Source organism: Drosophila rhopaloa, unplaced genomic scaffold, assembly GCF_018152115.1.
Source record: "Drosophila rhopaloa isolate 14029-0021.01 unplaced genomic scaffold, ASM1815211v1 contig_115, whole genome shotgun sequence".
NCBI lineage: Eukaryota > Metazoa > Arthropoda > Insecta > Diptera > Drosophilidae > Drosophila > Drosophila rhopaloa.
In genome coordinates, this window is record NW_025334990.1 from 12,887,487 (window position 1) to 12,938,265 (window position 50,779).

General features: G+C 42.3%; 4 protein-coding genes across 9 annotated transcripts; 2 read left to right on the forward strand and 2 right to left on the reverse strand.

Moving 5' to 3' along the window:
- Positions 1-2,194: 2,194 nt before the first annotated feature.
- On the reverse strand, positions 2,195-7,344 carry LOC108040865 (sodium-dependent nutrient amino acid transporter 1). Of its 2 annotated transcripts, none has more exons than XM_017118519.1 (6): positions 7,115-7,344; positions 4,641-5,101; positions 3,701-3,935; positions 3,260-3,634; positions 2,562-3,205; positions 2,195-2,490 (listed from the first exon to the last, which is right to left on the reverse strand). In XM_017118519.1, exons 1-6 carry the CDS (start codon positions 7,339-7,341, stop codon positions 2,237-2,239), a joined length of 2,196 nt encoding a protein of 731 aa, XP_016974008.1. In that variant the 5' UTR covers positions 7,342-7,344; the 3' UTR covers positions 2,195-2,236. The 2 variants fall into 2 exon arrangements, with proteins under 2 accessions (XP_016974008.1, XP_016974009.1); XM_017118520.2 differs by having other exon boundaries at positions 6,946-7,330.
- Positions 7,252-37,104, forward strand: LOC108040864 (ataxin-2 homolog). Its single transcript, XM_017118518.1, is given in 9 exon segments — positions 7,252-7,349; positions 21,559-22,468; positions 24,773-25,033; positions 26,022-26,311; positions 29,589-29,697; positions 29,807-30,213; positions 30,215-30,479; positions 33,263-33,761; positions 36,238-37,104. Coding segments are annotated over 8 exon segments (2,874 nt in total). The 5' UTR covers positions 7,252-7,349; positions 21,559-22,101; the 3' UTR covers positions 36,914-37,104.
- Positions 37,105-38,020: 916 nt separating this feature from the next.
- Positions 38,021-50,086, reverse strand: LOC108040881 (transient-receptor-potential-like protein). 5 transcript variants are annotated; one of them, XM_017118543.2, is made up of 14 exons: positions 49,913-50,086; positions 48,011-48,199; positions 47,576-47,718; positions 44,731-44,968; positions 42,439-42,581; positions 42,001-42,373; positions 41,698-41,932; positions 40,859-41,132; positions 40,407-40,799; positions 40,131-40,326; positions 39,905-40,069; positions 39,187-39,409; positions 38,809-39,130; positions 38,021-38,756 (listed from the first exon to the last, which is right to left on the reverse strand). In XM_017118543.2, exons 2-14 carry the CDS (start codon positions 48,038-48,040, stop codon positions 38,147-38,149), a joined length of 3,345 nt encoding a protein of 1,114 aa, XP_016974032.1. In that variant the 5' UTR covers positions 48,041-48,199; positions 49,913-50,086; the 3' UTR covers positions 38,021-38,146. The 5 variants fall into 5 exon arrangements, with proteins under 5 accessions (XP_016974032.1, XP_016974033.1, XP_016974030.1 ...); XM_017118544.2 differs by having other exon boundaries at positions 39,187-39,406; positions 49,778-50,086; XM_017118541.2 differs by having other exon boundaries at positions 49,778-50,086.
- Positions 45,336-46,333, forward strand: LOC108040882. The gene is made up of 2 exons (XM_017118545.2): positions 45,336-45,570; positions 45,636-46,333. The coding sequence occupies exons 1-2, from the start codon at positions 45,516-45,518 to the stop codon at positions 45,986-45,988; spliced, it is 408 nt and encodes a 135-aa protein (XP_016974034.1). The 5' UTR covers positions 45,336-45,515; the 3' UTR covers positions 45,989-46,333.
- Positions 50,087-50,779: the final 693 nt, after the last annotated feature.

The following is a 50,779-nucleotide window of genomic DNA, read 5'->3' on the forward strand; positions in this document are numbered from 1 at the left end:
AAACCTTCCACATCCGACAAGTGGCAAGTGGCAACGGGCCATCTCCCGTTTTGGCCAGGATTCGGGCCTTTGTGCGTTGATTACTTTGGGGAAATGTGCGTGAAAGGTAAACGCCGTGTACCTGTGCTGTCATTTTCTGTTTGCCGTCTGCCGCTTAACTTCAGTTGGCTGATTTATTTGCCCACCTTTCGGGGTATCCGTTCCGTATCCGCCGCCTCTGTGTTGTGATTTCCCCCAAACACAATGAACTTGGCTATGATTTTGCGTTGTTATTACATGTCCATAAATCATCGCATCCCTGCAATAATAAACGTAAATTATAATAAAGCCAAATATTTGCTTTCCATTCAGCTTTTGATAGGGGTTTCAGACCAAAAGCCTTTAAGAAATGTTTTAAGCTTTAAAACTCTTTAACTAGCTTATTCATAATGCATTGCTTTTAAAACAAACCGGATTAAGAGAAACTCACAGTTTAATTGCTAATGGAAGTCTGGTCGACTTTCATTTATAATTTAAATAAAGTGAAAAGTTCTTTGGTGTGCATTTTACAAGCATTGGAGTACTTTTCAATAATATTTTAATCGTCTTTAATGGCAGAATTTATTGGGTATATTAGCTGAGATAAATATCGGCTTGACTTATATTTATTAATTAAATAAAAATGATGTTCGGAAACTCATGCATCAAAAATACATACTTTTATTGCTTGCTGTCTCAACAACAATATTTTAAAAAGCAATTCACTGTCCCTTTTTTTATTTAAAATCACTGGCTCGTTTATATACAAATTAATTTCATTTACATTCAATAATGGTGGCTGTGGCTTTCGAACGATGCATCGCCACCATTCTGGCTATATAAATTTCCATTACGCATACGAACCGTGGACGCGGCCATAATGTCTCATTATGTTTGACTTGTCCTGGAAAACAATGAAATTAAGCTGGATGGACAGACCCTCGGTCGGGTACTTGAACGAAAAGCACAAAGCGTTGTGTGCGAATGTTCAAGTTTGGCCATTAAAAACGCATTAACATGGCACAATGGCTTGACAAATAACTCGAAATGCATTGGCTTTCCGCACGGGCGTTGCGCATACGCCGTGTGTTCATGACAGCGGAAGCGAGAGGCTCTTTATGCCGCTCAAATGCGTTTTATCAGTGCAATTACGCACACCCGGCTGCCAACGAAACAAAACACCCACTATCCATTGCCAGCAGACATCTTCATTAAGGTGACAGTCGTAGGTATTCTCTATCTTGTATATATATAGTGTACGATCCTCCGCTTGATTTATTACTCCTATATATATTCGGTTTCGCCTTCCCCTTGTTTGTCATGCGACAATACTCCGCTTATCCTCGCAGCAGGCAGCCAGTGGAATCCAAGCCCCTGTTTGCTCCCTACAAATTACTTTAATACTTTGCGCCTGATGTTATGCGAAGTGTTTTACAGCACACACACACATAAGCCCACTCGCTCCGGGACGACACATTTCGTGGAACTTTTTCTTTCAATCATAAAATCAGAACTTTCCACCCTTTATGGCATAATCAGTGCGCGTATGCGAAAACACACACGAGGGATGCGAAAAGGTGGCAAAAATGGGGCACAGTGTGGCGCCTCTGGCTGCAATTGTCTTGTCTTTTATAGTTCCGCCAGTTGCCAGCACTCACTAGAGATGCCAAAGTAACACAGAAAAGTACTCTCAAGATACGGGAAGCTCAGTAAAAAAGTTTACATTTCTGCATAAAATCGATTATGGATACATGGTTTTATAGACTTGTCAGTTTATATAGATTTTGTGGGTTTTTATCTATTTTTTAGAGCTTATGTAGTTTTAAAAATACTACAAATATTGTAAAAGTATAATATTTGTATTTGGAATTTGTGGGCTTTTACACGTTTTACTTTTAAAAATAAAAAAGGAATGTAAAAGTATAATATTATCTGGCTTAAACATAAATATGTGCCTTTGGCCATTGTCTTTTAACCTATTCAGCTATTTAGCTCATCTCACTTACTACTGAACTTTCTGGCCATGCCATGTCTAAGAGCACTGCGTTTGTAGGTCTTACGATCGCCCTAAGGGCAAACCCAACTGCCATTTAATTTGCCACTTAAGCCCGGGGCTGGGACTGATTTTTATTATAAAAGGGTTCCAGATCCCGTGACCTCGTAAAGCGACTGAATCTTAGGGCATTAAATGGTATATAGTTTTATTGCTAATTCAATGCTAACCGAAGATATTGTCATAGATTTTGTGCCAGATACTGCTGCGCTGGAACATTTCTTTTTCGTTGGCCTCCTGCACGTACAGTTGGTACCGCTTGAGGGTCTGTGGGTCGGCGGGTCCCCAGTTGGGCAGTGGCTCAAAGGCTTTCCGGATGCGGGCCCAGAGACCCAAGTGCGCGGGTTGCTCTTGCACGGCGGGAATGGCCCAGAAGAGCACCTGGCCCACGCCGAAGGCACTCAGGCACCAACCGAACACTGCCGGAAAAAAGGGGGAGATTCTATTAACCAGGATATCCGGGTCATGGGGTTAATCCCTTTCAGCTTACCGTATACACCCGTCTGGTAGGTGTAGTCCTTGTACTTGAGGGGCTCGTACAGCACCAAAGTGTAGATGAGAATTGTGAGCATCATCAGCGGCGTGATGACCGCCCAGCAGATGCGGTAATACAGCGAAGTCTTGATCCCAATCATGAACTCCACGTCCCGGCAGAGCCTCTTCACCCCGTAAATCCAGGCGATGGTCACCAGCTCGAAGATGGCCAAAACCAGGGCCACAAAGGTGGCCCCAAAGAAGTCCAGCAGGTTGAGCACGAACTGTCCACCGGGAGTGATGTACAGTAGTCCTAGGAGATACCCCACAATGGCTATGCCCACCACTATCGTCCAGTTGCGGAGGTGCCCGAACTGATCCTTGATCACGGTGGACAGGCAGGAGGCCATGCCCACATTGCTGCCAATGCCCAGGACGAAGAGCATGAGGAAGAAGAGCACGGAGAAGAGCTGCGGCAGGAACTTGAACTTGGCAATGGCATCCGGATACGAGATGAAGGCCAATCCCGGCCCGCCATTCACCACACTGGCTATGTCACTGGTGTTGTTCTCATGCGCCAGGTTGCCCAGAATCCCGAAGATAATCACACCGGATAGGAGGGAAGTGAAGGTGTCCAGTGTGGTCACTATGTTGGCATCCCTACAAAGCAGGAACTCAAGTAAATAGGCCAAACCCCAAGACGTCTCCACTCACCTGTAAATGTTGTGACCAAAGCGATTGTAGGAGGCGTACATGATGATGTTCCCGAAGCAGATGGCCAGCGAGAAGAACACCTGGGTGACGGCGGCGTACCAGACTTGCGGCTCCAGGAGCTTGTGCCACTGGGGGCGCAGGAAGTAGAGGACTCCGTCGAAGGCGCCGGGCAAACTGAGTGCCCTCACCAGCAGGACGAACATCACGGCGTACGGGAAGAGGGCCAGGAAGTAGGAGGCCTTGCCGGAACTCTTCACCCCCTTGAACATGATTCCCGCTATGATGACCCACGCCACGGCCAGTGCCAAGGCGAGACTCCAGCTGGGATACCCGATGCCGTCATCGATGCTGGCCTTCTCCCGCAGAATGATGTTCCTGTGGGGAAGGGAAATAAGGATACATGAACACCACATCCTGGACACCTGCTGGCCATCCACTCACGTGAAGTAGAACTCCGCCGAGGTGGTGCGCACTCCCGAGTTGACCAGACTGCTGTTGGCTGGACTGGTTTCCTGCGAAGCCGAGTCCAGGCACTCAGGTCCCCACTCCGCACGGCAGTAGCTCCACGGCAACGTCGGGTAGAAGGAGTCCACGAAGTAGCGCAGGGTTAGGGCCATTAACGTGGCGTAGTAGGTGGTCACGATGCCCGTGGCCAACACCTGGCCATAGCCAATGCCTGGGTTGAGAGGAGATAGGGGTTATCCCTTGATTTATCACACATTTTCAAAATTCACACCTTGAATTCGGTGTACCTTTGAGTGCCTTTCGGTTGCGGGGATTACTTAAGGTACACCCAAAAATCAATGGTCGAAATGGTCCTCAAATTTAGAAAATATTACCCAAGAAATTTATATATCATATTTTCTCATTTTACTATTTTGTATGCCATTTAGTTTTTTGGTGCTTAATGTTGAAAAGCAGTTAAGCTAACTTTCCTTAATTTATAAAAAAAATTGTAAATAGAACTTTCGTATGTAAAATATAGTTTTCAAAACTACAAAATAATTTTACTAACATCACAGTAGCTTAAAATTTGATACAAATTGTATTTAAAGAAAAGTTTGATTTGGGGTATGCAATTTACACCCCAGATCAAACTATTCTTTTTGAAGAAAAGAAATTTAAAGAAATGTTAAAGTTATGAGAGCATTTACATAAATGGACATAAAAATAATTACAGTACAAATGAACAATTTGCACATTTTTAAGTTCGTAACTTGGCTGAGAAATATTGTTTTGAAAGAATTTTTAGCTGTTGATAAATAGGTATTTGAATTTTCATTGCCCTTTGGTTTTATTTCTTATTAATAAAACCCAAGTTTGTTTTCCCACTTGATGCAGTTAAAATCTCTAAGTCCCCTAATTCTAATTACCCACTCACCTCTCATGATGGGCGAGAAGTCGTAGACCTTCACACTGCCGCGACTGGAGAACTGGCCGAGCAGCATTTCCAAGTAGTACACGGGTTTGCCCACCAGGACCAGGACGATTAGGTAGGGTATGACGAAGGCTCCTCCACCATTCTCCAAGGCGGTGAAGGGAAATCTCCAGACGTTGCCGAGACCCACACTCAATGCGATGCAGGACATGAGGAATTCGATGTCATTGTTCCAGCTGGCTCGCTGTTTTCCCTGCTGACCCGTCTCCACTCCCGGTTGGTCATCTCCAGGATCTCCCGATCCTGCAGTTTCAATCGGATTTGTTTTTTTCCCATTCACTGGATCATTCGGCTTGTATGCCCCTGGTATCGATATGGTTGAGGCATTCAGTGAGCCCACAAACGCCTGATTCATGTACCCATTGTTATTATTGTTGTTATTGCCTGTGGTTTCCATGTTGCAGCTGCAAATCAATCAGAAATGTGGTTACGCCAACCTTCAACTTAACTCGCTGCAACTTAAGGTTACACATCCAATAGTGGTCAAGTTGCGAGGCTCCAATTATGGCCATTGATGGAGAGCAATCACGATCAGTGGGGCAGTAATAACAAAGCCAAGCTGCCAAGTCACTGACCCACTGACTTAGACGATTAAGACGATTACATAACAATGGAGAGGTGGCGTTGCCGCCTTGATGCAGCCAAAACTGCATCAAACTGGTAAATGCAGCCGGGCCAAAAACGCTTGGCAATTTTGCTGCCAAAACCAGTTTCCTGGCCTTTTCAGGGAAAGGTCTCCAAGCGTCTGGCTTTTTGCCGCAGGCATTGCTGCCATTTGGGCCCCATTCATAACAACACCTCGGGTTTCTCATCCGATCATTTGTTTCCGATGCGAAACGGTAAACTTTCCTGATATCTCGAATTTCAGATTGATTTATTGGCCCCTCTGGAGGCTGGCAAACAAATAACCCTTCAAACTGTCTCGAAATTTTGCTTAACTTTCTCATAAACATTATCCAAATTGCCTTGCAACTATAAATAGCATTTCTATAAAAGGCAGTTGTCGTTTTCACTGTTTTTGGAAGTGCAATATTGAAAGTGCAAATAATTAACGCTTTCGATGCTCTATTCACTTCCTGATTGAAAACCAGTCGAAAAACCAAGACATTGGCCTTGTTATCGTAGACACACTAAACTAAACAGGTTAACAAGCTGTTTTATTTTGCTTTCATTAGCGATTGATATGGATATTCTATGCGTCACGGGAATATATAAATGCGAAGTTAAGGAGGATTTGTGTTATTGGAAATAATAATGACTCAGATCCGTTCTGTGGAACACAAAAAAAACACAAGCCATCCGGAATTCCCCAAGATCTTGTCTGAGATCAACATTTTTTAGGAACACACCTTCTCTCTAGGTAGAGTATCGCCAAGTCCACAATCGAATCTTTTAAGTAAACTCTTAAGTTTGTTTACTTTTTGGATGCCTCTAGATCGTGACAGTCTGTCTTTTGAGTTGCGCATGAGCAGCTGCCTTGCCGATTGTTCTCGTGGCAAAAATGGAAAGTAAAGGCACACAATGCAACTTGCAACCTGGCATGACGCAAAAATGTCAGAGTTGCAATTACCCGAAAATATGGCCTAAACAAAACAAAACCTCCTCGTTTTCGGTGGACTGTATTGGTGGTGTTTTGGTGGCGCTATAAAGCCAGACATCGCCACACGTTCTAAATGAGTTTTTATTATTTTATATTGGCAAGAGTCAATTATTTAATTGCACCCGAGGCGCTTGTTTTCCGCTGAAAGCTCTTTGTCTAAACGCTTTGACTGTTCCGTTTAGGTTTTAATTTATTGCATAAAAAAGTGTGACTGTCTGATACAATTTGAAAGTGTAATTAAGTTATGGCACTCAGATTCTCTCTCGCAAAAGTATCTTTTTGACTCACTTATCTGGCAGACGGAATTCACATAGTTTGCAGACATGCGATTCGAGAATCTTTACGGTGTCAATAAAGATATCGTGAATGAAAGGGTTTCGCAACGAACAGAAATGACCGCGTAAATTGAGAAAATCTACACCTGCACTTGGTTTTTATTCTAACAGGTAGCATTAAAAAAGTTTTTGGGTAAATTAAAACTATAATTAGGCCACCAAATTTATTGACGTAAAGTATATGACACGATCATATATTTTATGATTTGTAGGTGAAACACGCGACTTGACACATTTATGATAGTTTTTTGTTTATCTTTGATATCTCAAGTTGACAACCAAAAAATTGGGGTCGGGAAACATATTTTATTACTTTCACTCCACTTTGTGCCGGTTTTGTATCTTTTGTTTAGGTATGTGTTCTCAGGTCTTCTGCAAGTTTTAGCATCTTCGGTTTTAATTCCCTTTGAAGAATGGCTTTCGCGGTTTCTATTTTATTTTTATTTATTAAAATTTAATTTTTCTATCTATTTTGCAGTCACTTGATGTTGGTAAACAATTGAATTCCGCTGAAGTATTCAAGCGATCCGCTCACCGCGAACGCCAAAAGCTCACTGAGCAGCTCTTTTTGCCCAGCGGCGTCTCTGGGTTCGAATTCGGAATAAAAACAAAGAAAGAAATAACTCGAAAACGACAACAAACTACGAAAAACAAAAAACAAAAAACGAGTCAAGAGGTGTTTTGGGGAGCTAGCCATTAGACTTGACATAAGCCAAGGTAAGTGAAAATATGAAAATTAAGTTATTATCGGTTCGTCAGCGTGTCGCACTTTTGTATGTTTACGTATTTGGTTGGTAACCCCTGCGAACGTGCTTTAGAGTTTTTGTTTTGTTTTAGTAAGTGACATAAGCAATGTTAGTTTGGCTATTATTTTTAAGGAAAATATTATGAAGACGGCTTATAATTTCATATAATTATATAATTTCACCCTCAGAATTATAATATCTTTCATAACAATTTTAGCCATTGTTAACTAAAAATTACTTTGTGAAACATTGGTTATTTCTAAAATTAGTTATGTTATTTTCAATTGGTGTCAAAGACCTTTTTTCCTAAATTATTGTTTTCTTCTTTTAAGTTATTCGTAAAACTTATCAGTTATATTTCTAAGATGCATTTTGATCCTGATCATTGAAAATCATTGTCTGTTTTGTGCATAATTATCCATTGTCTTGTACTGTAAAATCATGAATGAAAAAGATTAAGCTTTTTAATAAGTAATAGTAATCATCCGTTAAAAAAATTTTTTTTTAAATTCTTACCAAAAGTAATACTGAAGTTCCATATTTCATCCATTTCATTATTTGATTTTCATCATAACTTGATTAGATTTTTTATCTTTGCGTTACAGAAAACTAACCGTAGTAAACGTTCTGATACCAATTGCTCTATGTTATTTGTTTTTGATTAAAATGTAATCGATTTTCCTCAGAATCGAATTCTATTTTAAGCTGCAACGCAATAATAAAGGTTTATGATATTTTTTTTAGAGAGAGATTATCAAAATTTAAAGCCTTGTCTGCAGATTGCAAACTTTCTGAGAAATTCATGTTCTAAGAATTTTGTAGGATTTCCGGAATTGATTATTCTAAGTACACAAAACAAAAACGGTATGAAAAGAACCAAGTTTGATAAGAAACCAATATAAATTTATTATTACTAACTACCTAATTGCAGTTTTTGGTTGGCGGCATCCAAAGCGAACGCCACACTGCATTTTGGTCATGAAAGTAAAAGCTCGTGTGTTGGAGCAAACATTTTAATTGGATGCAAATTTTCGACACTTGGCTGCTGTGGTTCGTTTACCGACTGCGGCTCAATTTTAGAGGAAAAGCGGTAGGTGTGGAAAAACATGGAAAAAGATGGGAAGTGGTGGCAAACAATTTTCGGTTTTTACTGGCATTAACACGCAAAATTGACCGCAACAAATTTACAGCATTTCCATGCGAGCAACTTTGGTGCGTGGGCGTATTGATCCCAACAATTCAATTAAAATCTCAACGATGCTGGCCAAGTGCTCTAAATCGCATTCCATCCCAATTGAATTACAGTAATGACATTTATTTTTACTTTTCAATTAAGCGCTATGGGATAGGAGATAGGCGAAAAGTCCCCAATCGCCGGCAAAAATGAAATCCTTTTGCCATTTAAAATGTAATTAATTTTTAATGCACACACATGCAGTGACGTTGACGGGTTTAATCTGTCTGTTTATGGATGAATTTTCCTCCGATTATCTGCCTGCATGTGTTTCTGTGGCTTATTTATTGGCCATTCGGTAATTGTTTGGATAAAAGACTTAGCAGCATTGTTGCGTAATGCTGAATATTCAGTTAATTCGATTAATAAAAGCTAATGAGTTCTGTAAGTGTATGCCTGCAGCTGATTGTCATTTTAATTGTTGCTCTTTTTGTGATTTATTTGTTTGGCAGGAAACAAGTTGGTTAGATCTTTCCTTCTATTTCGTTTATGTATTTAATTCTATGGCTGTTTTTTTGCTCTCTTGTTTCTTATTTAATTAGCTATTCCAGTTGGTCACTCCATTTAATTTTGGTCTGTTTGCCGGTTTGAATTCAACAGCAATTACAATTACAGGAATTATCTTGAATTTCACTAATTTGCTGGACTAATTTGGCATTTTAATGAGCCACGGAGCCGCAGAGAAGATGACAGTGCAGCAGCGAACTGTGAATTTATGGCCAACGAGCATTTCGGATTCGTTTTCGTGTTGACAAAAGGCCAAAACCAAAACCCTCTTACTAATTTTCCCAGTCATTTATCAAGCGTTAGCAGGGCATAAATCTCGTCTAAGCAAATAGCAGTGACAAGCCAACCAACGTAGTCTTGGCCAAAAGTCAAATCCAGGCCGTGGCCATAATGCTCCGCGTCACGCAATTGTCTTTTTGGTAGTGGAAAAGCGGGAATCGGGAGGAGTTGGCATTACATTTTACTGCCTTCGACTGGTGGACATTAAAAACAAAGGACAACAAATGTCGCGCAGACAATGAGGCAGGTAAACGTGGCCCGTTACAAGTTGGCAGTTGTTTTTAGCGGCATAAGGCATGTGGCACGTGGCAGGTTGGCAGCCAGGTTGATTTATGCAGTCGAGTGAGATGAAATATTGATGATTTAAATCCAACAGTCTGAAATGCCTCCTTGGGGCGCCGTTTTGCGGGTGTGAACGCACACAAGTGTGATTCCTGTGCGAACTCGATTTCATTTTGATCGCCATCCTGTGTGTTTACTTAATTAAAATTCCTGAAACTACCGCACTGAACTGGCCTTTTAATTGAATTTAAGCTGCAACTTTTGCATCGAGATGTGTTGGCACTTGCCGAATTAGTTGTATGAGATGTGGGTTAGCAATTAGCCGGATTACCTGGCCCAGCAGAGTAATTGGAATGAAATGCAATTTGGTTGCTATCTGTATGTGGGATCTGAGATCCGGGAATGCCGCAATTTGTTGGCACAGCCACAGTCGAGTATCTCTGGAGCAAAAAGGTTTTTCGAGTTGGCTGCATTCCAGCTAGGAAGTAAGAAAATAGCTCGTTATCTTGATGCTGCCGCATGGAGTGCCGTGCCACAAGTGTCAGCCACTCCAATGTAGCATACTTTCGGGCGGCGCCATTTGAATGGAAACCACATTAATCATACGCCCTGCGTGCTCGTGCCCTTTAAAAACGAAAAACTAATTGAGCTGTGGTCGCTGCATTTCTACATTTCTGCATTGCTGTTCTTTCTCGTGGTTCCTTATTTTCCATCGTCTCCTTGGCATATCACGCATACGCCACATTGTCCACATATCAGTTTTGCAGTATATTAAGTCATTCCCGTTGGCTGGTGTTTGACATCCACTGAGTGTGCATGTGTGTTTATGTATTTACATGTCTAAAAGCTTGTTAAAGTCACGTTTCTGGCAAATTCTATTATATTGTAAAGCATTTTTCCCTATTTTGCGGCAAGTGCCAAGCGGCAGCTGGCATCTGGCAGTCCGCTGCATGCCATAAAAATGTCTACGGCACACGCAACTTGACTCCGGTTGTAAGTTGGGGTCCCATCGCTCCGGCCAGAGCGCATTTCGTGCGTATGGAAAAAGAACGGGGCAACAAAAATCTGCAATTCATGCAATTTTCATGGAAAATTTGCCACGCCAAGAGAACAGAGAACCGAAAGCCAAGCAAGGACAACACACATCTGTGTACATATTCATGTGTATTAGGATCTGTGCTTTGAATGTCAAAATATTTGTGTGTTTGGCATTTCAAGCGTTAAATTTGTGCTGTCAACGCTCGTCCCGTCCCGGAAAAAACTCTCCATCTCGGTGTATTGTCTGAAAAGCAGAGATATTTTTGAGGTTTTCCTCACTCTATGTTTTTCCGTTTTGGGGCAAATTCACCGACGGAATCCAAATTAATTTGCCTAGCACGTGGGCCTCAGTGATTATGTCTGACTGGCTGCGTGTGTGTGTTTTTGTTTGAATTTGTCTTAAGTGCTAAAGTCCTTGGCTTGATACTTGGGAGATTACGGCTTACGTGAGGCATCGCCCAAAATGGGGAGTTCCACACGCCCTATTCCACTGGGACACTTTATATGGCATTTAAGAAATACTCCTAATAAATTGCAGCAATTATTTTTCAGCCGCTTAATGGATTGGCCTGGGACTTCATAAATGTGCAGTATTATGCATTAGTCAAAGAAAACTATATGATGAAAAGCAATGAAAGCAAATGACAGTTTAGGTTTAAGTCTTGAATAAAGTATAAGGTAGCTCTAAAGTGCTTTTACTTAAGGCATTGTGAAGGCTATTATATAAAATGCAATGGGTATTTTAGTGACTGCAAATATTTCTGACTTGCTTGTTTAAAAAACCCCAAAAAATCAAGCAACAAATTTGACTGTTAATGAATATAAGCCACGAACAAAACAATCAAATATACTGCATAAAATATGTGTTATTGACTGGGATAATTTATTTAGCTGAGAGAAGAACGGCAGCCTACAAATTTACTTATAATCCGGATAATGGAATCACTAACGAACTTCAGCTTCCTCCCCTTTTGATCGAATATACCATTTGTATAGGTTTGGATCCTATATCTTTGTATCTTACTTCCATTGATTCTGTAGAGTCATTAATCATTTGTTGCTTTGTGGTTTTTGATCAGTTGGCTTAGATTTGGGGCGCTGTTTATTGCCGGAATCCTTCGAATCCGATTCGCAAGGTGGGCTGGTACTACTGTCTTCGTTCGGATCCTTGCACTCGGTAGCCGGCTCATCGGGAATAGTCCTTTTCACGGTCTTTCCATCCTTCGTTATCAGCAGGATTTTCATTGTACGATTTTGTATATTTATCCAATTTTTGTTGTTTTTAAACTTAAAGCATTTGAAACATATTCGTCTAACAAAGGCCTACCAAGATAAGAGAGTTTTGGTGCGTGGAATCCCATAGACTTCCGTTAATCTTAATGCTTTAAGCTTTTCCAGTTTTTCCATTGGCTTTGAGTTTTCCGCCGAAAGTAGGCAATGAAAACAGAGAAGATAAATGAAGACCAAGGCAGCCGGCAAACAAGCCCGCCCACTTTATCCTTCGTCCTTCCGCTCTGCGGCAGATTTGTGGTCGGAGTTGAGTCTAAAAATATGCCGTTTGCCACGCCCCCTTGCCGCCTTCCGCCTTTCGCCCACACGTGATGTTTCCGGGAAGCGTTGTCGGCTTGTTTGCCCTGGCTGCATGTGGAAAGTGGCACATAATTAATTCAAATTAATTACGAATTGTGTGGAATTAGTGCTTGTGGCAAGTCCTGAAACGAGCCCCAGATCCTGGGTATCCTTTCGCCTTTCGCCAAGAGATCCCGGGTCGATGTTCGGCCTACATTTCCCGGCAGATTTTTCGCTCCGTCCCCTTCAATTTCCGAATTCATTTCACTAAAATGCTAATTCTTCGCCAGCCAAAAGTCAGTCTCTCTCTATTGTGTGTTTGTCTGACCCAATTAGGCAAATTTGCAACAAACTCATAAACTGGGGCGTCGTCAGCTAACTGCAGCGATAAGTGGGCGTGGCTGATGGCCTGGCGTTTATAAATCAATTATGCAGCGATTGCACGCTCATTAGTGTCAAACTCAATTAACGCTTTGACAGTTTGTGCAGGGTTCAAATCGGGCTGAACAGGAGAATAGAGAATAATAGGACGACATACGACGGGTGACAACAACACGGATTGGGGTCAGTTCCGCTGTCCAACGGTCGACTCAAGTTCAAGCCCCTAATTGGCTATGCTGATCCGGATGGCGGAGTTCGAAGCCCAATCCCGTCGACCCCCTGAAACTGACAGGAGCTGCAGCGATTAGGGGCGATAATGAGCTGAAGTCCCTTAATCGATTGTTTGCCAACGGAAATGATTTTACGTTGTGTATTCCATAAGCCATCGCTTAGCAGGGGATTAGTTTTGCTTGATAATTATGAATTACTAAGCGTGAAAATAGCGAAGGCATTATGGGGTTAACTATACTGGAGATAAACCATTTAATGTCTCAAAAAAATGAAATTCCTATAAATAATTGTAAATTTGTATTGGTTGCTAATCTATACTTAAACTAAGCGAGAAAATAGCCTGAGCAATAAAGGGTTTACTTTACAGGGGATAAATGTTTTAAATTCTTAAAAAATTTAATTCTAATGGGACTTTAATTCAGAAGCACCCATATATAATGAAAAAGTAGAAAAGGTTTGAGGATTAGACTACATACCTATCTTATCTTAAATTTCAGTTTGGTATGAAGTATATTTAAAAATTATAATTTTAACCTTGTCCTAGTGATTTAAGTGAAATGAGATAATAAATAAGGAGTATAGTTAAATTTATTACCAGAGATTTTAATCGATTTTAAATTAACAATTCAACTTTAATATATATGTGATAAGTAATAACGTCTAATGGGATTTCTATTAGCAGGAGAGATAAGTCTAGATGACCTTGTAAGACTTTAGATAATCTCTACGTTTAAATATGTCTTCACTTCTTGTGCCTGACTTTCTCCTCTGAAATGTTAATCTCGAGCGACCTTCGCCGAATCATCAGCAATGCTCTTGGTTTTCAGGCCGGACTTTAAGTCTGCGGGGCATTCTGGCATTCATGGTGGACCGCAGACAATGCCGGCCAGATCCATTCAGATATCTGGGCCCATTTTCAGCTGCGACCGGTGTTTTATATCATAATTGCAATCTTGCATAAATGCGTACGCCCGAGTTTTTGAAGTACACCAAATGAGTGAGTGTGTGTTTACGTTGGGCTTATGTTTGTGTGTGTGTGTGTTTGTGTTTGCAGTTGTGTGCTGGTATCGGTATGCCATGTTTGTTTGTCCTTCGGATCGTCATTTTAGTATGCGTCTTTTTTACAGCTTCAACGGTAAAAGCAATCCCAGGCAGCCATCTATGGAATCCCTGCCATCATTATCATCGTCATCGTGTATGGAACACGTGTTGTCTCCTCGCCCAAAACAAACCCCCTCCCCCGAAACCCCCAACCCTCACCATCCGCATCTAACAAACCAGCCAACCTCGCCATGTCCATGACACACTTGCTCCACAATCTGTGTTAGTGCGAACGAGGTGTGTGGTGTGTGCATATCTCAGTGTTTGCATCTGTGGGCACTCCACCACCCACCCATAGAACCCCCCAACCACCCAGCCACCCAACCACCCATTTGCCCACTGCAAACATCTGTTCCCCCTCCCCCTATGAAACGCATTGAAACGCGTTTTGTTTGCTCTGGCTGGTCAGCAGAGGAGCATTGAGGTCACTTGGCCTGCATGTTATTACCCAGGCTCCAAGCTCCAAGCTTCAGGCTTCAGGCACCATGCTCCAGGACCTCGAACCTGCCCCCTCCCACCGCCCAGAAGCGATTCGCCTGATTTCTTTCATTCTACGCCACGTTTGCTCCATTAGCACTCAATCATTGGCTGATAGCAGGACCACTCGTGCATCAAATTAATACCAAACACCAAGCGAAAATGTCATCAATAACGCTCATCGGCGCCAGCGGCTCAAGTAGCCCGGAATCCGGCCAAAAACCCCCCACCTCCCCCCCACCGCCTTCCGGCCACGTGACCAAGTTAATTTGGCGTTCTGGCCACAAACAATTAGTAAGCAAAACAAAGCAATTACAATAGGAGGAGCAGGAGCAGGGGATTTCGACGAAAGGATAGACAACCCCTGGAGTTACACTTGCCAACGGCACATTAAGTCTACGGTTTAATGGTGTTAATTTAACAATTTTATTTATCATGATGCTTTGCGAAAAATCGACTAAAATTAAATTGTTGAGCTGTAAATGCCAATTGATTGGAAATTTTGGAACGAATTTAAGGAGGTATGGAATGTCATACATCTAAACATAATTTCCAAGGGTCTTAATCAAAAAACCGAAACTAAAGTTAATTTTTTCAAATTTTGCTCAAAAACTATCAATTTAGAAGGGCTTATTTGACATAACTTCGCCAAAATAAGTCGGAGAGCCAAAGGAATGACTGTTTTCTGCAGCTGGGAACCTATACTATCAATTCCAGGTCGATTTGGAAAAAATTAATTTTTTGACCGATTTCCGCATTTTTTGTAAGGGGTTACATTGTCTTTTTTGGCGAAAAACGACCAAAATTAAATTTTTGAGCTGTGAATGCCACTCGATTGGAAATTTTACAACGAATTCAACGAGGTATGACATTCCAACATATGACCATTATTTCCAGGGGTTTTGATCAAAAAACCGATAAAAAAGTTGATTTTTCCGGATCTCCAGATTTTGTCATTTTTCATAAGGGGGTTTTTTTGCTAAAACTGGGTCAAAATTAAATTTTTTAGCTGTGAATGCCACTCGTTAGGAAATTTTATAACGAATTCATCGAGGTATGACATTCCAATATGTGACCATTATTTCCACGTGTTTTGATCAAAAAACCGAGAAAAAAGTTCATTTTTACGGATCTTCGAATTTCGGGGTTTTTTATAAGGGGTTACATTATCATTTCTGGCGAAAAATAGACCAAAATAAAATTGTTGAGCTGTGAATGCCTTTCAATTGGAAATTTTATAACGAATTCAACGAGATATGACATTCAAACATTTGACCATTATTTCCAATGATTTTGATCAAAAAACCGTAGCTGGAGTGAATTGTTTCGGGCTTTTGGCCATACCAAAATTTTTTAACGGATTTTGGTTTTAACATAGCCTAAATAAGATTTTTGTATTTTAATTGGTATTTCTTCTCAAATATTTAGTTCTACGCTTGTCAGTGCTTTATATAATAGTATTAATTCATGTTCATAAGCCTCTAGAGTGTTCTTTGCGCACAGAAACCCCTTTGTTGACCTAAGCCCCATTTATGTAGTCCAGTTTTTGGCCGTTTAAGTGCCCCGAACTATTGCATTCGGTGGCATCGACACTCACAAACCTACTCACGACCGCTTAATTTGGGCACATGTCTGCGTTAGTTGGCTCAATTAAAACCCTCGGCGGTTGGTTTGCGGGTGTTTTGGCCTGCGGCCATCCCCTCCACGATTTTGTGGCGGCACTCGCTGCAGGATATGCATATCCAGGCATCTATGTACATATATGTGTAGAGAGATCCCTTTCGTAGCCATGCAAATCGCAATGACACTCCATATATCAGGGGATTAGCTGCGAATCTGGAATGTTTTTAATGATAGCGAGTCCCTGAGACAAAGTGCGCATAAAGTGCATTCAAAATGACATTATCGGAGCCGCACTACATACATATATAGACATGATTCCGGCAGTGGCTGAGGGTTAAAGGGCGGAACATCAAAGCTGAGTACGTGCCACGGGGCTTTTATGCAAATTTCCGTTGCCAACCTTTCGCATGCATTTTATGCATGCCCTTGCCATTTTCCGGTTTTTCCTTTTTTTTGGCCTTCTTTTTCGTGATGGTCTTATCCCCCTTCAATTGGCAAACAATTCGATTTTATTTGATTTAATTTCGTTCTTTTTATCTCGTTTATGGAAGCCGGAGTGTGAGTAAAAAAACTTTTTGCTTTAACTCGGCAAAGTCAATTAGGGCAACTGTGCAAACATTTGTTTACACATTCACAGACTGGATGGAAGTGGAAAAGGGAAAGAGCCAATGGACCATTTGAACTCGGTGCTACTACCAACTGCCATTGGCAACGTTTTGCTTAATTAACATTAAATTGTGTTGTACTACAAGCGCCCCATCGTAACCGAGTCTTATCCTCCACCCAGAAAAGTGTTAAGACAAAGGCAAATTGCCACTAAATTGGCACTTAAGGAATTTCGCTGAGCTGGCCAAAGGACGATGTCCTTCTTTTGCCCCCTTCGACTGTCAATTAAAGCCCAACTGATGTTTAACAATTTAATTATGAAACTTAACGAGTTTATGTTGAACTACAGCCTGAAACTGCCTGTAAATGGCATCGAAACCTGCCCTTTGGGCAATTGTAAAAGACGAACGTCTTTCCCCCTGTCATCACAATATTTTGTTTGTTTTTGGTTAAATAATTGCAATTTTTCAGTATCTGTGTATATCCAATTAAATTTAATTTAATTAAACATAGCTTAGATATTTGAAAGTTTTTTAAAAAATGTATTATTTAATTTGAAAATATTCTTACCTAATTTCACTTTTGTCTTTAGGTAAATAATTGCAATTAGCTTGATGTATATTTTCTTAGTGTCTCGTATTAAGTTTATTTACTTTTTACTAACCCATTTTTAATATAAATAACATACCTCAGATGTTTCTCAGTTTAGTTTTCTTTCATCAGCTCTCAACCCAATTTACTTCGCATTGCAATTATGATATTCAAAAGAATTGGTTGAACCAATTTTGGATATTAGCCGGCTACATCTTTGCCTATTTAGCCCTGCAATTTTCGTGGCTGGGTTTTTGTTGGCCCTAACCATTCAATTATCCGGGCACAAAGGAAGCCTTCATTAGCAGCCAAACGACTTTTAAATTTGCTTCTAATTATTGTGCATTTGTTGGGCAGTTATGCATTTTCCCGCTTGACTTGGCCTTACCACCACTGGCACTTCATCTGCACTTTTCCGAGGGTGTATGCCCCGTGTATTTATGGGCCGGGGCAAACGTTGCATTTGTGCAGTAGTTTTTAATGAGTTTTTGTTGTTTTTTCGACGGCGTTTGGAAAAGTTTCCATAGCCCTGCCACTGATGCCCGACTGACTAGATGACAGACTGAGTGGAAACGCTTGACTGGCCGACTTGGACTGCAGGCACTCGAAAAACTAATCAGCGCGGCCAAAGTTTTTCCTGGCGGCCAGCTGAAAAGCTTTGCTATCCCAGCCTGGTTTGTTTTTCCTGGCCCTCCTGGCCAAAAGACTTTACAACATAATTAAGATTGTTGCGAGCGACTTGAGTGCGTTTAATGAGGAACGGCCAAGGCAGCCACTGGCTTTTCCACAGTTTTCCTTGTTTTGCGCAAAAGTTTGCAACATCAAGAAGAAAAGGGGGGAGGGGGGGAACATTTTCGGGCTCGTTACTTATCTTGCTCATTTCCTTTCAGTGCACTTTTGTGTTGGGCATTAACATGGTCATTATATCCTGCATCCTGGGCTGCACATAATGTCCGTTGGCCAGCTGCACTTGCCAGCCACTTCTTTTTTTCGGGGGCCTTTGTTTCTGGCCATAATATGAATTATGTGCGCCGCTCAAGTGTTTCCCGCACCCAATTGCATAATCATAATCATATGAATTTCCTTTAGGAGCTTTAGCAGCACGAGTATCTTCCCCAGGATATCCCCATCTGTATCTGTTTATCTACTGCTCGGGTTTTTGTTTCGCACCTCCGGCCATAAAACTAACTATTATTCGCACTCTCTGGCTAATGTGCTAAAAGTTCAGCGCACGCTCCAGTGGTTTTATGGCTTCAAAGGCGTGGAAAACACGCCGGGAAATCCCCTTATCGGACTACCGCTCTTCCGGCAGACCACTAATCTTGGAGCATTTAGTTTTCATTATAGGCACTTGACTGAACAATTTTATTGTGCTGCTTATAAATAAAGCCGCACTCGGTGGAGAGTATTGTTCCACTGAGTTATTTTAATTTGTTTCTAATTTATGTTATGTTTGTGTATTCAATCTCTAATGGAGTCTTTTAACCATACAACATAGTACGTTCTAAAAAACATAAGTATTGTTATATGAAATATAATTAATTTTTATTCTAGCAATATTGTTTTAGTTGAAGTCCTTAAGATCAATTAAAAATGGGATGTAAATGAAAAATATTTACATTTGTCGGGCCTGGTTTTTAATTCGGCTACCAATATTTAAAAAAACAAAAGCCGAAGCAATCTTAAACTAGTCAAAGCTGAATTTAAAACCCTACATAAAATAAATATGTGCATTTACATTCCAGTTTCACTCTATGATTTTTATATAACCATTACTTATTCAGTTGTGAAAAAATAGCAATTAATAAAGCAACAGTTTTAATTTTAAAACCAATATTTGCCTCACTCTAATAAAACTTACAAGAGTTCACCGTGAAAAAATTCGAAAGTGAGAAATTGGCAAATGGACCAAAAAGAGTTCACGATTCCGTTCGACTTCAATTAACAAACCAACATGCAAATGTGGTTCGGATTCCCGAATCAAAAAATCAACTTTGCATTTGCCCTTACTACCATTTTACTCATTTACTATCATGTCCTTTTTCACCATGATGTCCTTTTTTGTGTGAGTTTCCCAGAGCTGGGTGCTAAATGTCAGCAATGCAATTAAATCGGCAATGGCCAGTGAGGAAAAGGGATCTGGTGGGAAATTCTCTGGGGTTCTCGGGAAAAGCTGGGAGTTTGCCGGGCGCGTTATAAAATTATGAGGCGAAATTGGATTTAAAAACAACCAAGCTGTCCTGGTCTCTAAAGTGGGAAAAGCTGGCTAAGAGGGTGGATGAGAATGAGAAATGTTGGCGCCATTAGCGCCATTTTCTTTGGATGTCCCTCGATGTCCTTCGCTTCCGCTCCTTTTTGCTTCTCCTCATTTTTTTCCTCTGCGGCTGCTGCATTTGATGAGTTGAAAATTGTAATTAAACTGCGTTTGTTGTCATTGCATTTAAAAATAATAATAATAAATAATGCATAATAGGGGCGGAGTGGGACAAAAGCCAAGTCTGCTGCAAGGGAAATGAATGGAAATGAAGGCAAGGATTTGGCCAACGTTATCCTGGACTGCAGCCGTACTTAACTATTAAAACTTTGGCAGGCTGGCAGTTGGCAACTTCATGAAATGACGTGCGAAAAAGTACGGTGAGGAGAGCAAATGAAATGAATGAAATCCGATGAAATACAGAAAATATGACGGAGTGAAAAGGGTTTTTGTCAGCTCCGCTTGGGCCTGCTGAAAACGCTTTAATTAAAGTGAAACGCAAACATTTCAATTAAGAAGCGACTGTAAGCTGATTTCAATCTGGCTAAAAGGGATAACTTCCTGCAGACATTTTGTCCCTTGCCTTTTGCCCTTTTTCGCTTTTCCGGCTGGCTTTTCCTCAATGTCCTTCGTTCGCTTAGATGTGTGCGTGTCGCCATCGCAGTTCAAATGTTAGGTCACAATTAAGAGGGCATTGGCATTTCCCATCCCTTTTGCAAGGGGTGCTCCGAATCAGCGATTGACATTAATTTTGCATTAGCCAGTGCCTTGGTCCTTTGTTGCTCATACGCCCCGTTGTTGGCCGAATTAAATTATGCGCGCCACCCATAAAAAAAACCAACTCGAGTGGCCATTGTTTCAGTCTGCCAAGCAGTTTCCGGTTTGGCCCAAACCCAAAGCCCAAAGTCCAAAACCCAACATCCAAAACCAAAAACCCAATCCCAGTCTCTGGCTTTGGCTTATTTTATTTTCCAATTAAGTAAATTGCGTGTGCCAGACGAAGACGCCTATTCTTCCTCACAAAAGGGCAGCTACAAAAGAATAAATGTTTTCCTCATGGGTTTCGCTTCTTGGGATCCACCCACATCAATAAATGTTGCGTGTTGAACCTCCCCTCCCTTTCTTTTTCCTCAGTTGCTTCAATAACTAATCGCCAAGTTTGCCTCTCGGCTTTAATTGGTTCAATGTCTAAATATCCTAAGCGCATTACCCAGTCAGCTTCATTACGATTATAGACTTTGATGTGTGAAGGTTGCTAGGAAGTGGCAGTATATATGTATTCAGCATTCACATCCCAGCAGACAGATTTCAATTTGCCAGTCTCCATCGCTTCTAATGCCAGACGCTCATTCAATTTGTATTACGCGCATTGTTATCATTTTTATGGGCTTAATCGATGGGATCCGATAATGAGCTCTTTGTGGCCAAGTCGGGTTAAACGAGGCTTTAAGCAGATGTAGGCAGAAATCAATATTTAAATGGAGTAGAAGTAAGTCTTAAGTGCTTTGGAAAATATATAAAAAAGAGATACATGTTGAGATTTATTTAATATACACTTTCTCATTTTGCATTGAAAAAACAACTGCCACATAATTTAGTTATTGAGCAAAAGCCATCACGTATCTGATTTAAATGAAACAAAATAATATTAATTTTATTACCACTCATTTCCTCATTTGTTTTCACAGAAGTGTTTGTCGTTGGATCACCCACTATTGTTTTAACTCAATCATAAGCTGAATAAATATAAATATATTCAAATTGACTGCAATTTTATCACTTCGCTAGTAGAATGGCCACTCGGCAACAGTAGAATGGCCTGTGACTTAAAGAGTTGCTAATTAGATTAAGTGAAGTGTCAAATTTAGTACGTTTTCACTTTGTGTGCGCTTAACCTACTCCCAAGTGCACTTCAACGGAAGCACCCAGGCATCAGCTTCAGCAGCAACAACTGCAACAATATGAATACTAAGACCAACTACAGCATACAAATGTTTTCAATTACAGGCAGGCAGCACGGCGAAACGAAGGGGAAGAAACTGGCACAACAACTTTAAAAGTACAAACGGCCGAGTGGAGGAAGAGTCTTTGGAGTGCATAGACCAGGAACAATGGTAAATGCCACGTCAGCAACATCAGCAACATCAGCAACAGCAACAGCAGCAACAACAGCAACAGCAACAGCAGCAACAACAGCAGCAACATCACCAGCAACAGCAGCAACATCGTCAGCAAAAGCAGCAAAAACGAGTCAACGACAGCTTAAAACATAATACGCTTGCTGAAGGCAACAAGCGGATAGGAAGACAGTCGACAGACAACCAGGGGACAAAGATATAGGGGGGATATAGGTTGGGATATAGGGAGAACAGAGCGACATTGCGAATGATGAGAAATCGCTGTTGCAATTAGTGAGCCAAGGGGTTGGACGAGCCATGAATCACGGAATCTGCTGCCAGCGGAAACGGAAATGCTTGCTGGAAACGGAAACGAAAGCGGAAGCCGAGGAGGAGCAGGTGGCCACTAAATGCCATTGAACACTGAGCGATCATGTCCGACGTTGAGCAGGCGATTAGGGCCAAGCAGCCGCCCCAGCTGGACTGTGGCATCGACGATGAGACGGATCCCGGCGAGTCTGGAGCAGGAACAGGAGGCGGAGCAACTGGATGCGGATCGGAGGTGGGGGCCAGGACCACCGCCTCGCTGACAGCCAAGCCGGGCAGCGGCATCCGGCGCTGCTGCGGCCACATCCTCAAGCTGCTGCTCTCCACGCCGGGGCTGGTGCTCCTGGTCATCGGCTACTCCGTGCTGGGCGCCCTCATCTTCCCGCTGCTGGAGGCGCCCCAGGACCTCAGCAAATCGGCGGCCATTGTCAAGAGCCGAGAGGATTGTCTGCGCGAACTCTGGATCATTACAGGTGGGCATCAATTTAATTAATAATCATATTTTTATTTAAAAGAATAGCATATTTAAATGAAATGTCCACCAAAATTTTTAACAAATGGTAAATGAATCTTAGAGGAAATAAGTACAACTTCTTTAAAATTTTGGTGTTTAATATTAATATGTCGTACATATCATGTTATCATGGTATGTCGTTTTCTTTTGCCTGCAGATTTATTTATTTACTCAACAAATTTACCAGTCCACAGTTTTAAATATCACAAAATATTTAATCAGGAAGCATTTGTCTTAGATAAATATAAAACATAAACAAATTGTTAAGGTACCAGTCTGAGTTTCCTGATGATTAATTGTTACATAAAATAAATTCTTGAACAAAATTCCTCTAAAAATATAGGAAAACAAAGCTCTCTTTTGATCTAATATTTTGAGCTTTTTGTTTTTGCGTGAACATGCAGCAAACATTTTAACGCTTCGCTGGCGACGCACAAAAAAAAATCTGTATAAATTATTGGCCGCCACATTTTTGCCGCATTGCCCGTAAATTTTCGGCGTGTTTTGCACGCTTGATTTGCCTGCAAATTGCCAAAGTAATTCGAACATTAAAGCGACAATGTTTTGTTATCGTCCAATAATGCTAAGTAAATAGTAGCGGCGGTGCACAGCCAGCACAAATATTTTAATTATAAGTACCAGCAAACAAGGCACCCCCTCCCAAAAATGGCTCATCCCACTCAATTTCAAACAAAAGACCGGCTAAATTTCATTTTCACATCTACTGAATTGAATAATAGCTAAATATTTGCATAGTCAAATATTTGGTTAGGCTGGGCCATTTAGAAATTTTCACAAATGTGCGATATTCCATCGATTCGGCGGAATGGCGTTTATCGCAACTATTTTGAGGTCTATTTGTTGGCCTGATTTATGTGAAATTAATTACTTTGTCGCACCTGCCAGTGGCACTCGATTCGAGACTGGGGAGAAGATTCCATTGGCGCAGTGGCACGTGCGTGTGTATTAGACCTGATGTTTATTTAATTAAAATTTCACATAATAAATAAACCAATTAACTTGAGCTCATCCGCGTTCCACCTGGCTTATGATTAATTCGATGAGCTTATCAACGAGCGCCTAATGATGTGCTCCATTCGTTTTGCCTTACAGCCTCTCCAAAACACAAGTAATTTATTATTTGCCTTAGCGTGAGTTGAGATTTTTAAGGGTTAATGTTGTCTAAAGAAATATTTTAGAGAAATAATAATAAAGGGATATAAGTTGGAATATCCTTGTCATTAAACCCTTAAGTTGAGCTATCTAATTAAAATCTTTAGCCCAACATAGCTGGCATAAATAAAACTACATTCCCTTCAAACGAAAATTTAAATGAATACGAAATCAACTTAAGAATACCAAATTCAGGATGGTCATTATTTATTGCCAATTAGTTTCTTATAAAACCTAGTTTACATATACTCAAAACCAAGAAGATAACTGTTTAAGCCTGGAGTATTACTGAATCTAACAGAATTATAATCATGTTTAAGAAATTTTAGGTGCTAAAACATAATGGCACTCATGAAATATAAAATTTGTATTCCCCAGCTGTAAAGCAAAAATGCTCTAACTAAAAGTTCAATATTGGTTTCGGATTGTTATTCATTGCCAATTAGTTTCTTATAAACTCAAGTGTCCTGAGCCAAAGAGGAATTTCCAGAGTCAGTCGATTAAGTTTGAAAAGATTGGCACAGAATATCGTTTGATTTTGGCTTTGTTCTTGGCAACTAGCTCCACTCGATTGCGGTGGGTGGCTGATGTCTGGGAGTGGATGATGTCTGGGGAAGTGCACCCTTGAGGCTTCGAGACTGGAGGGCCCTACAGCCACACCTCCAATACCCCAACCAACACCCCCATCCAAGGCCAGAGGGCGTGAAAAGGGCGTGGCCGACAGGCAAGACAGCAAACTAGTCTCAAACTGCTGTTAACAAGCGACCTCTGCAATTTGCAAGAGGCGAACACACGACATCAAATGGAGCAGATTCCTCAAGACAGGCGACCGAAATCGAGTGGGAGGATTGGGATGGGTGAGGGGGTTGGAGGTTGGAGGATAAGGACTGGGACAAGGTGAGCGAAGGATGCGAGTGAGGATAGTCCGATTTGTCGGCACTTGTCGGCCGTGTCGATGGGAGGTCGAAGGCTGTCGCTGCACTTGGCATGAAATTGCATAATTACGGAAAGGACACTTGAACGCATTCTAAAGAGGACCCGATTTAACCTTTCTTTTTTCTTCGATGTTCTTCTCCCACATTTCTTGCAGAGAAACTCAACGTTCTGTATGAACGCAACTGGACGATGTTGGTCCACGAGCAGCTGCGTCGCTTCGAGGGATCCATTGTGGCGGCCACGCGTCAAGGATCCGGTGGTTCCTCCGGCGGATTAGGAGGCGGTGGAGGAGGAGGACTCTTCCAGGGGGGAAGTGCCAGCGCCTTGGGCCACTTTGGCTACGATGCCGGCGACTCGCAGAGCTGGACTTTCAGCGAGGCCCTGCTCTACTCGGTCACTGTGATAACGACAATTGGTGAGTTCCGCTTCTGTTTCCGTTTCCCTTTCCCTTTCCCTTTCCCTTTCCCTTTCCTTACTTTCCCCTTCACTTACACTGCCCCGAAATACCGTTTGGATTTATGTTAAGTGGTTAACTTGGGAGCAGAGCTGCTTATTATGATCTCGGCCAGGCCAAAACACAACTCGTGCTGTGGCCAACAAATATTTACTTTGCGGGGGTCTAAGTAGAGCTCGACAGCCCAACGCCTTCGAGGGCAAACTAAGCCACAGGAGCGGCCATTGAAGTGCCAGGACATCATCAGACATTGCGTATACGACCCGGAGGCCGGGCCAAAATATTTGCATATGCTAAATGATGGGCCATCCTTGTTGTTACAAATTAACTGTATCTCATGGTCTTTAACTTTAACAGCATGCCAGTTAATCCCAGAGAAAGTCCATTGGCAGGGATGTATATAAGCACTGAAATATGTCGCTAAACGGATTTATTGTCTACATGGCTTAGGTCAAACAATAACTAGGTTAGAGTGGCAAATATTAGCCATATAATGAGTGCTTATGAAGTGGAGTAATTGCCTAGTGCATGTAAATTTCCATTAATGGCTGCCATCCTTGAGTGTAATTTAAGTTATGGAACTTACACTTTATTTGCAGAAATGTTAGAAAGTGTTCTTTTAGCAAGCAATTCTCTATAATTTATACAAGGAAATAGTCAACATAAATATATGTTACTGACTAATGTTTAAATTCCATTGTAGGCTAACTTTAAAGAACAGTGTAGCATTTAATTGGTGTCCCATTAAACTTCCCCTAGTTTGTCCTTGTGAAAAGTAATTTGATATGCTGCACCACTCCTCCACAGATTGAGTCCCCAAGGACCCTGCTCCATTCCTCGGCTCCTTCTCACCCATCCGATTAAAAGTACATGCATTTATATTAGCCCGTTCGTGCTTGCCATTCTCATGCTCTAAACCAGATGTATTATCCTTGTCCGATCCTTGCAGGTCACGGCAGCCTGACGCCGCGCACCGCCGCCGGGAAACTGGCCACCATTTTCTACGCCCTGGTGGGCGTGCCCCTGATGCTGATGTGCCTGTCCAGCCTGGGAGCCCTGCTCGCCGATGGCCTCCAGTGCACCTACGTGCGGCTCTGCTGCCAGCTGCAGAGGCACCAGGAGCACCGGAGGAAGTCCACGCCCGGGACCTCAACGCCAACTGCCAGCACAGCGATGACACCGATGCCACTGGCCAAGTCGAGGATGAAGGACAAGGGAAAGGGATCCAAGCGACGAATGGTAAGGCAGCCATGGCGTATGATTGATATCGTTTGAACGAGGCCAGCAGCTTCCGTTTGTAAACAGACCGTATCCCCATCTACATTACATTTTTATGTACTTTAAGGAGATAGTTAAAGGGATGAGTGCTGCTTAGTAAAATTATACCAAACTAAATTATATTTTTCTATTTAATTATTAAAAGAACTAAAGGGCTATTGTTAGCGATTATTTATTTGTACCCTATAAGCTTACATTTTACCATACATTTTTAAGCTATTGTATTTTCATTATTTAAGTTACTTTACAGTTTTAGTTCTTGCAAAAAAATTTTAGTTTTAAGTGTTCTTGTTCCAAATACATATCTGAAGTTAAATTCAGTAATTCAGTCACCCTCTTAAATTTCATTTGGCAATCAAATAGAGTTCCTTTGAAAAAAAAACCGTTGAAGAGTAGAATGATTTCCCAAAGGTTTTTCTCAGTTTCTTAGCTCAAAAAACGAGCACGCAGCCATGGCGTATGATTGATATTGTTTAACTTTGGACAGCAGCTGCACCGAGTTCATCGACTGACTGCAACTCGAGAACATTTTCATGGACCCTAATTCGATAGTTGAAGGGACAACTTATTTACTTTCTGTCGAGCAGCAACTGTTGCTGCTTTGTAGCCAAAAAAGAAAAGATTCCAAAGTGTTTTGCTCTGCATTCCGGTTTAAAGTAAACTTTCGACATTGTTTCGCGTGTCCAAAGTTCTTGGGGAAAAACTTTCGCTGGCTACTCCGCCGTTTTACGCATGAACTTTTCCCACTACTCACTAAGTGTTTCGCTTGTAGTTTTTCCAACCACCCATTTTCCCAGGAAACTTTTCCGGAAAAACCTGAACCTTTGGCTCGGTGATAGATGGAAATGGCAAAGCTCCTAAGCCAAAATGTGATGGGAATCTTCGATTTCGAGGGGTTCGATTGTCCTGCGTTTTGCTTATTGCTCAATGGCATTCAAACGATTTTTTCGAACATTAAACTGCACTGAAGTCTAGAATTACGGCTTTTAATTACGACAGCAGAAGCCTTTTAAGTGGATCTCCACTCGGGTCCGGATTTCTATTAACGCAAACTGAAAGTTTGTAATTGATTTGGGAAAAACAACAACGAACTTTTCTCTTGGCCTTTTTATTTTCCGTTTTTACTTTCTAGGTCTTCCCACTGCAGACGGTTTTGGGTTCGGTTTCACGTTTTTCCCTGGTTTATTGCGTTTTATTTGTATACCTCCGTTGTATACATTATAAGTAATTTTTTAGGATATCAAAACTCTGACTAGGTTGCCGTAGCCCTTCTATTTTATTTATTTTTTTTGTTTTTCGTATTCGTATTTGTTTGTTTGCGTGTTTTGTGCATTCGTGCATAAGTTTTGTAAGTGATTTGCTGGCCTCCCGTAATGACATTTCTGTTTTTGGAACGTGGAGTTCCGGCCTTTCCATGTACGAATCCCCAGGAAAAATGTTTGCTTTTAAAGCTTTAAGGCACAAAAAGTGTTTCGGTCTGTTTGCACTCGCAGCCTTTTTCAATTGCGGCCACTCATATTTGTCCTCCTGTTTGTATTGCTTGCACAAATTTCTGTTTAATTGGCAATTTATGGCTGAGCGGGGAAAAACGAAAGCGAACAACAGGGTTCAATAAATAAATAACTGATTTTGCGGTGGCCGGGGCAAGCAAAAATTTAATTTCATAAATTAACATTTACTTGCGAACTCGACACTTTTAATGAACTCCTAGCTAACTTTGCCCGTCAAACTTCAAGTTCCCCCGCAGCCGCCACAAAAGTTGACTCTTTAAGCGAGTCAAGAGAACCCCCTTTCGACACTTTAAGAGTTGGGCAAACTTTAGTTTGCAGTTTGAGTCGGGTCAAATGGCGGCGGCATAAATTAAATTTTTTCCCGGCCAAGTGGCCCGGTTTTCGTGCCAAGCAGGTAAATTGAAATTGAAATTGAAATGAGTGCGAGCCACTTTAATGCGGCGGTGGAAAAAGTTTTCCTTGCAAAACTCAACAATTACACTGGAGGCATGGAATAACTTCTCATTTCCGGCACTTTTGGCCCTAATTGATTTGATTTGGCCAGGAACACCAAATGCCAGTCGAAGCTGCATGGCCTGGTGCTAAAAACTGAAAACTTTTCCGCATTCTCCAGAGCTCGAGTGGTAATCTACTTGCCGTGTTCCCAGCCACTCGAGCATGGCATTCCTTTCAGGATTGCTAGTTTCGCTAGGCCGGCGACTTGTTGAACAGGATTTTTGCATTTGGCAGAATGGCAGAATGGCGCCGGCTTGTTTGGATCTCCATGTTGCATTCAACAACTCATTAGGGCGCAATCCAATCTTCCAGGACGAAAACGATGCTCAACCGAAAGGGGACTTTTGGGCTTTTGCGACTGGCAATTGAAATTGATAAGACAGCCAGCAGATTGCGGTTGACTCTGGGGATGTGCAGTCATCGGCTGAATTATTATCGCCATCGTGTTGACTGCTGCCATTTTGGCTTTTGGCCTTTTGGCCTTTGCTTTCGTCTTTGCAATTATCATGACGCATGCCGTAACGGGTTTTTGGTTTTGGGTCTGGGTTTTCCGGCCCAAACCGCAAGACTAGCAGGGAGACATTTCACATTTCCCCCCCAATTTCCATCGCTTGTTTGTGCCTGTGTGTCCATTAGATTTGCCTGGCATTGGATGATGATGATGCCGCAGAACCGCAAAGCACACGAGTTGCCAGGCGTTTGGCCGCAAACAGCTTTTGAGGACCAGGAACCACGGCAATGATGACATCAGTTTTGGGCCCCAAGAAGGCCTGCGATTGAGCCTGCAAATTACGTGTTTTATTGCCATTGGCCCTGTCATGTCAAGTAGCCGCAGTGTGGGCAGAGGAGATCTCCAGAATGAAATAGCATTACGCATTTCGCTTAGATGATTATTTGGAATTACCCTTAAGTTACACAGAGCAAAAATATGCCAGTTAAAATATCGATTCTTGCAATGTCCTTTTTACTAGAAGTTAAGGATTTATCAATTATTATATATCATAAACATAGGTATGCAGATCACAAAACACAAGCATGGCATTTATTTATTGAACTCAAACTAGGATTCAAACATATTATTGCATACTTTAACCCACTTTTATATATGTTTAAAAACCTCTTAAGATTTTTATTGCACTGAGGAAAGTCGCTATTATAATTTGTGCAGCAATTGTTAAGCAATTGAACCTTTTAATTACCACAATTTAAATAATTTGGGTTTCCCTCTGCAGGCTAATTGCAAGGGCTGCAAGTACGATGCGGCCAACAGTGAGACGAGCTTAAATGACTGCTTGGATTACGGCCAAAAGGGAAAACTGCCGCCGGACAAAAAGGAAGGAGGTGAGTGTCGTTGCCATTGTTCGCATGCTAATTGTATTGTCAGCACAATTGCAAGTCGTTAATCATCTTGAACACGTCTGTTCGTTCCTTTCTTCCGTGCGGTCAGCAGATGCCTGTCAATTGTTGCGCAACTTGAATCAGCAGCAGCATTTTTACCAGCAGCAACAGCAACAACAGCAGCAGCAATTGCAGTTGCAGCAACAGCAACAGCCGGATGTCATGCTAATGACAACGACATCGGGCAGCGCATTGCTGAAATACGCACCGCAGCAACAGCAACTGCAGCAGCAATTATCGACAGCAACTCTCCCGCGACAACATCATCAGCTGCAGCAGCAACATCACCAGCTGCAACTGCAGCAACACCAGCCACACCAGCAACACCCGCAGCAACTGCAACAGAATTTCGTGGCCGTGCCCAGCAGCATGCTGCGAATGCCGATGACAGTGCCGCCCAATTGTTATGCGCCCGCGACTGCCACGATATACTTTCCGTTCGGCCCCGCCCCCTCCGCCCCCCGGCAGCCCCGCCCACGTCCAATCCCACCCGAATTCGAATGCGAATGCGAATGCGAATCCCATTGGGAATCACAGCCTGAGTCAACAGCCGCTGGTCAAGTATCACACGATACACTTGCAACCCGCATCCGGGAAGCATCGAGTGTTGGCTTCTGGACTTCAGGATGCAGCAGTCGGGAATCTCGTCACAGGATCCGAGGCATCCACACTGGAGGCCATCACGTTGCCACCGCCGCCAGCCTATCAGACGGCCAACGTGCACGGTGAGTAATGAAATTGCCTTGTTTATTGCTGCGTTTGTAGGAAATGAACTCACAGAGAGCTGTCAAATATGGTTTTGATAGAAGACCTTCCACGAATTTGACTTACTTGCTGAACTAGACTACGAGCTTAGCTAAATTTCATAGTTTTCAAAGGTACATCTCGATTTAAACGGACTTTGTATGGTAATTTATTTTTATATTTCCTGGAAAGCTAGAAGTTTCTTGTGTATAAAAGTTTGTAGTTCGATTAAGCACTAAAAGGGAACCAGGAATACTATTTCAAGATTTTTAAAGTCATTTGTAAATGGGAGTTTAATACTGTTTCTAAACTTAAATTCTATATTTGATAGGCTCATCTTATATGGAATTTTAACCATTCGGCAGTAGAGTTTCGAATTGTTTTACAAAGTATGTGTCATAAATATGTTATGTAAAATCGATAACTATGTTCAAATGTATTCAGAAATAATTGGAGTAAATTGCCATATATTTGTGAATTGTTAATGAGTGCTAATGCTGGTGAGGCAGGAAATTTGCATAATTTGCAACAAAGGAAAATGGAATTTAATTGGATGAACAAATTGTGCCAGGCATAATGGCAGGCCAAAACCGAAAATGTTCTGCTGACAGCTTTGGCTTAACCTGAGCCCCCAAAACAAAACCGAACGAACAGTAATCAATCAATCATACGCCATGTTGTCGCAGGACGATCGTTCACCGCCCCTCCCCCCTTCAGCCCCCACCTCGCAGTGCTCATTTACGCTTTCAATTATATAACAATTTCCATCATCATCATCGGCAGCTTGCAGGCTGCGGAAGCAGCAGCGTGTTAAAATGATGACAGAGTTAAGCAGACACACACTTCGCCGGCATTAAAAGTTTTCAACTTGTGCTGCTTGACATGCCAGGACATCGGCAACAACAGTAACAACACCAACACAAGCACAAGGACATCATGCACTTGAGGCAACTTTCGACATGTGCGACAGTTTTATTGACGATAATGATGACTTGGCATAAAGAAGACAGCAGTGCCGGATTCTCAGCTTGTGCAACGCATGCAAAACTCATTAAAGTTAACTGCTCTTTGTCGTCGAAAAGGCGACGGCACGTGACTCGCTTTGTCAAAGGATTCCGCTTAATTTCACAGCACATTCTAGCGTGCGACTCGGCCATTTGTCAGCGTACGAATGACGTCCCCATTGATTCCATTATGCATGTTAATTGTCTGCCACTGGCACCCGGACACGACTCCGAAATGGAGGAGCCGGAGTCCACTCCCCCGAGGTCCTGAATCCGCGGCAAACCGCACCATTAAAGCCCGGCCAAAGTTGCTGCAACCTCCACCGCAGGACCAAAGTGACTTTCCTGCGAGTCCGGATATATAGTGCTATATATACAGATGGGGGGTGTGTGTGTTCCTGCACTCTAATGAATGTCTTTGTGCCTTTGCTGCTCTGTAAACCAGTGTGTGTGCCTGTGTGTGTATGGTGTCCAAGTTTAAGTAAATATTTTCAAATTGGCCATGTCCGGAGCAGACCACTCCACTCCGCACCGCGATTTGCTGGCGTCCTGCTGACAGCTGCAAAGTGAAAGACGTACGCTTCCTTCCGTTTTTTCGGTCGCCAGAGTGCAAAACTATAAAGTCAGGACAGTGGTTGTGCGGAACATTTTCCATATTACTTGTTTCTGGATTTTAAAACCCATTCAGTTGGTATAGATTAATATTCAAGGCAAATATACGAAAACAAAAATAAAGCAATCAAACACAACATTTTTAGTGAATGGGTAAAACTAATCAATTTTATTTTGAGAAAAGTTATAGAATAGTAACATAATCATTTTATTGCACTAAATAAAATTGATTAGTTTTACCCATTCACTAAAAATGGTATGTTTGGTTGCTTTATTTTATTTAGTACTTTTATAGATTTTAAAAGTAAGATAATTCACAGAACCTAAAATCTTCCTATCTGTCTAGAGGTTATCTTCCCAAGTAGCTTTGTCTTTTCCATTTATGTTCTTAAGTAAAAGTAAAATCTAATTAAAGGATAAATATGAATAAAATTTTTCACCCCTCCAAATTCTTAAAGTTAAAGTCCCTAGTGGGTGTAATTTCGTATTTTTGCATAATTTCCCGCAGTAGCGAAGAGTTGAAAGAGCGTTGTGCCCCCGACAATTGCCCACTGTGTGCACCGCCAGATGTTTTAATGCCCTCTGACATCCCGACTTTGCCACTGGCAGCCGCTAATGAAAGCTAACGCCAAACTTTTGGGTTAAAAGTCGGGGGAAATGGCAATGCGAGTCCGGAACGTTCCGCCACATTGTTGCATTGTTGGGGCGAACTTTGAAAATGCAAAGCAAATAATTTTTGCAGTGTGTCCCTACCATTCCCCTCGCCCCTTCGTGTGTCGTTGGCTAAATGCACAACTTTTCCGGCTTTTCCCGCTGCTGCCACTGCCACTTCCGGCGGAACTAACGGGCTAACGGGATAATCTAACCGTGTGTGGCAGTTGCCGGAAGTTGTTTTGCCAATTTGTGCACCAAACTTTTTTTTTGGGCCGTATGTAATTGTATATTTCGGTTAATGTTGTTCTTGAATTAGAAGTTTGGTTTACTTTTAACCCAGTTAATTTCGGTTAATAAAACTATTGTATTTTACGAGGATTCGTTTCATTTTCCAACCATTCCAGCTTTTTAACAGTGTGCGGTTAATATTATTTAATTAATTACTGAAATATTTGTATTTTACCAAGGTTCGTTTTATTTTGCACCCATTGCAGCTGTGCGACGGGCCAAGTTCGTGACGAAACCGTTGCCACACGAGATCAACGCGCTGATGGACTGCAGCACGGGATCGCCAGACTTATCCGGCAGGCATGATTTATTGCCACCACCGCCGCATTCGGGGGCAGTAGCAACAGGCATGGCGGCAGCAGGTCCATTGTTAACCTACACGGCCGCAGCAACAAGCCCACAACTGTCGTCGGGAATTAAAGGAGCCGCAGGCACAGGAGCAACACCCACAGCAGCAGCAACACTGGTTGCTGCCAGGGGAGGGGCAGCAGCAACACTGCCCGATAACAGTTTTATGGCCGCAGGTTTTTGTGGCATGGTCGGTGCAGCACCCCCTCCCCCTCCTCCGCCTACAACATCTGCAGGAGCAGCCACTACAACTGCCTCCTCTGCAGCAGCAACATTGTCGGCTCTGCTAAGCGCCAACTCCTCGGGCACCGTGGACATCATGGAGGACGAGGATGAGCTGGAACGGGAGCGATTGAGGTATGTATTCAGCACACAAAAATAATATTGGTCTCGGTTTAAGAAAAGCGAATGCAAATCAAGATAAATTGTACATACAGGTTGTGTCAACTTTAATTAATATCCTGAGTTGTCCAAACAAAATCTACTTTTATTTCAGTTTTTTGATCAAAACTTTGGGAACGAATGGTCATATGTTGGAATGTCATAACTCGTTGAATTCGTTATAAAATTTCCAAAAGAGTGGCATTCACAGCTCAAAATTTTCATTTTGGTCGATTTTTCGCAAAAATAGATGATCCAAAATTCTGAAATCCGGAGATCCGGAAAAATCAACTTTTTTCTAGGTTTTTTGATTAAAACCCGTGGAAATAATGGTCTTATGTTGGAATGTCATACCTCTTTAAATTCGTTATAAAATTTTCAATCAAGTGACATTCACAGATCAAAAATTATTTTTTGGCCGAGCTTCAGCAAAAAAAGAAATGCGGAAATCGGTCAAAAAATAAATTTGTCCAAATCGGCCTGGAATTGATAGTTTAGGTCCTCAGCTGCACAAAACAGTCATCCTTTTGGCTGTGCGTCGCATTTTGGCGAAGTTATACCATAAACTCAAAGATATTGGTCGAAAAATTTAATAAAAACATTATAGCTATCAAAACCCAAAGTCAATAAAAATCCATTAAATTATATTAAGTTACTGTAGATGGTATTTACCATAAAGTACATTTAATTCAAAACCAAATTAGTCAGAAATCAGGAAATTTAGGTTGTGTTGATATGGGCAGGAAAAAGGCATCAAAACGATTGCATTAAGGAGAATATACAGGTATTTAAGTTGCTTTTGATTAAAGCTTTCGGTTTTATCCCGACTAAAATCGAGATCCAAATGCTGAGTGAAAACTGTTAATTTAATTTCCAAAACAAACTTTCTGCCTGCCAGCAACACTTTAAATCAACACTTCAGAATCTGCATGATGCACACTGCTGCGTTTTACCACCCAACCGCCCAACCACCCACCTATCCACCCACATTTCCCTTGAACAGCCTTGCGGATTCTCATTCCCCCCTGTGGTGGCTGAAATCCCCCTTCGCCCACCACTTCCTGCCAGAGTGAAGAGTGCTCCGCTTCTGATGATGGTTTCCTTCGCCTTTTTGAGCGCACATTTTGAGCATTTTATTTAATAAAAAGCAGTAGCAGCAGCAGCATCTGGTAATTAATTTTGACAGTGAACCTGGGCACGCGTCGCGGGCGCCCTGTGGCAGATATATATATGCGCGAATATATATCTCCCCTTCTCGGTTTCAGTTTCAGCCCTGTCTGTCTGTAATTAATTGTAAGCCGAGCTGGGCACTCACTCGCAATGAATCGGGTCAATTAATCGCAGCCCACTGCTCCTGTTTGCCTTTCCATCCGTCTCGTCTTAGGTAAACATATGTGTATGTGCACACGTGATGTTGACCTTATTGATCGCTGCCGAAATCGGAAATAGGTTTTCTCTCACTTGTTCGGCCAATCGCTGTGCAAGTGCATCTCCAGCAAGTGTTTGTCCAGCCGAGTGCCTGCCTTTCCCCGAGAGTCTGTTGGCCAAGTTCAATAAATGTTCGCCGAATTGGTTTGACAGAGTGAACTCCTGGCAACCGGAGTGCCGACCAAAGAGCTTTCCCCGGGGACTGTTGCAGGTTGTCGAGACGCTCGTTCGTGGCAACTCAAGAGGCATTGGGATTTGGATTGTCAATCAAATCAGTCTCGATTTGGCTCTTCAATTTTCAATTGCAGTGATTTTGGGAATCGGCTTATCAGTTGCTTTGGTAGTAATCCAGACTTTAATCCAGGCTTTAATTTATATAAATTCAATTTTCTTTTCTACTGGAATATTTTGTTTATGTTGAACGCTTCTCTTTAAAAATAATGCATTTTTTTGTTACAGTTATTTCTTTAAAACATTTTAAGCATTTATATTTATATTTGTTGCACTAGATTCTCAAAAAAAATATTTTTCTTAGGTCTGCAAAATGCAAGTATTTGTAATACCTGTTGCCCAAATTGCTTATAATTGAAATAACTTATTTTAAGGCTATACAAATTACAAACCATTTCTTGAAGATAATTTTACAAAAACTATACTTTAACTCCAATGTCTTTACTAAATCAAATAACGATTATATTTTGTCCTTGGTATTAAGAAATAATTTTATGACATCTACACAGGGTACAGGATATTTTTGTAGTGACCCAAAAAGGTAGTTCTCCCAATATCACGCATACGCCTGGTGAGCCCGACCAGTGTAGAACACGTATACCGACAGTTTTATGCCTTATTGATTGAACAGGACGAGATGGGAGGACTGGCAGCTATTTCCTTTTTACGGCCTGAGGTTGCTCTGGGGCTTGCTTTTTATGCCTAATTGATTTATTTTATGGTCAGCTGCGGCATAAATATTTATTGTCCATCCGTGTTTTTCCATTTCGTTTTTCTTTTTATCATTTTGCAGCAACTGCCCGCACGGAACGCCGTCGCGGGTGCCGTTGATAGCGAGTCCTTTGAGCGTGCCGCAGGACTCGGCCGCAGGACAACCAGGCCGCAGCCACGCCCCCCTTCACCGCCACCCGCTGCAACCGCTGGGCCGCAAGACGCTGCTGCTGACGCGTCGATGCCACAGACACGCCTCCGGAACTTTGTACGACAGCACGGCCAACAACACGGAGACCTCCGACGACGAGGAGTACATGCAGCACGGTAGCGAGCAGTTCGTGCTGAAGAAGCTTCGCTACCACTGCGACGCACAGGACTGCCGCGAGGCGCAGGACTCGGAGGACTCCGAGGACGACGAGGAGGCGGAGGGGGGACGGCAGGTGCCCATCAGCCTGGTGCTGCTCATCCTGGCCTGCTACATCTGCGTGGGCACCGTGATCTTTGCCCTCTGGGAGAACTGGTCGCTGGTGGATGGGGCCTACTTCTGCTTCGTGACCCTGTCGACCATTGGCTATGGCGATTTCGTGCCCGCTAGGAGTTTCAATGGACCGGAGCTGCAGCTGTACGCCTGCTGCGCCTACTTGCTGCTCGGCCTCGTCCTGGTGGCCATGTCCTTCAGCATCCTGGAGACGCAGCTCATGTGGAAGTGCAAGCGCATCGCCGTGCGACTGAAGTTGGCCCGCACGGATGCATAGTCCTCTATCCAAAACAATCGAATCTGCAATCCGAATGCTTGAATCTTAGGCTAAGTGTACTGTGTAATTAACCCAAAACTAGCCCATCTCAGTGTACATTTGTCTGCCTAGCGAAATAATGAGAGCTCGTATGTTGTCGGGAATTCAAGTGAATTTGTGTAAATAAACGGAATTTTTGGAATTTTCAAATTCTCTCAGCTTTTTTCTGGCGTTCAACAGCATTCAGGTAATCGGATACTGGGTCACAAACGTTTCTGGCATGCCAAATACTTGTCAAATATCATGTTTCCCTGATGGCCAAAAGTTTAGCAAATTTTCAGTGAAGCATAAATATTCGGCTCATCATGTCACCGTTTGCATCTGCTGAATTATGTGCAACCTAATCACATTAACATATATTATTGCCCACACTGCCGTAAAAAGCAAGGGATATTTATATTAATTCTGGCTGCGAACCCCGAAATGTTACAGGGCGAGGAGTAATAATCATAATACCTGCGTTTATTCCCGGTGGGTGTCAGCAAAAAAGCATCAAGTTTCATGCAAAACACACAAACTCCTGAAACATTGCCCCAAAAAAAACACACACACGTACTGAAACTTGGAGCGTTCATCATCTTTCCAAGGCATTGGGCGCATACAAAGTGTGCTTGGAGTGGCGCATAAATTTCAAAGTGCCACGCGTCATCAAAATCAAATGCCAGCCGCAGTCAACTTGGCCAAGGACCTCCAACCCCCCCCCCCCTCCTTATATACAGTGTAGTAGATCCCTTCGAGGTTACGAGACTTGTCAGCGGCAATGGAACGAATGCCAGGCCAAGCGGCAAAAAGATGTGCCCCAAAATCAATTGATATGACATCAAATCGAATTTATAATTCTTTCTCTTTTCGGCCCCTAAAAGCAGCGTTTATCCGATGACTTGTTTATGTTTGTGTCTCAATTGGCTTTGATGCTTCCGGCTTACAAATTCACGCACGCTTTCACCGGAGAAAAAAAGTTAAAACCCGGAGGGTCCTTCATTTCTAAGGATGCTTCATTGGCTCTAAGTAAATGGTATTTTTTGGGGGAAGCATTTGGAAATGAGATTCCCATAAGTTAAGCCGAACTGACAATCACCTCATATTTAATTTGCCTAAATAATTTATTCCTTGTTAATAGTTAGGTACAAGAATATCGCTACTTGGAAGGCATCAAGTGGAGACTTATCACCCGTGTCCATGCCACAATCACATTTAGTTTCGATGCTTTGGTCGCTGGGGACTCGTGCTGGCGATGGAGCTGATATCGGACACATTATCCCTGGCCACCTGTCCGCGCTTCTCGTCCAGATCGACCACGTGGATGTCGAAGCTGGAATTGCCGGATGGCACACCATCTGAGGTACGATTGCTACTCTCAACGGAGAAGGGTGTGCGGGTGGTTGATGTGCCCTTAAAGGTGGATGGAGGAGCAACAACTGGGGCTAAAGGTGCTGATTTCTTGGGAGGAGCACTAGCAGTAGTTGAGTTTGCTATTAGTTTGCTGGGGCACAACTGCAGCTCCCGGTTCCTCAGTGCACTACGGCCAGGAGTGGGACCCGGAGTGGGAGCTGGTGAGGATTTCCTGCCGATCTTTAGCTCGGGAGCCGTGAGGGATCTCACATTATTGGCTGCCATTGCCCGAGCGGGCACGGACTTAATTGGCGGTCGCCAGATGGGTTTCACCTTAGGTCTTTCACTGTCGCTAATCTCCGCACTGATTTGGTTGAGCAGCTCCAGCAAAGTGCTCGTCTTCTCGTCCTCGAACTCGATTCGAATGGGCGACTCCCGACCGGAGGAACAGCCCGGATTGAGCATTATAAGCCTGGGATAGGGGAAGATTTAAAGAGATTTTAGCCATGATTTGGAGTCCATACCTCTTGGCCTCCTCGATGGCCCTGCCCAGATTCTGGAGGTTCTTGCGCTCGTTCTTGGTGCTGCGACCTATTTGGGAGTCCTGGGCAGCACGGAGCACCATGTTCCACTTGTGGGCGGTGGACTGCAGCAGGACGGTGCGGGCCACCCGCTGGAACCGCTCCCTGGCGGACTCCTTCTCCGGCTTCGAGGGTATGGACTCCACCTTGATCTCACGCATTTCTCCCGGGCCGTTGACATTCTCGCAGCTGCTTTGCATCGGCGCCACTTGGAAGCCCTTCATCAGCCGCCGTTCCCAGACTTTTATTCGCCGAGGACGTCGCTCTAAAAAATTGGGTATTGTGAAAGCCATAAATGATTGGGAATAAACCTGCTCTTACGCCTCTCCTTTTTGTTGGCCGAGGAGACATCCATGCCGCTGTTCTCGAAGATCTCCAGCATTTCGTAACGCATCGTGTTGATGTCACTCTTCACCTCGTTAATATCGTCCTCCGATACAGGATTATCCTCGAACTTGCGATGCATGGCGGCCACATATCGCCATACCAGGGAGCGCATTATGTTGTCATACTTGCTGAATTGCTCCTGTTCCTGTCGTTTCTGCTGAAATCGAAAGCAGTTAGGTTTAGTCCCTCCATTGGTAATTTTTATTGTATGATAAGTGATTTTTACAATTGAAAATAACACCCTTAACAAACCTAAAGAAAACCTAAAGAAATATATAGTTTTAGTATGCTATATTTTCATAACACTTTTGTTGGTCTATTCCCAACATGTTCCAGTTTTTAGACCACAATAAAAAAACTTTAAAATTGTCAGTTATTAAGTTATTAAACTAACGTTAAATAAAAAAAAAAATTTACAATTCTTCTTTTAACTAAAATAATTCCGATCTTGGCTTTACTTATTTTGTTGATTTTCAAAAGGAAAGAAAATCGAAGAGTATACATTAAGTTTCAAGTTAGCAGTAACTTTATCATTATTTTTGGTACAACAATTCTTGAATTTATTTTTTTCAGTAAATATTATATAGTCGAAGTGTTTTTATTTCCTATTTTTTTCGGGCTATCATACGGGATAGGATCTCCTCAGACTCACCTTAGAGCGCTGGCGATCGATGGTCTTGCTGGACTTGCGGAACACCCTGATGAGCCACTTGACGGAGGGCAGGACGTTGAAGGGCGGCGGCAGGGTGGCGCTGTCCTCGAAGTAACTCATCCACAGCTTGGTGCGGGCGAACTTCCACTCGGTGTCCGAGTGCTCCTGCAAAAACAATCCTCTTACCTTAGCCTAACCCCAAACAGACAGGGAAATGCAAACTTACATCAATCATGGCATACGAATTGGACATCATGGCGATGAGCAGATTAAGCAGCACAATCACGTTGATGACGCTGTACGAGCCGAACATGAGCAGTCCCCAGAATCGCGTATACGACTTGATGCCACTCAGCTCGAAGTCATCCAGCCCGACCATCCCGAAGCTGGCCCAAAACAGCGACTGCGAGGACTCGAACAGGCTGCGCGGGACAAGGACATTGAATTAGCGCAATGAGTGGGCAGCTGGCCGCAGGATAATTGGCCTGCTGACTGGACTTACTTGCCAAAGCGGCGCCACTTCATGCAGGACTCCCCGTGCGAACCCCAATCCGCCTCCCCACCGGGAAGGACATAACATTTGCTCTTCTCCAAAGCGGCAAAGTACCAGAGCAGCTGGTTGAGTCCGCAGGCGAAGGCGAACAGCACCAGGGTGTAGATGAAGAAGAACTTCACTATGTCGATGACCATACGGCCCAGGGAGATCTGCAGCGGACCCAGATGCGGATTAATGCTGAACAGATGGACCAGCTTCAACGCGGAGAAGACATTGGCCGCCGCGAAGAGTCCTTCGGCAATTAGTTGGGGATCAAAGTCGTGCCACTTTTCGCGGGGTATATAGGCCATTTGCGGATCCTTGGCTATTTCCGTGGCCTGTTGGATGTAGGCAAAGGCTCTGGAAAGTAGAAATGGAAGTGACTACCTTGTTGTCACAGAATACCCATCCCAACTCACCTCAAACACATCACACTCACATAGAGACTGTTGCGCAGGAAGTCGATGAAGTTCCACATGTTACGCAAATAGCTCTTCATGCCCACGGCAAATATCTCCTGCACCTCCTCCCACACGAAGCCAATCACGTAGAGCACCACGATGAGCTCCAGCTTGGTGGGCGCCTGGCCACGCTGACGCAGCTCCTGCTCCACCAGCTCCTTTTTCATCCTCGCCGTTCCGAAGATGCGCACAAAGTCATCGTCTGCCCGCTGCGATACCAGAATCAAGATGACTGCAAAGCAAACAACAATGACTCCACAGCTTGGAATGTTATCATAAAAGGTGCTGGATAGGGATGTCTTTTTCGAACGAAAAAGCATCCCCAAGAAAAGTTATTCATTCCCTGCAGTTCTGGAAGTCTTTCATGGCAATTGATGTCAGCATAGTCTGTACCTATTTTACTTTGAGTTTAATTTTATAATGCCTAAAGGTATTATAGGTTCAGGTGTATAAAACTTTATGAAAATTAAATAATTAACTAGTCAATAATATATTAATACTTAAAGCTTACTATTGTTTTATTTTGTTCGGCTTCTATGTTGTTTTATTAGATACAGTTCATATACATTTATGAACAAGCGACAAAAATGTATTTTAAGTACTTTAAGGAATCCATTTTAAATATCTAAAGTATTTGGCTGCCTTTGCATATTTGTTTTATTTTAAAAATCATAAAAACATAATGGTAAATTGTAATCCCCCCGAGGGTACCTATCTATCGCATCTGACCGAGCACCTCGACCCCCTTAAATCGAGCCCGTGTAGTTTGCTCTGGGCACCACAGTCGACATACTCACACAGGAAGAACAAATAGGAGGAGGCATGGATCAGGAATTTCATAAAGGGCTTTCGCATCAATTGGCCCGTCCGGCAATTCGGGGCGCACATGTAGATGAGGCAGTAGACTGGGAAGAGGACGGCCACCTGGCCGATGCAGATGACTTTGTCAACAATGCTCTTGCGCCGGAATCCGGGGAGCCCGTCATACCAAATCGAGGACAGTAATTGTTGGATGTTCGAGTGCGCAACGAACTGCCAGCGGGGGAAAATGGGTTATTTTAGCAGGCAGGAAACGGGGCAAAGGCACATTCTGGAAATACCTTCTTCTGCTTGTAGGAAATGGCCTGCACCAGGCGGGTCAAACTCATCCGGTCACCCGGCTCATAGCTCGACATCTGCGGATCATAGTTCAGGATGATGGCCAGCTCGTTGGAGGTCCGCGTCTGATCCAGCAGGTCCACGGCAAACTTCTGGCACTGCCTCCGCAGGTCCATGTACTCCGCCTTGCACTCCTGCTCGGTGAGGGCCAGGTTCCTCAGTTCCCAGGACAACTGGAAGGCGGTGAGGATGGGGTCGTTGGAGGTGAGGCAGATCAGCGAGGGACTGCACAGCGCCCGGTAGATGTTCACTCTGGACAGGGAGTGCCTCAGAGAGTCCTCCGCGGTCAGGCGGACACACTCCTCACAACCGCAACTGCCGGGGATTATATTTACTTGGGTTAAATATCGGTGGGTATATTACATATCTTTTTAGCGTACCGTATATCATGTGGCACGGGCACTGCTGCTCCGCGATCCAACAGAATTCGCAGTATCTCAAAGTTATTCTTGTGGGCGGCCAGCATTAAAGGTGTGACATCCGGCGCAAACATCGCTGTATTGATGTCCACCTTTTGCCAACTCTAGGGGAAGAAAGGTAAAGGTAAATTCCCTTATGAAAAATGCCGAAATCAGGAAAAAACAATTTTTATTTCGGTTTTTTAATCAAAACTCTGGGAAATAATGGCCCATTGTTGGAATGTCATACCTCGTTGAATTCATTATAAAATTTCCTATCGAGTGGCATTTACAGCTCAAAAATTTAATTTTGGTCGATTTTTCGCAAAAATGATAATGTAACCCCTTATAAAAAATGCGGAAATCCGAAAATCCGGAAAAATCCACTTTTTTCTCGGTTTTTTAATCAAAACTCTGGGAAATAATGGTCCAATGTTGGAATGTTATACCTCGTTTAATTCATTATAAAATTTCCTATCGAGTGGCATTTACAGCTCAAAAATTTTATATTGGTCTATTTTTCGTCAACAATGCTGAAATCCGGAGATCCGGAAAAATTAACTTTTTTCTCAGTTTTTCGATGAAAACCCTCGGAAATAATGGTCACATGTTGGAATGGCATACCCTGTTGAATTCGTTATAAAATTTCCAATCGAATGGCATCCACAGCTCAAAATTTTTAATTTGTTCGGTTTTTCGCCAAAAATGACAATGTAACCCCTTATAAAAAATGCGGAAATCGGTCAAAAAATAAATTTTTCCAAATCGACCTGGAATTAATAGTATAGGTCCTTAGCTGCACAAAACAGTCTTTCTTTTGGCTGTGCTCCTTATTTTGGCGAAGTTATAACAAAAAAGCCTCTCAAAATTAATATTTTTTGACCAAAATTATAAAATAACAGTTTCAGTGTTTTTATCAAATTAATGGAAAAATGTTGGAATTCCATACCTCCTTATTAAGCTCCCAATCAATTAACTGCAAGGTTTATAAAATTTCGAATTGCTAAAGTAAGCTTCCGTTATTGTTGTTATGTACTTTTTACTTTAAGTTAAGAATTGTGAGTGGATTAAAAGAATTTACTTCACATAGTGCGTAATATAATATATCAATACATTTTTACTTATTCCGATATTATTCTTCATACTTTTCGCATTTGCTATCTTGACAGAGCTACTGTTTATCAATCTCGGCGGCCGACGGCCCCAAAAAGGACCCGAAACATTTCTAGGACTGTTCGAAGTCCCACTCCAAGTGCGTTGTCTTCATCGCTTGTGGATGTTATTAAGCCTGTTAAACGTTTTATTGCATATGCGCTACAATAGTAATTTTCACGCTCCAACAGCGCTCAATGGCTGCCTAATGAAGCGTGCCTGTGTGCATAAATATGAGCCCGACAGAGGCCCAGACGACTTTATTTGCAATAAGCGTAAACCTTATACAGGGGAGGTACTCCCATACTGGATGTCCTGGGGGTGGAGGGGTCCTTGGTCGTTGGCCGCTTATCGCACACTCCCAATCACTCGAGAGTTGAGATGCTGCGAGTACGTGCCCAATGGCGAAGATGATCCCGATGGGTGGCACCCCCCCCCCCCCCCACTCCAAACACCCAGAGCCCCTCACACGGAAACTGATTAAAATCGTGTTAGCTTCAACTTACCCGGCCTAAACCGCCCACGGACGATAATGTGGGCCACAAATTAGCTGAGCACAGCAGACAAAACAAAGGACACACAGTGAGAAAAAATAACTGGGCTTCTACTTGCCAAAAACAATGACTAGGGTATTTAACAGAAAAATAAATCATGTCATTTTGAATGATAACAATGAATATGACTTCTAAGCTAATAAATTAATAAAGTTTATATTATTTGGTATACATTTTGGCTTTACTTTGAAATTTTATTATTAGAACTTTTAGCAAGGTAAATCTTTTCTGTAAATACATTTCCATTTTCATTTCAGTCCTGTTCTTAATATCTAGTCGTAACTAAAATAAACTAAATCAAAGGCTTCCTGTATAAAACAACAAAGTGGTCCAAATCTTTAATTAATTTTGTAATTATTAACGGAAAACAAAAAAGAGAAAAAATAACACAAACAATATAGCACTAACACAATTTCCAATTTCAATATATGTTAATAAATGATCAGAGAAGTTGGAATGGATAGTAAGTTTTGAAGGGTAAAATCCTGGACGCATTTTCCTACCTCCTCCCGAATTTCAATTGACACTCATGCCAAATATTTTCTCCCAGTGCCTTCGTTTGACTTACGTATTGCTCGCCCTCCTTGTAGATGAGCTCCTCGTGCTCGAGCAGGAGCTCCACAGCCTCGACGAACTCCGCATTGATGGCATGGAGCAGGGCGTCCTTGGTCTCCACCCCCATGATGACGAGCAGCTCGACCATCTCCAGGTTCTCGTTGTCTATCGCCAGGGTGAGGGCCCGACGGCCCAAGGGGTCCATGCAGTTGATGTTGATGTGCTGATGGCGCAGCGCCTTCTGCAGGATCCTGCAATTATTGGAATTTACTTAATAAAGGGGGTGGCATTGCTGCTAATTGGAGCGAGCTCCGCAATAACTTTTCCTTTTTGTTATTTTTGGGGTGGAGTTTCCCCCGTTCCCAATTTCCTCTGTCAAGTCAAAAGTTGAACCCAAAGTTTCTAATTACATCGCGGCCGCGGCCAACAAAAAACTTTGCCAATCAATCGGGTGCCAAAAAAAGGAACTCATATCGATTCTGTTTGTCCAGCTGGCAGAAAAGCCAGAAATGAAAAGAAAAAACTCCAACTTAGGTTATGTATATACTTATTTTTCCAACACTGCTAGGCGATTAATCGGAATCTAGTTACCCTGGAAGTGGACTGTCATAATTTGTTGTCATCTGCCAGCCAATATAGGAGAAAATCTTTCATTTTACGATCGTTCGTCAACATAAATTGTTGTACAAAATTCAAAGAAGATACGGAATCGGCTTTTCAAGACGCGATTACAGTGATTACACACCACTCCCAACATTAGGCGATTAAATTATTCGTAAGTTCCCAACGCCTCTCCAAATGGAAGCCGCCGAGGGTCAAAGTTTGGTCATCAAAATGGCCCAGAAGAACAAGGGTGAGCATTTTGTTTTGGGGAGGAGTGCAATGGAGATACACTACAATTCTAAACAAATCCAATAGAGACCCAAACGGTGAAGCTGATGGCCGGTGGCGGACTGGCCAACAACTGGTTTGCCCCGGCGGCGGCCTATGGGGCACCTCAAGGAGGCGGTCCATTTGGGGCCAATTCGATGGTCCATTCGCCGACCATTCCGCACCACGCCGTGTCGTGCCAGTTCTACATGGATCGCGAGGAGCAGCTGTATCGCCGCGCCTGCCAGATGAAGGGCATCCGGGTGGAGCGGATGAACGAGATCCGCGAGGAGGAGGACGACTCGAACGGATCGGAGGAGGAGCCCTCGAAGGGCATCCGATATCGCTACACCCTGGACGAGATGAAAAGCTACAATCCGTACCGTTTTATCAACTTTTAGGTGTTCCCCGATCGCCAGAACCATCGCCATCGCCGCCACATTCCCATTCCCACCCACATCGCATCGCCAGTCCTCGTACTTCCAGGTAGAATCACTTAGCTCCAGCTTTAGGATTAGCACCAGTATCCGTATCAGTACCAGTATCAGTACCAGTAACAGCCTCACCACATTCCACACAAGATGCGAGTCTGTGGCGACACCATGCATGCCTCCAAACCGAAAAGGGAACCACAACAGGAACAAGGACACCGCACACCACACATTTACTTGTTGTTACCATTTCGCCAAACAGATGAAAACAATAAAGAATTGTTCATAAACGACATACAGGCATGTCAAGCAAAACTTAATCTTTGATTTTTGGGGGGTTTTAATGTAGAGGGATTTTTTATACAATTATGATATAGATTTTTATTACACTATTTTTAAACAGGTTGAATTAAAAAATTAACTAGCTAGGTTTTAAACAAGTTTATTTGACTGCGTTTGAATAAAAATACTTTGCATAATTTAAATCCATATTAAAAATGTAAAATAAAGCGTTTTAAAAATGAACTTTATCGAGACACCTCAAGACTGTGCCTTTTCTCATATTCATTGCCAGCAAACGAAATTAGTTGTACATTTTTAAAGTAAAGCCGTAAACGAGCGTAAAGTATCTGGGGTGTGAGTCGTCGTATTGCTTATTAAGTGGCATGTAGGATACGAGTTAGGTAACCATTTGAGGCCCGCAGGCGTTGGTGGGCTGTGCAAATAATTGAAACCACCACCAGCTCCACATACAAACATCCGAAGGTGGTTCCCAAAGGGATTTGCGCTACCTGAGCGGCCCAACCCAGTCATCACCTGTGCTTCCCCTGGCGATGCCACCAATGGAACCACCATGATACCCCGTGAAAACCGTGGAGTTGTGGATTAGAAGAAGGAATATATATAGTCACAGAAATTGAATAAGAGTAATTTAAATATTTTGGAAAAATAAGTTCTTAAGTTATAGGTATTGATTAACACAATACAAAAGGTAAAAACTAGTTTTTAAATTTAAGATTTTGTCTTATTAAACCAGAAGTTAAGTACAGTAAATTCCTACAACTATATTTAAATGTTTGAGAAGCCTTCTTTATAAATATTCTGCGATTTATAATTAGCAAGTTGTTATTTTAAGCTATAAATAAAAACTTGTTCATTATAAATTGCAGAAAAAATATATAGAATGAAAGCTTTCTGAAAGAAGCACGTAAAACATATTAGAAAAGTTCTTCTAAAATAAACTTATATCTCATTCTATAAATTTGTATCAAATATAAAATGCTTATCTTTAAATTATCAATATTTAATATGAAGCCATATTTATTTAATATCATAACAAGATAAACCTTCTATTTGAATTTTAGTAGGCAATATTAGTTCGTAAAAATAAAATTTTTTTAACCAATAAGCAAATTGTGAAACTACAAGTTTCCAGTTGTCAATTGATCAGGGAAACTAATTCAGTATTTCTTTCTGCAAGTGTATCCTTATCTTTCGGGATCTGATATCCCCTGCATTTGTTTAATCGGCATTGGGGACGTAAAAAGCGGTACTCACCTGCGCACATTCGGCATATCGCCGCGCTCGACTGCCAGCAGGAACTTCTTCTCCTCGAGGAGCAAAGGTTCCGGTAATCCCAGCGGCACACAGCACCCGCCCACCGATTTGGGGGCGGAGGAGTCGTTGCCGCCAGACGATACCTGGCATATTTTAAACAGACAGGTGAGTACGGGTAACACACACACACACACACATGTACCTACACGAGTGTGTGGCGGGGAAATCGTGTTTGCGGAATTGCAAATAAATAAAAAATAAACATACAAGAAAATTAAGTGCAAAGTGGAGGATGCTGGGCTGATTGTCTGGCTTCCATCTAAATGGCAGGGCAGCGTTTAAGGTAAGCATCGTTTAAGCTAATGCTGGGACAGCTACTTTGAGAGGTGCCACATTCTTTTTTTGGTTCTTGATCGACTCTGGTTTTCTACTTACGCCCGTTGGCAGCTTCTTTTTGCGACCCATTCCGGGGTTTATACACTTCACTTAACAGAAAGCCGAGAGTAATTAATATTCCATGTACTGTACTTCGCACTGTGTCCAGGGTTCAGAGTTCACAACTCAGAGCTCAGAATTCAGAACTCCGGCGCCATGTCGCAGGGCTTAGCACACAGGCATTGAAAACTGCACGATATTTACATATAGTAGGTATAGTACATATATATTTATATACACAATGGCTAAGCCAAAAAAGTCCAATACTAAGCCGGGCCAAATGCAACTTTCAAGTTGATTTTGCTTTTATAGTTATGTCCCACTGAGTCTGTGTGTGTGTCTGTGTGTGTTTGCTGGTTTTTGACTTGGTTTATGGTTTCTGGTTTCCGGCCAGCAAAAAGTTTATATTTAAGCTGTTTATAATGTTTATTTTTTTGCGTTGGCCAAGCTCTGACTAAGCCCTTTTTAAGAGCCAACTGCCTGGGAAAGATTTAAGTATTTGCAAATTTCGTGAGTTGATTAGGGATTGTGTTCACATTTTCCTGACTTTTCACACGAAACTCAAAGGCAACACTAATGGCATTTTCGCCAGCACTTATTTCACTACTTATTGTTCAATCACATTTTCTGTTTTGATTTACATTTTCTAAATGGGAAAAACATTTCCAAATGCATTTATTAGCCACTGCCAGCTGCAATTTTTATTAATATTTGGGGTTCTCGTTTGATTGTTTACCTCACCGCCAATCGGTTTCCCATTAGAAATAATTTTCAGCAATTCTTTGCCACACAATATTTCCCTCGACCCCGACTACAAATATTTGTATTTTTTTCGCTGCTCCTCTCCGCATGTGTGAACAATGCCCAAATGAATATTTAAGAATATTTTTTTCGGTAATCCGCAAAGAAAAAATGCATCCCGTCTACATGCTTTTGCTTTAAACTGGCTTTATGCTCCTGCGGATGCGGATGTTGCAGATGCATTTAAAAGTGTTTGGGCTGGTCATAAAAAATGCAAGTGCTTTGCATATGCGGCAAGAAAAAATGGTAACCCATCATGGGAGTTGTTCCATAAAAAAATACTTCCGCTCCGGACAAAAGGTTGTCCTGGCTGCCACAGTAGCCGGCCGATGGTGCATTGTTTAATTAACTTAATAGAAATATAAGTGCGGAGGACAGGTGAATGTACAGACGGACATAAAAATGTCACAATAAATTCGGTTTTATCTCCCACTTCATGGGAAGCGTTTATTAATGGATTTATAGCTGTTCGCCAGAAGCAAATGCACTGGAGAAAATGGATTTTTTGGAGTAAAGAAATTGAAATATATTTGTCACCAAATAAAACCACATCCGCATAATAGACTAATACCTAATTTATCTAATTAAAATTCCAAACAGTTAATTTGACTTTAATGTAAATTGTAATATAAGTTCACAGTATTTCTTTCCGTGTACACCCCTCATTTTAGGCAATCGAAGTATCATAATACTGTCACAAGAGAACCGGAGTTCATTAAAACTGAAGCGAATTCCAAATAGTTTATACAGAACATAAAAACCAAGAGCTTATCACGATGGCAGTCAAGTTTAAACGAGAACTCCTTTAGTCACAGACCTGGCCACAAAACCCGGCACACACAGTCACACACAGTCGCAAACTTCACAATCATGGGAGCTGGAGCACAATGAATGAAGGATATAACTACATAATTCAGCTGGCTCACGGACTGCACTTAAGCCACTTATAACCGTACGGATACGTACTTCTTGCATTCCGGCACATAAAAACGTGTGCAATTGTTCAACTCGGTGGCACAATGGACGTTGAAATTTCATGTGACCGGCTTAGGTGAGGGACTAAGAATATGAATTGTATGTGTATATATTTTATAACAATACGTTGAGGCACCGAACGGACAGAGGAGTCACTTGATTCTCTACAATATGTTGTATTTTATTTTTTTCTTTTATATTTTATATATAATTTTTTTGGTTTTGGTTTTTAGTTTTTTTTTTCATTTAAGGTAAACCCCGCCGAGTTACAGCGCGCGACGCACCGCGAACGTGTGGCACCTGCGAAATTTACACGCTGCGACTAACGCGCAGAAATTTATACCTTTCCCGAGGGCCGAGCCGCGTTGTGGCTAATTTAATTAGACTAAAACGTCAAATATTTGTCAGCCAGCGCATAGATATAGATACACCTGGAGGTTGTCCCTACAAGTGGCGCTGGATATATGTATATATATATATGTGTATGATATGTATGAATGGCGAGGGGTCGAAGGCTGTCCCTTGGCGAATAGATACAGTATCAACAAGTTTTCGCCAGGTTCCCTAAGGGGATTAGGACCCAAACATGCAGAAGAAGACAAGGTTGGGGACACGATTCAGACGGCGACTGTCGGCAATTGAATTACAACTAATTTGCCGTGATTTGATTTGTGCTGTGCCAGCTACAACTATTGTTTTGCCACTCACTCTTCGCTCGGGCTCTTTTCTTGCCACAAATTGCTGCACATTTGCGGATATTTTCATGCTGCCCAATGCAGTGTGCTTAATTTGATTTGGTAAATTCCAGTTCAGCCAGCAATACGATTGACATTGATTACCTGTCGTTTTCAATATATTTTAATAACTCTGAGTCAGTCCAGGTAATACTTTATTTCTGCAGTGCGGAAAAACATAAAGTTTTAAATCATTTTCTTATTTTATTAATTTACAATCTCTTTTAGTTCTAGTTCAAATTTTGTGGCTTAACCTACG

What these genes read in the sequence shown, in the direction of transcription:
- LOC108040882 (XM_017118545.2), top strand. Translation starts at nt 45,516, where the DNA reads ATGGAAGCCGCCGAGGGTCAAAGTTTGGTCATCAAAATGGCCCAGAAG. An exon ending in AATGGCCCAGAAGAACAAGG is followed by an intron (nt 45,571 to 45,635) that starts GTGAGCATTTTG and finishes CAAATCCAATAG; the next exon opens with AGACCCAAACGGTGAAGCTG.
- LOC108040865 (XM_017118519.1), bottom strand. Translation starts at nt 7,341, where the DNA reads ATGTCAAGTCTAATGGCTAGCTCCCCAAAACACCTCTTGACTCGTTTT. An exon ending in CAATTGTTTACCAACATCAA is followed by an intron (nt 5,102 to 7,114) that starts GTGACTGCAAAA and finishes ATTGATTTGCAG; the next exon opens with CTGCAACATGGAAACCACAG. An exon ending in CTACCAGACGGGTGTATACG is followed by an intron (nt 2,491 to 2,561) that starts GTAAGCTGAAAG and finishes TTTTTCCGGCAG; the next exon opens with TGTTCGGTTGGTGCCTGAGT.
- LOC108040881 (XM_017118539.2), bottom strand. Translation starts at nt 49,849, where the DNA reads ATGAAATTTCAACGTCCATTGTGCCACCGAGTTGAACAATTGCACACG. An exon ending in GTGAGTGTGATGTGTTTGAG is followed by an intron (nt 40,800 to 40,858) that starts GTGAGTTGGGAT and finishes TCTACTTTCCAG; the next exon opens with AGCCTTTGCCTACATCCAAC. An exon ending in ATTCGTATGCCATGATTGAT is followed by an intron (nt 40,070 to 40,130) that starts GTAAGTTTGCAT and finishes TTGTTTTTGCAG; the next exon opens with GAGCACTCGGACACCGAGTG.